This window comes from Erinaceus europaeus, chromosome 9 (assembly GCF_950295315.1).
Source record: "Erinaceus europaeus chromosome 9, mEriEur2.1, whole genome shotgun sequence".
Lineage (NCBI taxonomy): Eukaryota > Metazoa > Chordata > Mammalia > Eulipotyphla > Erinaceidae > Erinaceus > Erinaceus europaeus.
The window spans coordinates 45873122-45945007 of NC_080170.1; the positions used below are offsets into that span (position 1 = coordinate 45873122).

At 42.5% G+C, this 71886-nt stretch overlaps 1 protein-coding gene across 3 annotated transcripts; it reads left to right on the top strand.

Annotated features, from left to right (window-relative positions):
- The first annotated feature begins 13932 nt into the window (after positions 1-13932).
- On the top strand, positions 13933-56288 carry NPL (N-acetylneuraminate pyruvate lyase). Of its 3 annotated transcripts, XM_007525833.3 has the most exons (12): positions 13935-14101; positions 19419-19505; positions 21670-21743; positions 24392-24479; positions 25678-25735; positions 39890-39965; positions 44120-44212; positions 46916-47064; positions 47506-47552; positions 51098-51182; positions 51585-51624; positions 55686-56288. In XM_007525833.3, exons 2-12 carry the CDS (start codon positions 19438-19440, stop codon positions 55868-55870), a joined length of 963 nt encoding a protein of 320 aa, XP_007525895.1. In that variant the 5' UTR covers positions 13935-14101; positions 19419-19437; the 3' UTR covers positions 55871-56288. The 3 variants fall into 3 exon arrangements, 2 of the variants coding, with proteins under 2 accessions (XP_060053787.1, XP_007525895.1); XR_009551576.1 differs by lacking the exon at positions 47506-47552 and having other exon boundaries at positions 13933-14101; positions 55686-55784; XM_060197804.1 differs by lacking the exon at positions 44120-44212 and having other exon boundaries at positions 13933-14101.
- Positions 56289-71886: the final 15598 nt, after the last annotated feature.

Sequence of the window (71886 nt, forward strand, 5' to 3'; positions counted from 1 at the left end):
AGATAAAGAAGGTGCTTGGGCAAGTTGGTCATTCCAGCTGTGGCCCTTCAGTCCATCCTGCTTCTTGCAAGTCCTTTAACTTCTCTCTCTTTTCTTTGTTCAGAGAACAGAGAAATCAAAACATGTAGCCAGGGAACAAAGCTTCCAAGATCCCATCGATGTTGTGATTTTCTTCAAGTTTGAGAGCTACTCTCTGTCCTGACCCAGCTTTCTAGTCCTATACTCAACTCTGACACCATCTTCCCAGATAATATTTTTAGTCTACCTGCAGGTTAGCTATGAAACTCCAGCAAAAATTACCCCAGTCACAAGGCCCTAGGAGCATACCTGAAATAGACTTCCTTGCTTCTACCCACCCTAAAGTCCCCACTTCCATCTACTCTGCTCCTACTTTATGGTTTCTGTTCATTAAACATTTTGTCCTGCTCTATATCTTACTGCATTTCAGCCACCCAGTTATGGATACTATTACGATTTCATCCTGAAATCCTTAGCAGATGGCCTCATCAAATGTGTCCTGGAACCTCACCTCTCCAGAGCTCTACCCTACTGGGGAAAGATAAAAAAAGACTGGGGTATAGATCAACCTGCCACTGCCTATGTCCAGCAGAGCAGCAATTACAGAAGCCAGACCTTCTTTCTGCACTCCATACAGAATTCTGGACCATACTCCCAGAAGGGGAGAAATGTTAGGGGAAGATGACCAGAGGACTCTGAACTCTAATTCCATCAGGATCCAGAGAGAGAAGAAGAAAATAATAATAATAAGGACACTCCGAAGTAGCAGGTTAATAGGTGTGACTTAGAAAGGAAAAGCAGATAGGACCATAGGGAAAAAATGAACAAATATATAAATATAGGTAGATAGATAATTATAAAAATAATAGCCAACCCATATCTGTGATCTTGGGAGAACTAATGCAATTTCCAGTGGAGGGAATGGGGACACAGAACTCTGTCGATGGGAAAGGTGTGGAATTGGACCCCCGTTATCTTATAATTATATAAATCAATATGAAATCACTAATTAAAAAAAGAGGAAGAAACAAATACCTGATAGCCAACACAGACAAATCCAAATCCATGTCCCTGGTTTTTGCTTTTACCTCTGCTGCAAACATTTAGGTCAATCCAGCACTGACCACACTTCTCTGAATTTGGGATGTGACAAAAAAAACATTTTGTCCCCGATGTTAATCTTTTTATCCCCTTCCTGATCAAGTTGTATGATCCTGTGTCCCTTCATGTCTTTGTCTTTGTCCTTGTTTTTATTTTCCAATCAATAGGTACACCATAAACTATGACTAGCTGAACTAGCTCAACATGTTCCTCTCTCAAAACAAGGTCAATTGGTGTTTTTCCTAAAACAGTTCTTTCCTACCCCTGTGTTTTCTGCACTCTGAGAACCCCGGGATAAAAAGAGTGTGAAGGACTACCCCATAGATGGAAGGACTTCTCTCTAAGAGCATTTTCCTTTCCCTGGGGGTACTGCAGGAGTACCCCTTAATAAAGATGAGGAATTCCTCATTGATCTTTCATTGATCCAAAGGATAGAGTCAAACTAGTCTTTCAAAAGCATTTGCAAAGGGCAACAGAGAAAGCATAATAATTGTGCAAAAAGATTTTTATTCCTGAGGTTCCAAAGTCCCAGGTTCAATCTCCTGGACCACTATCAACCAGAGCCAAGAGCATCTAGTTTAAAAAGAAATAAAAAGAGAAAGGAAGAAAGAATGAAAGAGAGAGAGAGAGAGAGAGAGAGAAAGAAAGAAAGAAAGAAAGAAAGAAAGAAAGAACAAGCAGGGGGTAGACAGTATACTGGTTATGCAAAGAGACTCTCATGCCTGAGGTTCCAAAGTCCCAGGTTCAATCCCCCACACCACCATCAGCCAGAGCTGAACAGTGCTCTGGTAAAAAATAATAATAATAAATAATAATTAATAAATAATAATAATAAATAAATAAAAAGTATTTTTAAAAAGAGACCTGGCTGAACTCCCTTTCCTCAATTAGGCCATGGCCTCCTGACAAGAAAGAATGGAAGGAAGGAAAGAAAGAAAGAAAAAGGAAAAAAGAAAAAGACACATTATTTGTCAAGGTCTGCCAGAAAGCTACAGGAACTTGGAGCTGGAATCCAAGCACACAGACAGGAACACACACACAGGACCTACAGGTCCATGAGAGCAGAGGGAAGTGGGAACAGAACACTTGCAAGCAGGTGCCTGTCTGAGCCCGCCCTGCTGTGCACACCATAGTCAACCTTGTCTGACAAGTAAGTCCTGAGGAACGCTTGACCTGTTTGCAGTTTGCAGGAAAAGATTAGACTGCAGGGAAGAAACTTGATTGACAGTGGTTTTGGCAGCCTTGGGCAGAGTCAAGAGAGTAAAAGGGATCACTTGGGGTGAAGAAAAGAAGGTAGGAAGGGGCAACCTTGGAGTAGAGAGAGAAAGATGGGAAGAAAAAGAAATCCTCTTTAAATAGCAAGCAAAATAAGCTTTGATTAAAGTATCATTGCATTATAACATCTTAGGCTTCATAGTGCATCACTGAAAATCAGCAGGCTTGTTCCCCCTTTGCCTTAATCTATATCCCCAGTGCCAGATATGTACACATGCACACACACACACACACACACACACACACACCTATATACACACCCTCCACTTCTCTTGTGGTAGTAACAAAATGGTTTCATATTCCAGTTAATTACTGCTTCATTCCAGTCCATATTTGCCTTCTCTATAAGCCAAATCTGATCAGAGCAGGAGGGTGTCTGACTTTCTCCACTTGATGTATCTCACTATGCACAGTCCCCTCCAGTCCACCCATGTGGTTGCAGGATCTCATTTCTCCTTAGAGCCAGGAACTGTGCACATACACCACAACCTCTTTGCCCATCCCTCTTGATAGGCACTTAAGTCGTTTCCAGTTCTTGACTATTAAGAATAATGCTAGGGAACCAGGAGGTAGCGCAGTGGGTTAAGCGCAAGGATCGGCGTGAGGATCCCGGTTTGAGCCCCCAGCTCCCCACCTGCAGGGGAGTCACTTCACAGGCGGTAAAGGAGGTCTGCAGGTGTCTATCTTTCTCTCCCCTTCTCTGTCTTCCCCTCCTCTCTCCATTTCTCTCTGTCCTATCCAACAATGATGACATCAATAGCAACAACAGGGGGTCGGGCGGTGGCGCAGTGGGTTAAGCACATGTGGCGCAAAGCGCAGGAACCGGCGTAAGGATCCCGGTTCGAGCCCCCGGCTCCCCACCTGCAGGGGAGTCGCTTCACAGGCGGTGAAGCAGGTCTGCAGGTGTCTATCTTTCTCTCCTCCTCTCTGTCTTCCCCTCCTCTCTCCATTTCTCTCTGTCCTATCCAACAACGAATTGCATCAACAAGGGCAATAATAATAACCACAACGAAGCTACGACAAGGGCAACAAAAGGGGGAAAAAAATGGCCTCCAGGAGCGGTGGATTCATGGTGCAGGCACCAAGCCCAGCAATAACCCTGGGGGGGGGGGGAAAATAGCAACAACAATAATAACTACAACAATAAAGCAACAAGGGCAACAAAAGGGAATAAATAAATATTTTTTAAAAAGCATAATGATGCTAGGAACATAGCAATGCATACAGTTTATGAAATTAGTGCTTTTGTATTTGAGCAAATTCTCAGAAAGGACAACTGGATTGTACGAATTCTTTCTTTATTTATTTTTTTTAAGGAACTCCCAAACTTCTTTTCATAATGGCTACACCAATTTGCATTCCCACCTACAATGCCTGAAGGCTCCTTCTCTCCATATGCTCTCCATTGCCTCTAGGGTTATTGCTGGGGCTCCATGCCAGCACTACGAATCCACTGCTCCTGAAGGCCATTTTTCCCCATTCTGTAGTCCTTGTTCTTACCCTTGTTGTTGTCATTATTCCTATTGTTGTCATTGATGTTGTTGTTTTTGGGTAAGACAGAGAGAGATCGAGAGAGGAGGGGAAGACAGAGGGGGAGAGAAAGATAGACACCTGCAGACCTGCTTCACCACTTGTGAAGCAATCCCCCTGCAGGTGGGGAGTGCAGGGGCTCAAACCAGGATTCTTACACCAGTCCTTGTGCTTAACCCGCTGTGCTACCGCCTGACCCCTTTATTCTCTCTTTTCTTAGGGTAACAGCCATTCTCACAGGTGTGAGGTCACAACTATCGTGGCTTTGAGTGGGTGATGAGCACTGTTTTCATGTGCCTACTGGCCCACTAGCGTATCTTCTCTGGCACAGCATCTTTTCAGATCCTCTACGAGTATTGGTTTTGGTTTTAGATGGTGACAGGAGGGCAGAAACAGTGAAAGACACCACAGCACCAAAGCTTCCTTCAACACAGCAGAGGCTGGGCTTGAACCTGGTTCATGCATAGAGAAAAGCAGCACACTATCCAAGTGAGCTATTTCACCAGCCTCTCTGTGCATTGTTGGATGTGGTGATTTGTCACTGTTCTTGGAGGAAACAATGACTTGTCTCTCGCTCTGGTGCTGCCTTAGCACCACAAATTCACTCCTGAGTCCCAGGGAGAAGAACCTGAACAGAGAGAGGGAAGGGGCTCAATAAGACACTGAATGGAAGCGCTGGGGTAAGGGAGGGGGATGTGACAATGCAGAAAAACAAGTTTCTTCATCACAGAAACCTGGCTGAGTGACTGTGGCAGTGGTTGAAATGAGACACTGCCCCCTAGTGGCTTCCATGCAGAAGGCCCAATCATAAGCTCAAACAACAGGAAAACAATTGGAGGAGCATATTGGAGGTGCTACCTAGCCTCCCAGATAAAGGGGGAGAACTGGTGGGTGGAATGTGGCTCTCCACTAGGACAAGCGACAGTATAAGCCCTCAACGAGAAATGCAAAATAATCACTGGAGTTGATGCCGAGATACAACTTCAGGAATTGTAGCCTCCACTTATACAAATGGATAACAACACACACACACACACACACACACACACACACACACACACACACGACACTAGTATTTCAGTCACAGGATTAAGCAGTGATGCCTAAACTAGCTAACAGGGAAACTGAGCTCAGGTAGCAAGAGGAGATTCAAACAAGAGGGAGGTAGAGAATGAGAGAGACAGCAAGAGGAGGTTAGCCAGGCCTTTCCTTCCTGCCCTGGGAGTAGAGGGACTTCTGCAAAGCTCTGGGAGCAGGACTTTCCAGTCACGTGGAACTAAAGGAAATATCCCCGAGGCTGTAGATGGATGAGTCAGATGACTACACAGAAATATCCAGAACCAAATTCTAAAATTAAGTCTTATGTCCAGATAAAAACAAAATGAAATTCTATCTACCAATGCGTAAACAGAATTCCAACACACATCCCAGAGGGCTAGAGAGAGAACTTGAAAAATGTGCTCCGACCACACAGCCTGTTATAAGATTTGAATGTTATGGACATCTAATCTTTGATAAGGAGGCCCGAAGCATTAAATGGAGGAAGGAGGCTCTTTTCAATAAAAGGTGCTGGGAAAACTGGGTTGAAACATGCAGAAGAATGAAAGTGAACCACTCTTATCTCACCAGAAACAAAAGTCAACTCCAAATGGATCAAGGACCTGGATATTAGACCAGAAACTATCAAATATTTAGATGAAAACAAGATTTGAATGTTTCCCTACAAATTGATCAACTGCTGATGCTTTAGGCACCTGCAATGCTGCGCCATCCACCCCCTGAAATTTCAATCAGTCCTGAAAAGTTTTTTTTTCAAGCTTAGCAGTTGTTTTTTTCATTTATAATTTTTATTTATTGGATAGAGACATCCAGAAACCAAGAGGGCAGGGGGAGATAGAGAGGGAGAAAGAGAGACACCTACAGCTCTGTTTCACCACTCTCTAAGCTTTGTCCCTGCTGGTGGGGACAGGAGGCTCAAACCCTAGTCCTTGCACACTGTAGCATGTGTGCTCAACCACATGCACCACCACCCAGCTCCTTACACTTAGCATTTTTGAGGGCACCCTGATGGTTCAGTCAGAGGAAGGAGGGACAGGACCAACACAATCTAGACTTGGCCCTTGCTGCCCGCTGACACTGGGGTCTGAGTCTTTGGAGCCCTGAAGGTTATAACCTAACCCTGCTGATACCTAGAGTCAAACCAGCCTTGGCTGGAAGCAAACTGAACTTCAAATTGCATATACCTAACTGAATTCTTTCCAGGGATTCGACTCTTAGTGGGATATAGAAGTTGAGCAAAAAAATATATTTATCCCCATGCCTGACTTCATTCACATCACTTGCCAAAAGGTTTGAATTATAGTCATGAGAAAGAAAATACATACAAACTTCGGGGACTGGTGGTGGCACACAGGTAGAACGCACATGTTACCGTGTGCAAGGACTAGGGTTCAAGACTCAGGTCCCCACCTGCAGGGGTGAAGCTTCAGAAGCAGTGAAGCAGTGCTTCAGGTCTTTCTCTTTCGGTCTCCTCCATCTCCCTCTCCCCTCTCAACTTCTTTCTTTCTTTCCTTTTTTTTTTTTTTTTTGCCTCCAGGGTCATTGCTGGGCTCAGTGCCTGCACCATGAATCCACCGCTCCTGGAGGCCATTCCCCACCCCCTTTTGTTGCCTTTGTAGTAGTTATTATTGTTGTTGATGATGTCATTCATTGTTGGATAGGACAGAAAGAAATGGAGAGAGGAGGGGAAGACAGAGAGAGGGAGAGAAAGATAGACACCTGCAGACCTGCTTCACCGCCTGTGAAGCGACTCCCCTGCAGATGGGGGGTTCAAACCGGGATTCTCAACTTCTTTCTATCCTACCAAGTAAAAGATACAAAAAAGGGAAAAGTGGCCACCACGATTGTTGGATTCACTGTGCAGGCACAATGCCCCAGTGATAATCCTGGTGGCAATAGGGGGGAAGAAAGAAAGAAAAAAAAGGAAGAAATTTTTTTTAAAAACTTAAATATTTTAACTCGAATTTTAAGTAACTCCTATATGTTTAGTGAGTGTTATGCTACTATAGCTCTGTTTTTTAAGTTTTTTTTCATAATTGAGGTCACATTATAAATAATATACTTCAAATGTTTAATTTATTTATTTAAGATAGAATAGTTGAAAGAAGGAGATAAAGAGGAAGAAAGAGAGACACCAGTAGCACCGTGTCACCACTCATGAAGCCCTACCATAGCTATATTTATCTTTGAAATGCAAGGAATTTGTGTTTGGGGGGGGTGGAATCCTTAATTTTCCATGTCTAATCTCTGTTCTTAAATATCACTTTTTTCATTATAATATTGGAAACAAAGATTGGAAAAAAACTTGAAATTAAAGAAGTTATCTGAGTATATATAGGGAAAGGAAGATAGGGAAATGGGGAGCAGAAAAATATTATCAAATATTTTCTGCATTCACTACTATTTTCTGTTACTATTTACTATTTACTAAAAGCTTTCAGCTTGCGAAGGCTTCATCAAAAGAAAGCAATCCCTGCTGATAGACTGCCACCTAGTGGTGGATTTTTGTATTATTCATAATATGAGCAGCTGCTGAACTTGATTTTATTTATTTGTTTGTTTCCTGTCACCAGGCTTGATTCCACCAATCCCAATGGTAATCCCCCTCCCTTTTGTTTCCTTTCTATTTTATTAGATAGACACAGAGAGAAACTGAGAGGGGAGGGGGATAGAGAGGGAGAAAGAGAGACACTTGCAGACCTATTTCACCGCTTACGAAGTGTCCCACCCTACAAGTAAGGAGTGGGGGCTCACACCCAGGTCCTTGTACCTGGTGATGTGTGTGGTTAACTAGATGCACCACAGCCCAGCCCCAATAATGCTCTTCCTATATGGGATTTTATTTATTTATTAGATTTGTTTCTGAGGCAACCTTTGTTTACAAGACCATAGATGTTCTGTAAGTACAGTTTCAAACACCTTTAAAATATGTTACTATGGGGCAGGGGGTAGATAGCATAATGGTTATGCAAACAGACTCTCATGCCTGAGTCTCCAGAGTCCCAGGTTCAATCCCCCACACCACCATAAGCCAGAGCTGAACAGTGCTCTGGTTAAAAATAAATAAATAAACGCAGGTGGTGCAAAGTGCAAGGATCAGCATAAGGATCCCGGTTCGAGCCCCGGCTCCCCACCTGCAGTGGAGTCACTTCACAAGCTGTGAAGCAGGTCTGCAGGTTTCTTTCTTTCTCTCCTCCTCTGTCTTCCCCTCCTCTCTCCATTTCTTTCTGTCCTGTCCAACATCAGTAACAACAATAATAATAACTACAACAATAAAAAACAACAAGGGCAACAAAAGGGAATAAATAAGTAAGTAAATAAATTTTAAAAAGAAAGAAAGAAAAGAATAAAATGTAGAAAAAAATATATATGTTACTACGTGGTCCGGGAGGTGTTGCTATGATAAGGCTTTGGACTCTCAAGCATGAGGTCCTGGGTTCAATTCCCAGCAGCACATGTGCCAGAGTGATGTCTGGTTCTTTCTCTCTCCCCCTATATTTTTCATTAATAAATAAATAAAATCTTTTTTAAAAATAAGTTCAACATTTTTAAAAATCTGTTACTACACCCGCCACCGAAGTACCAATATCCCTCTACCAAAATCCACTGGACCCTCTACTCCTTACCCCCCACCAAATTGTTAAGTACCTTCACTTCTACAGTCCAAGTCCAAAGGTCTGTCTTCACTTGCCTTTGCTTGTTTTTCATGATTTTTTGCCTTTACTTACCCCATATAGATGAAATCACTCTATATTTTCATTTTACAAAAGTCCCATTAATATATCTTACAAGTTCAGGTTAGTGGTTAGGAAGATTTTTAACTGTTTGTCTAAAAGCTTGTCATCACTCCCTCAAACCTGAGTGATACTAGGTGCCAGCAACACTCCCTCACCCAGTAGTAACAAACAAAAATGTCTCCAGACATTTGCACATTGCAACATGTAGACCAACCAGGTACACCACCCCTGGGGACCCATCTGCCCTGGTTGAATCAAACTACTGCATCTTCATAATTCTATTTTAAAGATACCATAAAGTTCATAATGAAATAGTGTCTACTTAGACTTAGATACCCTCCTCACCTACTTCCTATTATACTTCCCTCACTCACTCCAAAGCTAACCTTACCAAAGCAAGGACTGCAAAAGCTGAATAAAGGCAAGAGACTGGCATACTTTAACGATGACTCTTTAGTCACTATCAGGCCACCCTACCAGCTGAGGCCCTAGTCTGGGAGTCCTGAGATTCCCAAACAGACATGACATAATGGGCCTGTACCTCGAATAGATCCCTCTCTCTATCATTACTGGTCATCTCTATCAGGAACAACACAATAGACCCCTTTGTGGGCCCCCATAGGACCTTGCCCTCACGTGGATCAACAGTGGTAGAGAATGTTCCATCCTCCGAAGGGAGACTGGACAAGATACTCTATGTTCCACCTGAGGAAGATGAGTCCTGAAACTGGGGCAGTTTGGAATGTTCTTACTCATGACCACAGAATGTGAGCTCAGATCTATAGGGATGCAGAGGTCACATAGGCTCCTAAACTGAATATGGGCCCCAGATCACATCAAATCGATGGGGTTTATAGTCAACAATATGTATACACCTTTCCCATATTTGGGAGCTTCTCTCTTCCCTGACCCAGCTTTCTGGTCCTTTTTCCAGTCATGACATCATCTCCCCAGACAATAACTTGGGTCCACCTGTATATCAGATTTCAGGCTCAGGCAAAAAAAAAAACTAGTATAGTCATAATTCTATTTTACTAATAGTGAGGTGAGACCCCAATTTTCAAAGAGTTTTCCAACTCTCAAGTGATGTCATGCATTGGCCATGTCAAGCTGAAGACAGTTCAGAAAGAACGTCTCAAAGCCAGCAATTAGGCAATGCTCCCCCATTGATTCTGCACCCGGAATCCATTCCTGCCTGCTGTCAGAGAAGCACTACAGTCCTCCTGTGCTGTTCCCATGCCCTTGGGTATCCCTAGCTTCCCATTCTCTGTGCTAGCATCATTCTTCTTGGCCACTAGAAGTGCTAGAAGTATTCTCTGTGCACTTTCCAATAGGCCTAGAAAATTAAGGCCAATGGGGACCGTGGAAATGACACCAACATGCCACCTTCCAGCCACCAAGTTACAGATGCTACCATGACTACATCCTGACTTCTCTGGGCAGATGACCTCGCCAATGTGTCCTAGATCCTCATACCTCCAGAGCTCTGGCCTACTATGAAAAGATAGAAACAGGCTGGGGCTGGGGCCCTAATCGGAGAGTCCTGAATCTCCCAAACAGACTTGATAGGATTAGATCTCAAGTAAATCCCTCTCTCCATTGTTTCCGGTCATCTCTATCAGGAAAACTAAATAGACCCCCCCCTTTGTGGGCCTGCATAGGACCTTGCCCTCAACCTGGATCAACAATGGTAGAGAATGTTCCATCCTCCAAAGGGAGGATGGACACATACTCTATGCCACACCTGAGGAAGATGGATCGATACTGGGGCAGCATGGAATGTTCCTACTCATGACCACAGAATGTGAGCTCAGATCTAGAGGGATGCAGAGGTCACATAGGCTCCTAAGCTAATTATGAGCCCCAGATCACATCAAATTGATGGAATCTACAGTAATATTTATACCCCTTTCCCATATTAGGGAGCTACTCTCTTCCCTGATCCAACTTTCTGGTCCTTTTCCCAGCCATGACATCATCTCCCCAGACAATAATTAGGATTCACCTGCATATCAGATTTCAGGCTCAGGAAAAAAAAAAAAAAAGAGCACTACAGGCCCTTTGGAATATAACTAAAATATGCCCACTAGCTATCTACAAAACGGAGTAAAACCCCCCCAACGCTTCACCTGCACTATTCCAGCCTTTAGGCCCATGATTATCCAACAATTTGTTTGGCTTTGTATATTAACTCTCTTTTCAGCCACCAGGTTCCAGATGCTAGAAGGATGCAACCAGACTTCCCTGGACAGACAACCCCACCAATGTGCCTTGGAGCTCCGCTTCCCCAGAGCCCTTCCCCACCAGGGAAAGAAAGAGACAGGCTGGGAGTATGGATCGACCTGTCAACATCCATGTTCAGCGGGGAAGCAATTACAGAAGCCAGACCTTCAACCTTCTGCATCCTACAATGATCTTGGGTCCATACTCCCAGAGGGTTAAAGAGTAGGAAAGCTATCAGGGGAGGGGTTGGTATACGTAGTTCTGTCGGTGGGAATTGTGTGAAGCTGTATCCCTCTTATCCTATGGTTTTGTCAGTGTTTCCTTTTTATAAATAAAAAATTAAAAAAAAAAAAACAGGCTGGGGGTATGGATCAACCTGTCACCACCCGTGCTCTGTGGAGAAGCAATTACTGAAGCCAGAACTCCTACCTTCTGCACTCTCAAAACAACCCTGATCCATGCTCCCAGTGGGGAGAAGTGATAGGATGAAAATAAGAGGGCTCTGAACTTCACCTCTATTAACACCCAGAGAAAGAGAAGGGAAAGAAGAGGGACATATGGAGGTAGTTATGTTGTCATGAGTGGCTTGGAGGGTAAGAGAGGATTGAATCAGGAGAAAAGGGAGACAATTATGTACAAATGTGGACAGGTAGTTGCAGAGATGACAGTTAACCCATGTCTACAACTTCAAGGTAAGTGCGGTGGCTTGCAGTGGGGAGACTGAAGATTCAGAACTCTGGTGGTGGAAATGGTGTGGATTTAAACCCCTGTTGACAGGTAATTTTGTAAAATAAAAAAATCAATTTAAAAAAAGAAATGACGTCCAAATCTGGAAGCTGGAAGCTGGGAGCTGGTCTAGTAGAATAGTGTGCCCAAGGTGTGGGCAGAAAGACGGGATAAGTCATAACCATGGAGGCACCCTCATCCCATCCCTGCAACACACATACTGCTCTCAGTTTCCACACTCATTCTGCAATCATACCATTGCAACTACCCGCTGAGTGCCAGCCATAAAGCAGGCACTATGCATATTCAGAGGGGTAAAGGAAGATCTCCTTTTCTGCCCCTACAACCACTACATTTGGGGTATTGACTTACTTAATTTTGCATATATTAGCTTGTAACTGGAAAATATTTCGGGGCCAGGTGGTGGCACACCTGGTTAAGCGCACACATTACAATGCACAAGGACCCGGGATTCAAGCCCCTGGTCTCCACCTGCAAGGGAAAGCTTCCTAAGTGGTGAAGCAGGGCCGCAGGTGTCTGTCTGTCTCTTTCCCTCTCTATGTCCCCCTTTCCTCTCAATTTCTGTCTCTATCCAGTAATAAATTTAAAAAAAAATTTTAAAGAAAATGTTAATTAACCACCCACTCAGATACAATATTCTCGTTAACAGCACAAAATAAACAGATATAAGTAGAGCTCTTACTTCCTCCCTCCATTCTTCTATTGATACTTAAAACTTAGGAGTGAGGGAGGTATCATAGTAGCAATGCAAAGGAAAAATTCATGCCTGAGACTCCAAGATCCCAGATTCAATCCCCCACACCACGGTAAGCCAGAGCTGAGCAGTACTCTGGGAAGAAAAGAAGAGAAAAGAAACTGAATCACTTACTGGCTCTGTGGACTTTGGGAAGCCACTTCAGCTCTTTAAACCTCTATCTCTTGTCTATAAAATGGGATGGTATTTTCTCATCTGCGAAATACAAACTTTAAAGTATGACTATTTTGTGAATTAACAAATTAATTTCTCGTGCTGTATGATAGGACTATAAGCATGGATTTTAAAGCACGTTGTTAACCATAAGTTTCCAGGGAAATACAGTTTCTCTAAAAGAAACAAAAATATCAGGAGCTGTCTCACCCAGGGGAGTATTCATCTTAGTATGTATGCGTGAGGCCAAGGACCAGGGAAGTTCCATGAATGGTGGGGCCTGCTGAGGTGTCTCTCCTCTGTCTATTTCTCTCCCACAACATTTCTCTAAAATACAGAGTGAAAAAAAAAATGCTCAGGTGGCATACTGCATATGCGTGAGATTCCAGCATCATGTTAAAGAGAAGAGCAGGCCACTGAGCACACATGTTACCATGAGCGAGGACTCGGGTTCCAGCCCCAGTACCCACCTGCCCTGGAGGAGGAGGGGGAGCAGTGCTGCAAATGTCTCTTCTGCTCTCTCTTTCTCTCTCTCTCTCTCTCTCTCTCTCCCACACCTTAGGAGCACTGAAGTCCTTGTGCAGTGAAGTCCTCACGCAGGCAATAACCCAGCAATAAGCCTCGTGGTAAAAAAGAAAAAAAATGGGGGGGGGGGGTGCAAGTGAGCAGTAAGCACCAGCTACTGCTTTATGGAAAACTGAGGAAGATTCACGTGAGTAAGAGAAAGTCAAAGATTTCCTGGAAGTTTATATTAGACAACAAATGCCTGCATCCTCCCCCCCCAACCCTGTCGTCATCGTTGGGGTTTCTCTGCGCTTTTTCAGACAGAGAAAGAGGAAGAGACACCACAGCACCCAGGCCTCCGCTCCATGGGACCTCCGCGCACGTCCTGGTAGAGTTTCAGGTGAAAGACCCGGGTTAGAAATACCCATCCCTTTGAAAACGTTTTTTCACGAAGCACCAGGGGAGCTGTAACTCGCTTTACTAACCCGCTTTGCTCCTGGCCACCTCTTTCTGGGACGCACGGACTCCTGGAACAGTCCCCCAATTTCAAATGCCAAAACCTCAGATACCCCTGGTGATGGAACAGCTCCTCAGGGAAGGGGCCCGGGAGGCCTGGCCAGTGAGCTGCGCTCCGGGAGTGGGGGTGGGAAGATATCCGCGCACCTTTGCGGTGGTGCAGCTCGCCACGCCCCGCCGGTGCACGGGATCCCCGCAGCGCACACGGCTCAGGTGGCGCCCAGACCTGGGCCCTCGGGGTGCGCGTGGGCGCGGGGAGCAGCGCGAGGCGGGGAGAGGCGGGGACTACATCCCCGCCGGCCCCCAGGCGCCGGGCGGGGCGCGCACTGTGCTGGACGCCGGTTTCGGGGCGCCAGAGGGCGTGGGAGCGCAGTGCGGACTGGAGAAGTGGTGGCCACGCGTTTCGGGTAAGAAAGTTGGTACTGAGTGACCCCGAGGCCCGGACAGACCCCCGAGGGATCAGGCAGGGTGCACAGGGACGTAGGTGAGTGAAAGGCAACGGGCCCTGGAAGAAAATGGAAAGAGGGTTGGGCTGGGTAGTGGGGACTGATCCCTGCATACGGGGGACGGGGGTGTGGGGGGAGAGGCAGACAGACCCGCTCTGGGACTCCCCCCTTCCCCACCACCACCCCTTGCCTCTCAGGGCAGCCCCTCCGCAACAGAGCCGAATCAGTGACCGAACAGAAGAGTTTGGCAACTGCATTGAACAGTCTCTTCATTTTTAAGGAACTTGGGTATTTTTGTTTGGCTTTTTGCGTTTTACTGTTCTTAGCTTCCCTGTTTCTAGTTCTCTCTTCTCCAGGTTTTCCTGGAATCTTTCTTCCTGCCCAGAGGTGCTCCTCTCTTAGCGACGTGCTGTTGCTCAAACTTTGCCCTTTTTCAGAGAACGTGACTCTTTGCTCCCAGAGTTCTTGTCTGTGGATTGAAGTGTGAAGTGGAGGGATGGAGGGAGGGAGGGAGAGAGAGAGAGAGAGGAAGAGAGAGAGAGAGAAGGTAAAAAGAGAGAGAGAGAGACCTTCTCTCCCCAGTATTTCAATAGCATTTTATTCAGTATGTGCCTTGGGCTGGAGAACATTCTAACTTCATGCTGTATGAGAGTTTCATTCAAAGCATAATCACCAAGTTTGTGTAAAACTGGATTTACAGAATAACCATCATTCTCTGGTAAAAACCCTGGTTGAGAGTTTTTACTTCATATTTCAGGACTTTCCAAACTCATGAAGTCCGCAAATCTGGCCCATTGTGGACATTGCACTGTGCAGAGAGAAGTGTGAGGTTGTTCCTGTCCTCTGAGGAGTTACAGTCTAGAAGAGGAGCCCAAATTGCTCCTGCTGAGAACCCTCATGTGAGGTTTAGTCCCGTATAAGAGTGGGAGGGGTGCTAAGGAGTAAGAAATTCTATTCAGCTTGGGGGATTTGGGAGTGTTCCCTTGTTTTTCTGTTTGCTGAAGTGAGAGTTCTGGGCATGAGAACCACAGAGATATACAGCATTTCGTCACTACTCATGAAGCTTCCTTCCCTCCCTCCTGCTCCCATCCCACTTCAAGTGGGGACTGGGTCTTGCACTCAGTTACTTGCTTATGGTAATGTGTGCACACAACTAGTTGTGCCACTGCCTAGCTACTTGAGTCTTTTTTTTTTTTTTTGCCTCCAGCACTACAAACCCACTGCTCCTGGAGGCCATTTTTCCCATTTTTGTTGCCCTTGTTGCTATTGCTGTTGTTGGATAGGACAGAGAGAAATCAAGAGAGATGGGGGAGACAGAGGAGGGAGAGAAAGATAGATACCTGCAGACCTGCTTCACCGCTTGTGAAGCGACCCCCTTGCAGGTGGGGGCAGGGGGCTTGAACTGAGATCCTTACCCTGGTCCTTGGGTTTCTTGCTATATGTGCTTACCTGCTGGGCTACTGCTCGGCCCCCGCCCCTTGAATCTGCCTTTGTTTCAGCAAATCTTTATCCAGGTAGAAGGACTGGAAAGCCAGGAGGTGGGTTCAGGGCAAGCAGGATGGACCCTGAGGCCAACAAGTCTTGGAGTTATGTAGATTAAGGTTTCTTGAATTGTAATGGGCTTTCTGTGGATTTCCTGCTAAAACAAAACTGGTACTACATCTACTAACTAGTCTTTATTATTTTGCAGGGGCAAGGTCAGATCCTGGGTGGGGATGTTTAGATTTCTGGGGCATTTTGTTGCCATTGCTGTTGTTGTTGGATAGGACAGTGAAATCAAGAGGGGGAGAGAAAGATAGACACCTGCAGACCTGCTTCACCGCCTGTGAAGTGACTCCCCTGCAGGTGGGGAGCTGAGGGCTTGAAGCGGGATCCTTTATCTGGTCCTTGAGCTTCCCACCATGTGCGTTTAACCTGCTGTGCTACCACCTGACCCCCAATGTTTGAGTTTCTGATCACTGCCCTTTTGTTTTCCAATTTCAGCTTTGGCATGTTAACTAACTTTTGCAAAGCAGTTTCTGTGAACAGAAAAATAAATCTGTCCAGCCAATTAATCAGTTTTAGACCACCTCCTCCCTGTAGGGAAGTCCTATTCTATTGAGACTTCAATTTCAGTTTGACTTCTGTCAAAGACAAACACAAGGGAGTCGGGCTATAGCACAGCGGGTTAAGCGCAGGTGGCGCAAAGCACAAGGACCGGCATAAGGATCCCGGTTGGAACCCCGGCTCCCCACCTGCAGGGGAGTCGCTTCACAGGCGGTGAAGCAGGTCTGCAGGTGTCTATCTTTCTCTCCTCCTCTCTGTCTTCCCCTCCTCTCTCCATTTCTCTCTGTCCTATCCAACAACGACAACAACAATAATAACTACAACAATAAAACAACAAGGGCAACAAAAAGGGAATAAATAAATTAAATAAATATAAAAAAAAAAGACAAACACAAGACTGCCTGCCTGAAACTATGGGTGTAACTGCCCTAAGCGTGAAATGAATGCAGCTAGAGAGACAAGGACCTGGACGTCTAGTGTTAATAGCAAGTAGTGGCTGATATAGAGACTGATACTGCTGAACCTGACCCCTGACTCTTTTGTCACTTGAAACTTCTTAAACTTCTGTGGGGCCCCCACAACCTGGGATTGTGCCCCCTGGTCTAGATAAGAGGTGAGTAGTTGAGAAGGACAGGGAAAGGTTGTAGAGATGAACGATAACAGAACTGACGTGACTTTGTCCTAAATAGACAGGAGTTGCAAGGGTTGAGAAGGGACTGCTGGGAACGGCAAGATAAGAGGAAAGAGGGTGTAGGCCAGAGAACAGAAGTGTGTGGTGACCCCTATAGCCCATCAGAAAGGATGAATTTGTACTTATTATACACATGATACTGTGATTATCACATTACATGGATTAATTCATCATATATGTAGGCTGCTATTATCCCCAATAGCAGAAGGATAAACTGAAACACAGGGTCACCCCAGCTGACAAATGATAAAGCTAACGTGCAGACCCATAAAGCTAAACTCTAACTCTGGGACTCTAACCCCTCTACTAGAAGGAGCTGGAATTCTTTAGCCTTAATAAACAGCAAAAGGGGGAGTCGGGCGGTGGCGCAGTGGGTTAAGCGCACGTGGCGCAAAGCGCAGGGACCGTCGTAAGGATCCCAGTTCGAGCCCCCGTCTCCCCACCTGCAGGGGAGTCGCTTCACAGGCGGTGAAGCAGGCCTGCAGGTGTCTATCTTTCTCTCCCCTCTCTCTCTGTCTTCCCCTCCTCTCTCCATTTCTCTCTGTCCTATCCAACAACAAAGCAACGTCAACAATGGCAATGATAACCGCAATGAGGCTGCAACAACTAAGGCAACAAAAAGGGGGAAAAATGGCCTCCAGGAGCGGTGGATTCATGGTGCAGGCACCGAGCCCAGCAATAACCCTGGAGGAAAAAAATTTAAAAAAAAAAAACAGCAAAAGGAATTGGTTGTTTTTTTATTAATTTATTTATCAGATAGAGACAGAGAGAAATTGAGAAGAGAATGGGAGAGAGAGAGAGGGAAAGAGACAGAGAGACATCTGCAGCTCTGCTTCACAACTCATGAAGCTTTCCTCCCATAGGTGTGGACCAGGGTCTTGAACCCAGGTCCTTGTGCACTGTAATGTGTGCGTTTGACCAGGTGTGCCACCCCCTGGCTCCCGGAAAAGAAATTGTTTAGAGGGCAAAATTGCAGGTTTTCATGAGTATGTTGAATTGGTGTTTATAGGTGTATCAAAAGTAGTCAGAATACCAGTCTCTTCCACAAACAGGTGTTCATCCAGGTCACAAGGAAGTCAGGATTCAGGTTGTTTTCTTAAGACTTATGTTTTCCCTGTGGGTCAGATGATTACATTTATCTTTCACAACCTCCAACTGGATTTTAGTCTCATCATCAAAGTAGGAAAAAACACAAGGAAATTCTGGTTTCCTCTAGATCTTCATTCCCCTCAGAGCAAAGCTACTAACAGGACTGGGTCGTAATTTCAAGAACAAATTTATCTAGAGACAAGATTTTTTTTTTTTTGTAAGGGGAGACATTGTGCTAACTTTTCACAAAAGCTGTATTTCTCAAGAACACATCAGAGCCAGGGTCTTTGGGTGACTGGGAGGGTGGGGGTAGGGGTGGAGAAGTGACAGGAAAAGTAGAATACATTAGATAAAACTCTTATATCACCACACATTTCTGCTTCTACTTGGGGATCTTCTACTCTGTTTGATTAGAGACTAATAGTTTTAAGACAGAAACAAAATAGTTCATAATTATTATATTCTGAGCTTGATTTAATTATGGGAAGCACTGGATTTGCAAATGTGCCAATGGCTAGGGAGGTTGCTTCCCAATAGAGCACAGGACATGCATGTCTGAGGTCCAAGTTTCTGTCAACAGCACATGTATGCCAGAGCTCAGCATCTCACCCATAAAATAAACTAAGTGTTCCAGTGACTTTAGAATTATAGCATAACCCCATTTGTTGATAGATGTAGACATCCCTGCAATTACTTTCGGTCAACAATCATTTTTTGTATATTTGTTACCAAATAGTATCTGGCCACAATTGATTTCCTTTTGCAAATGCTGGACTTTGCATTCATGGTTTCAAATGTTTATGCCTGGTGGTTCAAAATAATAATAATAATAATAGTAATGCTTGTTTAAGTAATACGTGACAGAGCTGGAAATTGAACCAAGCAGCCTGCCTGGGGAACCCAGGTTGATAACCAGACTGCTGTGTTGCCTTTTCACTTTTCTTATACTGATTATGGGCTGGAACACTCAGTGCAGAAAGCACAGGACAATAAAATATAGTCCCTGTCCTGGGGAGTTTGGTCTGGAACTGGAGAGGCTGATCTTCTAGAACTAGGTAAGTCTTAAGGCTGTAAAGTGCTGGGTCTGGTGACAATATGGAAAGGAGGAAAAGTGTCTTATCCTCCTCACCTTATTTTGTGTCTTGGTCATTCTTTATGTAGTCAGTCTCCCTGAGTCAGGTACCTGTCCTTTCTTGGTTCTCCTGTTGTTGTTGTTGTTTTTGTTTTTTTTCCTCCACTCTATGAGCCTTCAGAATGCCTCAGCCATCTTCGTAGATAAAATAGGAACAGTTTATGATTAGATTCTTCTGAACATTGCTCTCATCTTGTCTCCATCCTGTCCTTAGAACAATATTTTCATTCCCTGTCAGATTCGGTTGAACAGGTTTATAGCTTTCTCACTTGTTCAGTGCATTCATGTTCTTGTCTGCATTTTTCAGTACTAAACTGGGAAGGGACTTTGCCCGAGAGTTTGATCATTAATTGACATTCCTTGAAGAAGAAAAGGACTTAGATTGTATGTTTTGCAGACATTTTTCCAGCAGCTCCATGGCCCGCCCGAAGAAGAGACTTGAAGGTCTCGTTGCTGCAACAATCACGCCGATGACAGAGCATGGGTAAGGAGGCATTTGAGACCCAGAGGAATCTCTGCTCTTGTCATTGAAATGGGCGTAAGTCTCCACACTGACAGGCACTGTGTCCTAGTGCCAAATGAGAACTCCTGACTGTTTTTCCCCTGCACTATCTCTTGCTCGTGATAGAGAGGAAATCTCTGTGTCAGGGCTGAGAGACAGTAAGACACACAGCTTGCCTTTCTCCCACTGCCTGTAATGTCACAGAGCAGAACGCCCTGGCTTTTACCGCTGCCCGGTGGAGTTGCATGAAAAGGATTTTGTTTGGGAGTCGGGCAGTAGCGCAGTGAGTTGAGAGCATGTGGAGCGAAGTGCAAGGACCAGCTTAAGGATCCTGGTTGGAGCCTCTGGCTCCCCACCTGCAGGGGAAGCAGGTCTGCAGGTGTCTATCTTTCTCTCCCCCGCTCTGTCTTCCCCTCCTCTCTCTATTTCTCTCTGTCCTATCCAACAATGACAACATCAGTAACAACAACAATAATAATTACAACAACAATAAAAAACAAGGGCAACAAAAGGGAAAATAAATTTTTAAAAATAAAAAAAAGGATTTTGTTTTAGCAGGACTCTATGTCGGGCACTAACCTAGCCCTTCTAGGTGTCTCTAGATAACCCCAGGCTGCTCATCACCCTGGATAACTGTTCTCCTATGCAAAATGGAGAAGGGAGCGAACTGTGAGACAGACCCCACAGGCATGCCCAAAGTCTCATATCAGCATCTGTTAGGTGCCAAAGCACCTGCAGGAGTGGGAGATGACAGGAGAGGGTTGCTGAGAAGTCATTATTCAAGTAGATGTTCTGGCTTCCAGGTGAGGGTGGTCTCTTTGCTTGTATACTCAGAGGATGGTCATGCAGTGTGGGTGTCCGTGTGCAGATCACCCTCCCTGTGCTCACCAGTAACCAAAAGGGGGCTCAGCCTCTTCTTGGAGGTATTTGGAGGTATCCACTACTGACCTACTCAGGCTGCCCAGGCCAGTGGAATTCTGCTTAAACCTCTCCTTCCTTCCTCTGTAAAATGTCATGGTCATCATACCTGTATCATGCAGCTATGGGCATTAAATAAGAGAAATCATATAGTCTCATTTAGCATGCAGTCCATATGCATTCAAGACAGTAAGTTAGAACTGCTACTGTGGCCTGCGACATTGCTTTTTTTTTTTTTTTCTTTTGGTCCTCTGTGCTGAATTTGCCATCCCAGACCTTCCCCCTTTTCAAGTGGATAAAATTTCATATAACTCTCAGTATTCTCACTTAAAGTTGGCCACACTACAGTTTTTCCTTAGATCATTGGAGTTCAACTCTTCTAGGTCCCAAGATTCACTAAAAAGTGCCTGGTTTTCTTTTTGTTGTTGTTTTGTTTTGTTTTTTAATAGGACAGAGAAATTAAGAGAGGAAAAGAGAGGTAAGGAGGGAAAGAGAAAGAGAGATACCTACAGACCTGCTTCACCACTTGTGTAGCTTTCCCTATGCAGGGGACGGAGGAACTGGAGGCTTGAACTCGGGTCTGTGAGCATTGTAACACATATACACTACCAGATGTGTCACCACCCAGCCCAAAAAGAGTACCTCTTTTCTAAATAATACATTTCATACAAATAAAAAAAATAAAATCCATATAGAGGTGGCATTTCAGTTAGTCAGCGACTTTTATTTTCTATGGTTTCTTAGGTTTTTGCACAAGACCTAAGAAAGACCAAAGTCAGCTCTTTCTCAATGTGTCCGTCTTTTGTTGGGCAGTTGAAGCAGCAGACTTGTGACTGCAGGCAGGATTTACTTCCTGTTGTGGAGTGAGATCCTGTTTTCGAGCTCAGAGACTACATCTGGTTGGGGCTCCTTCAACCTTTTCCCTTAGACTTTCCTTAGCTTAGCAAGAACTTCTGGAAACCATGTGGTGTATTCATCTAGGTCAGCGTGTTCTCCCTACTCTGCTCTTTTCCTGAGATAGCAGGCCTCTGTATGCCTGCGCACACTCTGTTTCTTCCTTCTACCACCCACTTCTTTTTCTACTTCATTATTCATCCATCAAAACTATTCTGTCATGTTTTCCACTTTCCCTAAAAAGAGTTAGTTAGAGGTTGTTATCCTGTGATCCCATTTTATCTCTGAACTTGACTAAATATACCCTTTTCCCTTTTTTCCCTGTGTGTTTTAGAGAAATCAACATTTCAGTCATTGGTCAGTACGTGGATTATCTTGTGGAAGAACAGGGAGTGACGAATGTTTTTGGTAAGTCATGCTGAGAGATGCCTCTACATATCTCTGGTTTGGTGCTTAAAAAGTAACTTCCCAGGGATGGGGATAGATAGCAAAGAGACTCTCATGCTTGAGGCTCTTAAACCCCAGGTTCAATCCCCCATACCACTATAAACCAGAGCTGAGCTGAGCTCTGATTAAAAAAAAAAGAGAGAGAGAAAGAGAAAGGTAACTTCCTTCTGAAGGAAGCTCAGAATGTCATGGGTTATGACTGAGCCTGGCTGAACTAAGTAAAATTTGTGAATTCTCACAGCTCTAGACACATAAATCTCAAGAGATGATATAGGGCACTAGAAGATAACTCGCCTGGCAGGATACATACCTTGACATGCAGGTGGCTGGGTTCGAGCCCCAGTACCGTGGTACCAGGGAAAGCTCCAGTATTGTGGTGTCTGTTTCAATATATGTGTATGTCTGTGTGTGTGTGTGTGTGTGTGTGTTTGTATGTGTTTGTGTGCTCACACACATGCATGTGTGTATATGAGCACTTGTATGTCAACCCAGGAATGGTGAATTAGCACATATGTAGAGTCCTGGTCCTGGGAAAAAAATAGAAAGAGATTATCTTTTCTGGGGTACCCTCTTTATGAAGTATAAATAAAAATTCTTGCTTTTATGGTATTTTGATTATTCAGCTATTAACATCAGTATTATTATTATTATCTTCTCCTTTTACACGAGTTCTAAGAAAGAGGGACCAGGTGGTGGCACACCTAGTTGAACACACATTACAATCCACAAGGACCCAGGTTTGAGCCCTGGGTCCCCACCTATGGGGGAAAGCTTTACACATGGTGCAGGACTACAAGGGTCTCTCTCTCTCTCTCTGTCTTTTCTCTTTCATCTTGATTTCTGACTGTCTCTATCCAATAAATAAATAAAGATAATAAAATAAATAAATAAAAAGTTCTAAGGAAGACCAGAGTTAGGGGCTGGAGAAATAGCTCAATGGTCTGGGAGGTGAGACAGCATGAGGTTCCAAGTTCAGTTCCCAGCAGCACATGCACCAGAGTGATGGCTGTCCCTTTCTCTCTCCTCCTATTTTTCTCATGAATAAATACATCCTTTAAAAAGAGAGAGAGGGAAATAGCTCCTACCTGTGGTACCTGCTTTCACCACCCTCACCCCATGTGGGAGTTCATCCCATGCAGAATGTGACCATAGTATGGAAGGCAGTACTGTCACTGTGATGTCTCTCCTTCACTTCTGTCTCTCTCTCTCTTTTAATATTTATTTATTGATTAATGAGAGATATGAGAGAGAGAGAAAGAGAAACAGCATAGTTCTGATACGTGTGCTGCCAGGGATTGAACTTGGGATTCATGTTTGATAGCCCAATGCCTCATGCACTGCACCACTTCCTGGACCACTCTGCCTCTCTTTCTGTATCAGAATAAAAGAGGCAACCAAGAGTGGTAAAATCATACATATGTGAATCTCTGGCATTGCTAATATAATAGTAATAAGTAATAAAGACTGAAGTCAGTTCCTTTTTTTTTAAAGCCTTATTGGGTAATGGCTTAAAGTATACTTTTGTGTTTTTTTTTCACCATTCCTGTCATGAAAGGTCTGTTTCCCCATCCCACCCCCATAGATAATCACTGTAGTTATCCCACAGTTGAAGTCACCTCTTCTTGGACAGATAGAACAGTAGATGATTGCAGACAGGACCTACTGCCTGTTAATGAAGTGAGATTTCAGCTTATCTTCAGATAGATAGTGATTCAGAACTTCGTATTTTCATCTAAATTTTTCTTATTTGTGATTAATAGCAGGTTATAAGATTATAAGATTACAGTGTATAGTTTCACACCATATCCACCAAAATTCTGTGTCCCCTCCCTCCCACCTCCCAGAGATAACCACCATAATTCTCACAAGCCTTACACTTTGTTTGCTTCTGGTTTTTTGTTTGTTTGTTTGTTTGTTTTTGGGTTTTGTTTTCCAAATTCATATGTATCCGTTCTCTAAATTCCACATATGAGTGAAACCATCTGACATCTGCCTTTCATCCTTATTTCACTAAGCGACCCAGCAAAGTTGAATCACTCACCCACAAGATCTGAGAAACTATTTAAAATAATTTGGCTAAAGTAGAGAACTGTGGGAAGTAGAAAGGAGTCAGTTAGGAAGATTAACCAAAAAGGGCATAAAAAATATGCCAGAGAGATAACTTTCTTATGAATGACTGTTTAAAAAAAAAAAAATCAAGCTGTCCTAGAGTGTCAGTCTGCAGAGGGGCAATTTTCGATCTGCAGTGCACACTACTGTCCTCACAAGTCACTTAAGATACCCTGACTTACGATACCAGTGCTGGTTGAGGTTGATTTCTCCTGCCACCCATGTCCAAATACAGAGCTAGGTGGTGTGTTTGGAAATTTGCCGATGTAAATGACCACCTCCACTCAAAATATTTGCTGTCTATCCCTGATAATGAGAACCGGTTTGTAATTACAGCTCAGTAACCTTCCCCCTGCTTCCTGACATGGAGAAAGAAAAGAGAGTGAGCCCGGGATGAAAGTAGAAAGGGCACTCTCCCCTCCAGATTCTGATCTCTTGGTCTTCCAGCGCTGATGTTGAAGGAGCATCTAGCCCACTGACTGACTCTTTGTTTGGAACAGTGAATGGCACCACGGGAGAAGGCTTGTCCCTGGACATCTCTGAGCGCCAGCAGGTTGCAGAGGAGTGGGTAAAGAAAGGGAAGAACAAGTGAGTGACTGCATCAAGATGAAGACACTCATCAGTTAGAGCAAAAGAGCATACAAAAGCTGGTTACAAAACAAGAGTCCCCATGAGACTGACTGTTCACTGATGGGAAGGAGCTGAAATAGAGGGGTCCCTTCCTTTTTGTGCAGAAGGGCAGGCAGGGCAGAGGGCACCTCTGCTTCAGATGAGGCCAGTCCCTTCTAGTGGTCTGACCATGGTCTGAAAAGTTAAGAGGGGACACTTGTCCGGGTTGGTCACCAACTCTGCTCCTGTCTCGTCTGTTGAACAAAGCCTACTCCCTTCCCTGAGTAGCATGGTGTTATCAGCCCTGGGCTTCCTTCCTTTTAAATGACTCAGCATATTCTTTCTGGAGCTTCCTCTTAGGAAATGTTCTGCCTCCTCTGAACTTGAGGGTTATGACAGATTTTTTGTTACAGTGCTAGACCTCTACCCTGGTAAAGCAGCAGGACCCAACTGGTGCACATGACATTCTGGGGGTGTGAGGTTCTGGTAGCTCTGGGGATAGTCAGCGTCCCCAGCCTAAGATAGCTCATTGATGGACTTTTTTGATACAAATGTCACCATCCACTGTGGCATCTAAAAGAATGGTTAGTCCAATTCAATTTTCAAGTGTTTTAAATTATTGATTCTTTTTTAAAAATATTTATTTATTCCCTTTTGTTGCCCTTGTTTTATTGTTGTATAGGACAGAGAGAAATGGAGAGAGGAGGGGGAGATAGAGAGGAGGAAAGATAGACACCTGCAGACCTGCTTCACCGCCTGTGAAATGACTCCCCTGCAGGTGGGGGGGGGGGGCTCAAACTGGCTTATGCTGGTCCTTACGCTTTTGCTATGTGCTCTTAACCCACTGCGCTACCTCATTGAACCTGAGACTTTGGAGCCTCAGGCATAAGTCTATTTGCATAACCATTATGCTGTATACCGCCCCCCCACCAGGAAAACAGACAACAAACAGGTTGTCTTTGTCTCTCTTTTTTTTTTTTGCTTCAGAATTCTAGTGCTTGATTAAACCTTACATTTTATTTCCCGGGCATTTTTTTTTTTTCTGATTACTGTGGAATGTAATAGTTCTGAAATTGAGATTACCCAGATGGGAGCTAACTGCCTAGGCTGTGCCAGTGTGTCCCTTCCCATGTTGCTGTAACCTCCTGGCGATGCAGCTGAATTTTGTCTTTGGCAGGTTGGATCAAGTGGTGATTCACGTTGGGGCATTGAGCTTGAAGGATTCACAAAAACTGGTATGTGTGCAGGCCGAGTTGGGAGAAAGCATTCATGTGACCCCCACTTTTATGCTGCAGTTAAACATTAATATGGTCTTAAGGACTGAGAGATAGTTCACCTAGTTGAGCAAGCACCTTCCCATCCGTGAAACCGGGGTTTGAGCTCCAGCACCACACAGGAGCACCATGGGGAGCTTCAAGGATGGTAAAGTCATGCTGTGTTTTCTCTGCCCCCCTCTGTCATCTCTTTCTCTTTCTCTCTTTGTTTATCACTCTTGCTCTCCTTTCTCTCCCTAAATAACAAAAGTGAGAGCAGGCCCAAGAGGCAGATGAGTGGTACTGTGCATGCACAGTGCCCAGAGTTCATACCCTGCTCCAAGCTAAAAGTGCCAATACTTTTTTTGATGGAAACTGGAAAATAGAAAGCATGGAGCCTCAGAGAGCCCACATTATAGAAGAAGGCACAGGGTCCACAGGGTCATAAACCAAGAAGCCCAAAATGAGAGTTTTGGGTAGGAGATACAGATCCCTCTGCTTCCAGCAATGGAGTAACAAATAGGTAGATATAGCCAAACTCTTGGGGAATGAACAAGCTAGAGCCAACCTCATTTTTACATTGAAAGCAATAGGTAAAGCCATCTGTTAGGCATATAATAAGTGGAAGACAGGAGTCAAATATAAGGGCAGCAAAATTGAAAAGTGACTACCTAGAGAGTTAGAGAAGTAAAACACAAAATAGTTGCTCCCACTCATGCTCAAGGCAGCACTGTTCAAAGTTGCCAAGTGGTGAAAGCAAATCTAGATGCCCATAGAAAGATGATTAAATAAACATAATGTGCTAGCATACATGGAATACTGTTTGGTCTTAAAAAGGAGAGGACCTCATCCTGTCATTGCTACAACCTGAATGAACACAAGGGCACTGTTAAGTGAAATACACTAGTCACTAAATGACAGATCCTATATTATTCCGCTCTGACGAGATATCTTATACAACAAATGCACAAAAACAGAAAGGATAGTAGTTTCCCTGGACTGGGAGGAGGGCAGAAGTACTCATTTCCTCTGTTATGAGGAGTTAATAGATAAAAAAAAAAAATTGGATATGCACAGTGAGAGTTTTGGAAATTTGTTTCATAACAGCGTGAATATTCTTAAAGCTGCTGAATTGTATGCTTTAAATTGGTCAAGATGGTAAATTTTCGCTCTTTTTTAATATTTAATTTTTTAATATTTATTTATTCCCTTTTGTGGCCCTTGTTTTATTGATGTAGTTATTAATATTGATGTTGTCATTGTTGAATAGGACAGAGAAATGGAGAGAGATGGGGAAGACAGAGAGGAGGAGAGAAAGATAGACACCTGCAGACCTGCTTCCCTGCCTGTGAAGCGACTCCCCTGCAGTTGGGGAGCCAGGGGCTCGAACCAGGATCCTTACGCCGGTCCTTGCACTTTGTACCACCTGCATTTAACCCACTGTGCTACTGCCCGACTCCCTTATTATTTAATATTTATATCTGATCATCACTGCGGCTTCACTGCTCTGTACTTTTTTCAGGTAGAGACACATAGAGGGAGAGAGAGACAGATAGACGGACAGATACAGACCACAGTGCTAAAGCTTCCCCCAGTGCAGGAAGAGACAGATTTGAACAGAGTCACATACATGGCAAAGCCTTGCTCAATTCAAGTGAGCTACTTTAACAGCACATATTTTTTATAGTTTTTTTTAAATTTCTTTATTGGGGAATTAATGCTTTACATTCAACAGTAAATACTATAGTCTGTACATGCATAACATTTCCCAGTTTTCCATATAATAATACAACTCCCACTAGGTCCTCTGTCATCCTTTTTGGACCTGTATTCTCCCACCCACCTACACCCACCCCGGAGTCTTTTACTTTGCTGCAATACGCCAGCTCCAGTTCAGGTTCTATTTCTGTTTTCTCTTCTGATCTTCTTTTCCAACTTCTGCCTGAGAGTGAGATCATCCCATATTCATCCTTCTGTTTCTGACTTACTTCACTTAAAATGATTTTTTCAAGCTCCATCCAAGATGGGCTGAAAATGGAGAAGTCAACATTTTTAATAGCTGAGTAGTATTCCATTGTGTATGTACCACAAGTTGCTCAACCACTCATCTGTTGTTGGACACTTGGGTTGCTTCCAGGTTTTGACTATTACAAATTGTGTTGCTAAGATCATATGTGTACACAGATCTTTTTGTGCCAGGCTAGCTTCGTGGGAGAGAGACCAGGAACTCGTGGTGTCGTGACAATACAAGTCTTTATTAATGTGGGAGCTCCAGAATCAGGTGTGAGCACAGCAGGTTAAGCCACATGGCGCCAAACCGCAATGGCCACCTCCTGCTCTGCAGGCCAGCCCTTCTCCCGGTCAGGACACGGGAGAGAAAAGAGAGTGAAACCAGGAACAGAAGTGGACTTTATAGGGTAAAATTGGAAGTGGCAAGTTGGAAAGGGAGATAGCTGGGAAAGGGGTGGAGAAAAGAAAGAGCTGAAGGTTGAAAGTTTCCATAGCAACGGTTGCTAGAGTTTTAACTGGCGGGATTAATGTACCCTGCAGGAGGGCAGGTCTCAAGGTAGAAAAAAGATAGGTCAAACGTGGGGATCTTTCAGGAAAAACAATGATTTTGTAAATAGGCCATAGTATCAGCAATAGAGCATGGAGCAGAGCATGGGGAGGCCGGGGGCGGGCTGGCTTAAGGCCCGACATTATTCAATGGATATGTTGGAATCCTTAGGATCTATCCCCAGGAGAGGAATTGCAGGATCATAGGGTTGGTCGATTTCTAGCATCTGAGAGTTCTCCACAGAGGTTGGACCAATTTACATTCCAACCAGCAGTGCAGGAGGGTTCCTTTGGCCCCACAACCTCTCCAGCATTTGCTGCTGCTACCTTTTCTGATGTATGACATTCTCACAGGAATGAAGTGATATCTGATTGTTGTCTTTATTTGCATTTCTCTGAAAGTCATTGACTTAGAGCATTTTTTCATGTGTTTCTCAGCATTGTGGATCTTTTCTGTGATGAATATTCTACCCATGTCCTCTCCCCATTTTTGAATGAGGTTGTTTTCTTGTTGTTGAATTTGGCAAGCTCTTTATGTATTCTGGTTATTAGCCTCTTGTCTGATGTATGGCATGTAAAGATCTTCTCCCATTCTGTGAGGGGTCTCTTGGTTTGGGTAGTGGTATCTTTTGCTGTGCAGAAGCTTTTTAATTTGATGTAGTCCCATAGGTTTATGCTTGCCTTAGTCTTCTTTGTAATTGGATTTGTTTCATTGAAGATGTCTTTCAAATTTATGTGGAAAAGGGTTCTGCCAACATTTTCCTCTAAGTATCTGATAGTTTGTGGTCTAACATCCAAGTCCTTGATCCACTTGGAATTTACTTTTGTATTTGGTAAAATATAATGACTCAGATTCATTCTTCTGCATGTTTCAACCCCTTTTTTCCAACACCATTTGTTGAAGAGACTCTGCTTTCCCCCATTTAATAGTCCCGGCACCTTTGGCAAAGATTAGATGTCCATAGGTGTGGAGGCTCACTTCTGGGCTCTCAATTTTATTCCACTGGTCAGTGTGTCTTTTCATGTTCCACTGCCAAGCAGTTTATATGACAATGGACCTATGATACAATTTGAGATCTGGGAGTGTGATGCCTCCAGTTCTGTTCTTTTTCCTCAAGATTGTTTTGGCAATTCTAGGTCTTTTCTGGTTCCAGATAAACATTTGTAGCATTTATTCTATTTCCTAAAAATGTGGCTGAGATTTTGATGGGGATAGCATTAAATTTGTAGATAGCTCTGGGTAGTATATTCATTTTGATGATGTTAATTCTTCCTACCCATGAACATGGAATATCTTTTAACTTTTCTGTGTCTTTTTCAATTTCCTTGAGTAGTGACTCATAATTTTCAGTATAAAAGTCTGTCTTTCACTTCTTTGCTTAGGTTTATTCATAGATATTTTATTGTTTTTGTTGCTATAGTAAAGGGAATTGATTTCAGGTTTCCATCTTCTTCTAACTTAGTGTTTGCATAGAGGAATGCCACTGACTTTTGAATGTTAATTTTGTATCCTGACACCTTACTGTATTGCCTGATGATTTTCAAAAGCTTCCTGCTGGATTCCTTAGGTTTTTTTTTTTTTTTTTGCAGTATTTTTTTTCTTCTTTTTTTTTTTTTTATTTAAGAAAGGATTAATTAACAAAACCATAGGGTGGGAGGGGTACAACTCCACACAATTCCCACCGCCCAATCTCCATATCCCACCCCCTCCCCCGATAGCTTTCCCATTCTCTATCCCTCTAGGAGCATGGACCCAGGGTCATTGTGGGTTGCAGAAGGTAGAAGGTCTGGCTTCTGTAATTGCTTCCCCGCTGAACATGGGCGTTGACTGGTCGGTCCATACTCCCAGTCTTCCTCTCTCTTTCCCTAGTAGGGTGGGTCTCTGGGGAAGCTGAGCTCCAGGACATATTGGTGGTGTCTTCAATCCAGGGAAGTCTGGCCGGCATCCTGATGACACCTGGAACCTGATTCCTTAGGTTTTTTTTTTTTTTTTTTTTTTTTTTTTCCTCCAGGGTTATTGCTGGGCTCGGTGCCTGCACCATGAATCCACCGCTTCTGGAGGCCATTTTTCCCCCTTTTTGTTGCCCTAGTTGTTGCAGCCTCGTTAGGGTTATTATTGCCATTGTTGACGTTGCTTTGTTGTTGGATAGGACAGAGAGAAGTGGAGAGAGGAGGGGAAGACAGAGAGAGAGGGGAGAGAAAGATAGACACCTGCAGACCTGCTTCACTGCCTGTGAAGCGACTCCCCTGCAGGTGGGGAGCCGGGGGCTGGAACCGGGATCCTTACCCCGGTCCCTGCGCTTTGCGCCACGTGCGCTTAACCCACTGTGCCACTGCCCGACTCCCAGGTTTTTCTATGTATATTATCATATCACCTGCAAATAGGGAGAATTTGACTTCTTCTCTTCCAGTCTGTATCCCTTTAATTCCCTGTTCCTGCCTGATTGCTATAATAAGAACTGTCAACACTATGTTGAATAATAATGGTGACAGTGGGCAGCCCTGTCTAGTACCTGATCGGAGGGGAAATGCTTCCAGTTTTCTTGAAGAATTTTACATTTATTCACATTTTTGTAGTGTTTTGACCATAAAGGGATGTTTTATTTTGTCAAAGGCTTTCTCTGCATCTATTGATATGACCATGTGGTTTTTGTTCTTGCTTTTGTTGATGTGGAGGATCACGTTGATTGATTTACTTTTAAACCAACCTTGCATGCCTGGGATAAACCCCACTTGGTCATGATGAACAATTTTTTTAATATACTGCTCTATCTTGTTGGCTAGAATTTTGTTCAATATTTTTTTTCTTTTCTGATTTTTTTTTTAATTGGGGAATTCATGTTTTACATTCAACAGTAAGTACAATAGTTTGTACATGCATAACATTCCCCAGTTTTCCATATAACAATACAACCCCAACTAGGTCCTCTGAATCCTTCTTGGACCTGTATTCTCCCCAGCCACCCACACCCACCCCAGAGACTTTTACTTTGGTGCGATACGCCAATTCCATTTCAGGTACTACTTGTGTTTTCTTTTCTGACTTTGTTTTTCAAATTCAGCCTGAGAGTGAGATCATCCCATATTCATCCTTCTGTTTCTGACTTATTTCACTCAACATGATTTTTTCAAGGTCCATCCAAGATCGGCTGAAAATGGTGAAGTTACCATTTTTTACAGATGAGTAGTATTCCATTGTGTATATATATCACAACTTGCTCAGCCACTTATCTGTTGTTGGACACCTGGGTTGCTTCTAGGTTTTGGCTATTACAAATTGTGCTGCCAAGAACATATGTGTACACAGATCTTTTTGGATGGGTGTGTTGGGTGCCTTAGGATATATCCCCAGAAGAATTACAGGATCATAGGGTAAGTCCATTTCTAGCCTTCTGAGAGTTCTCCAGGCTGTTCTCCACAGAGGTTGGGCCCCTTTACATTCCCACCAGCAGTGCAGGAGGGTTCCTTTGACCCCACACCCTCTCCAGCATTTGCTGCTATTACCTTTTCTGATGTATGACATTCTCACAGGAGTAAAGTAGTATCTCATTGTTTTCTTTATTTGCATTTCTCTGACAATCAGAGACTTGGAGCATTTTTTCATGTGTTTCTCAGCCTTTTGGATCTCTTCTGTAGTGAATATTCTGTCCATGTCCTCCTGCCATTTTTGCATGGGGTTATTTGTTGACTTGTTGTTGAGTCTGGCAAGCTCTTTATATATGTTGGTTATTAAACTCTTGTCTGGTGTATGGCATGTAAAGATCTTCTCCCATTCTGTGAGGGGTCTCTTGGTTTGGGTAGTGGTTTCTTTTGCTGTGAAGAAGCTTTCTAATTTGATGTAGTCCCATAGGTTTATACTTGCCTTAGTCTTCCTTGTAATTTGATTTGTTTCATTGAAGATGTCTTTAAAATGTATGCGAAAAAGAGTTCTGCCAATATTTTCTTCTAAGTATCTGATAGTTTGTGGTCTAACATCCAAGTCCTTGATCCACTTGAAATTTACTTTTGTATTTGGTGAAATAACAGTGGTTCAGTTTCATTCTTCTGCATGTTTCAACCCATTGTTTCCAACACCATTTGTTGAAGAGACACTGCTTTCCCGATTTAATAGTCTGAGCCCCTTTGTCAAAGACTAGATGTCCATAGGTGTGGGAGCTCACTTCTGGGCTCTCAATTCTATTCCACTGGTCAGTGCGTCTATTCATGTTCCATACCAAGCAGTTTTGATGACAGCGGCCCTATAATACAATTTGAGATCTGGGAGTGTGATGCCTCCAGTTCTGTTCTTTTTTCTCAAGATTGTTTTGGCAATTCTAGGTCTTTTCTGGTTCCAGATAAACATTTGTAGCATTTATTCTATTTCCTAAAAAATGTGCTTGGGATCTTGATGGGGATAGCATTAAATTTGTAGATGGCTCTTAGTAGTATATTTATTTTGATGATGTTAATTCTTCCAACCCATGAACATGGAATATCTTTCCACTTCTTTGTGTCTTTTTCAGTTTCCTTGAGTAGTGACTCATAATTTTCAGTATACAAGTCTTTCACTTCTTTGGTTATGTTTACTCCTAGATATATTTTTTTAATTTCTTTCTTTATTGGGGAATTAATGTTTTACATTCAACAGTAAATACAATAGTTTGTACATGCATAACATTCCCCAGTTTCCTATTTAACAATACAACCCCCACTGTGTCATTTATCATCCTTCATGGATCTGTATTCTCCCCACCCACCCACCCCAGAGTCTTTTATTTTGGTGTGATATGCCAATTACATTTCAGGTTCTACTTGTGTTTTCGTTTCTGATCTTGTTTTTCAACTTCTGCCTGAGACTCCTAGATATTTTATTGTTTGTGTTGCTATAGTTAAAGGAATGGATTTCTGGATTTCAATTTCTTCTAGCTTAGTGTTTGCATAGAGGAATGCCACTGCCTTTTGAATGTTAATTTTGTAGCCTGACACCTTACTGTATTGCCTAATGATTTACAAAATCTTCTTGCTGGATTCCTTAGGTTTTTATGTGTATACTATCATGTTATCTGCAAATAGGGACTTCTTCTCTTCCAATCTGTATCCCTTTAATTCCTTGCTCCATCCTGATTGCTATGGCAAGAACTTCCAACACTATGTTGAATAGTAATGGTGATAGTGGGCAGCCCTGTCTAGTACCTGATCTGAATGGAAATGCTTCCAGTTTTTCACCATTGAGTATGATGTTGGCTGTAGGTTTGCTATATATAGACTCCACTATCTTCAGGAATTTGCCATCTATTCCCATTTTTTGTAGTGTTTTGATCATAAAGGGATGTTGTATTTTGTCAAAGGCTTTCTCTGCATCTACTGATATGACCATGTGGTTTTTGGTCTTGCTTTTGTTAATGTGGTGGATCACATTGATAGATTTACATATATTAAACCAACCTTGCATGCCTGGGATAAACCCCACTTGGTCATGATGAACAATCTTTTTAATATACTGCTGTATCCGGTTGGCTAGAATTTTGTTCAGTATTTTAGCATCTATGTTCATCAGAGATATTGGTCTGTAGTTTTCTTTTTTGGTTGTGTCCCTGTCTGCTTTTGGTATCAGAGTGATGTTAGCTTCATAGAAGCTGGCAGGGATGGGGAATGTTATGCATGTACAAACTATTGTATTTACTGTTGAATGTAAAACATTAATTCCCCAATAAAGAAATAAATTTAAAAAAAAAGAAAAAGCTGAAGCTGGCAGGGAGTATTCCAGTGTCTTCAATCTTCTGGAAGACTTTTAAAAGTAGAGGTATTAGTTCTTCTCTGAAGGTTTTATAGAATTCATTTGTAAAACCATCTGGTCCAGGACTTTTATCTTTTGGGAGATTTTTGATAATTGTTTCAATTTCATTGGCTATGATGGGCCTGTTCATGTTATCCACTTCCTCTTTACTTAGTTTTGGAAGTTGGTAGGTATCTAGGAAATCATTTATTTCTTCCAGGTTCTCTAGCATGGTGGCATATAGTTGTTCATAGAAGCCTCGCATGATATGTTGAATTTCTGCGGTGTCTGTTGTGATATCTCCTCTTTCATTTAGTATCCGATTTATTTGGGTCTTCTCCCTTTTTTGTTTTGTAAGTCTGGCTAAAGGTTTGTCGATTTTGTTCACTCTTTCTGTTGGTATGCTTCTAAAAACCCCTTCTGTTTCATTAGTTTAATCCCCCCTGCTTAACACTATTCTATTTATATAACCACTTCATTCTATTTACATAACCGCTGTTAACAAGCACCACCCTCCCTCCAGGGCATTGGTGGTTTAGTGGTAGAATTCTTGCCTGCCCCGCCCCCTCTCCTTGTCACACCCTGATTTTCACCAGTCACTTTTCTCTCCACCCTCTCTGGGTCGCATCCTGTTCCCACCCTACTGGGCTAATATATTTATTAGGACAAGATTGTAGTTTTTAGTTTAGTTTAGCTTGGTATAGATTGCGCTGCGACCTGCATGAATAAAGAGATACTGCTTACAGCTCAACCATGAGTCCCTGGTCATCTGTTACCCGCCCGTGAAGCCAGCCCGTCGAAAACAACATCTTTCGAAGAACCAACATTTACTTTCGTTGATCTTTTGTATGGTTTCCTTATTCTCAATGTTATTTATTTCTGCCCTAACTTTAGTGATTTCTGTCCTTCTGGTTGCTTTAGGATTCCTTTGTTCTTCTTCTAGGTCTTTAAGTTGTGCAACCAGGCTGTTTATTTGTGCTTTTTCTTGTTTCCTAATGTGTGCTTGTATAGCTATGGACTTCCCCCTCAGTACTGTCTTAGTTGTGTCCCAAATATTTTGATAGCTTGTGTCTTCGTTTTCATTGAAGTCTCGAAACATTGTGATTTCTTCCTTGATATCCTCTTTGACCCAGAGGTTGTTAAGAAGTATACTGTTGAGCTTCCACATTTTGTGACTATTACTCATCTTTTGTTGATTGTTAAGTGTTAGTTTAATTCCACTGTGGTCTGAGAAGATGCTTGGGATGATTTCAATGCTCTTGAATTTGCCGATGCTGTCTTTGTGGCCTAACATATGGTCTATCCTTGAGAATGACCCATGTGGATTTGAGTAAAATGGTTATTCCAGTTTCTTGGGATGAATGACTCTGAAAATGTCCAATAGTTCTAGTTTATCTATCTCTTCATTTAGCTCCCTTATGTCTTTATTGATTTTCTGCCTGGATGATCTGTCAAGTTGAGAGAGTGGGGTGTTGAAGTCCCCTACTATGACTGTGTTGCTGTTAATATATTGCTGTAGCTCTTTCAGTAGATATTTGATGTATTTAGATGGCTTCTCATTGGGTGCATAGATGTTAATAATTGTTAAGTCCTCTTGATTGACTAATCCTCTGAGCATTAAGTAGTGTCCATTCCTATATATTTTTAATCTTATCTATTTTAAAGTCTATCATATCAGATATGAGAATAGCTGTTCCTGCCTTTTCTTGTGGGCCATTGGCTTGTATGATAGTTTTCCATCCTTTTACTTTAAGTCTGTGTTTGTCTTGTTGAGTTAAGTGGGTTTCCTGTAGACAGCATATTGTTGGGTTGTATTTTCTGATCCATCTTCCTATTTTGTGTCTTTTAATAGGTGAATTCAGGCCACTGACATTTATTGATATCAAAGATTGAAGATATTTTAACGCCATTCTTGTAGAGTTTTAGAAAAAGTGTTCTGATATATGGCCTATTTATGATGGTCTGCCTGTTTATAGAAGACCTTTCAGAACTTCTTTCAGGGCAGGCTTGGTGATAGTTGACTCCTTTAACTGTTGCTTGTCTGAGTAGGTTTTGATGCCTCCATCTAGTCTGAATGACAGTCTAGCAGTATATAGAATTCTGGGTGGAAAGCCTTTCTCATTGAGCACTCGATAGATATCTTGCCATTCTCTTCTGGCCTGTAGTGTTTGTGTGGAGAAGTCTGCTGCTAATCTTACGGGTTTTCCTCTGTAGGTGACTCTTTGTTTTTCTCTTGCAGCCTTCAGGATCCTTTCTTTATCCTTATTCCTTTCCATTCTTTTTTTTTTTTTTTCCTCCTCCAGGGTTATTGCTGGGCTCGGTGCCTGCACCATGAATCCACCGCTTCTGGAGGTCATTTTTCCCCCCTTTTGTTGCCCTTGTTGTAGCTTCGTTGTGGTTATTATTATTGCCCTTGTTGACGCAATTCGTTGTTGGATAGGACAGAGAGAAATGGAGAGAGGAGGGGAAGACAGAGAGAGAGGGGAGAGAAAGATAGACACCTGCAGACCTGCTTCACCGCCTATGAAGCGACTCACCTGCAGGTGGGAAGCCGGGGGTTCGAACTGGGATCCTTACGCCAGTCCCTGCGCTTTGCGCCACGTGCGCTTAACCCACTGCGCCACCGCCCGACCCCCATTCCTTTCCATTCTAAATAGGATATGTCTTGGTGTCTTTAAGTCTGGGTTAATTCTGTTTGGGACCCTCTGGGCTTCTTGAACCTTTATGTCTTTTTTGTTGTCTGGACTAGAGAAGTTCTCAGTAATTATGGCCTGAAGAATACTTTCTTCCCCTCCCTCTCTTTCTTCCTCTGGTAAGCCAATAATGTGTATATTATTTCTTTTGTAGTCATCCCACAGATCTCTGTTGTTGTTTTCAGTATCTCTTAATCTCTTTTTGATATCTCTTCTTTTTCAGTTGTCTCTAATTAGTCCTCAATCTTGCTAATTCTGTCTTCAGCCTCATTTATTCTATTTTCTCTCCCTCTACTGTTTTCTGGAGTTCATCTATTTTGTTTCCCTGTTCTGATACTGTTTTAGCTTTTTCAGCTAGTTGTGTTCTTAGCTCAGCTATTTCAGCTTTCAGCTGTCTAATAACGTTGAGATAATTAGTGTTTTCTTCCAGAGTCTCATTTGTTGTTTCTGCATTTTCTGATGACAATTATTTCAAACTCTTTACACACTCCAGTGATTATTTCCTTATGTAATGTTTGGATGTTGACCTCATTGTTTTGTGCTTCAAGCTTTGGGGGCCTTTTAGCTGGACTCTTGTCCTAGTTCATTTCTCCAGTATTTCTTCTTGTTGGTTTAACCATTCTATATAGTATGTTACGAGGTCCCTCTCTCAGTACTTTTCAAATTATTGATCACTTTTGCCTGGATTGATTTGTGTCTAAGTAAGGTACTTAAAGGGTTCACATCTTTGGAAATTGACAGTTATTTCAATATTTTTTTAATCCCTGAGTTGGATCACAGTGGCTTTAAAAGCCATGTTCTTTTTCTTCCCTGTAGGCTATGGGAGCCTGAGAGCTTTTAAACTATAAGTATGCTTCTTAGCTTAATCCCTCACTCCTTTTTTTTTTTTGCCTCCAGGGTTATTGCTGGGGTTTGATGAATCCACTGCTCCTGGAGGCTATTTTTTTCCCCTTTTGTTGCCCTGGTTGAATCCCTCACTCCTGACCAAGAGATAAAGCAGGGTGGGGAAGAGTTAATACAGTGACTATGCAAGGAGACTCTTACATCCCAAGTATCCAAAGCTCCAGGCTCAATTCAGCTACTCTACCAAGCCAGACAGCACCGCTGGGCCCTGTGAGTTTCTAAACAAGTCCCGTTTATATTCTGTAGGTTCTGAGGCAACTATTCACTATGTTCTCATCAGGAGAATAATATGGAAAGGCTCCTACCACACAGCCCCACTGCTAGACCAGCAAGGTGTAGCTCTTCTTCTGAGTTTCCTGGTCAGGTCTCTGTCCCCTGGTATCAGCACAGGGCCTCCCTGCCACTGCTCCAGATTCTGAGGACAGTAGCAATGGAGACTCACAATTTTATTTGGTGAGTCTCAGGGAAGTCCTCTCCTCCCTTCAGCCATCTTTTTGTTGGTAAAATAAACTCAATGTGGTGCCTCAACTGGTAAACTGCTGGACTGTTACCAGCCACTTAATCTCTGCCTAGGCTCCTCTCTGTCCACGAGCCACACTTATTTACACTCATCAGTGACTTGGTGGGTTCCTGAAGTCGTTCTAGTCCTGCCTTGTTGCAGTCCCAAATGATCTCCTTTGATATCCCTAGTTGACCCGGGAGGGGAGAGGAAAGGAAAGGAGAGGAGAAGAGAAGAGAGGAGAGGAGAGGAGAGGAGAGGAGAGGAGAGGAGAGGAGAGGAGAGGAGAGGAGAGGAGAGGAGAGAAGCACAGCTGCTGCTGCTTTCTAGCCCTGCCTCCTTTTATAGTTTCTTAATTAAAATTTTTAGAAATGAAATTTAAGTAATTGATCCATTTATTGTTGTCATCATTTTTGGATGGGACAGAGAGAAATCGAGAGAGGAGGGGAAGATGGGGAGAGAAAGAGAGACATCTGTAGACCTGCTTCACCGCCTGTGAAGAGACCCCCTTGCAGGTGGGGAGCCAGGGGCTCAAACTGGGATCCTTATACCGGTTCTTGCGCTTTGTGCCATGTGTGTTTAACCCACTGCGCTACCGCCAGGTCCCCAGTTGATCGATTTTTAAGGAATGCCCAGGGGCTAGACAGTGGCACACCTGGTTAAGTGCACACATTACAGTACCCGGGTTCAAGACCCCAGTCCCCACCTGCAGGGGTGAAGCAGGGCTGCGGGTGTCTCTTTCCTTCTCTCTTACCCCCCCCTCAATGTATCTATCCTATAATAAATTAATTAAATTAAAAAATGAATGCCCAGTGATGCTAAAATACAATTGTAGTTAGAAGTAATAGGCTTGTCTTAACACCATTCAATGTAATTATAGAAATTTTTTTGTAGATATACTCTTCCACCAGAACATGGAAACTAATTGCTTTGAATTTAGAGATTATTAGATTAGGTGGTACAACACATAAGGGAGAAAGAAGTTTGCATTGCTGGAAGTAAGGCAGACAACACAGAGGTTGTCTTTGTGAAGTGAGTTAGAAAATTTGAAAGCACACAGATGTTGAAAGTTGTTTACCAGCAAACCAATGTGGGTTGTCCCTAAGTAACTTAGATGTTCTCATTCCAAAGATCATGGCAACTTGATCTAGCCCAGCATCATCTTGATGGATTTGGACTGAGTTTTTTCCCCTGTTAATTAAATTTAGAAATAGGATGATAACACATGAACTGCAATTCAGTACTCTTACACAAGCCACCAAAAAAAAAAAAAAAAAAGGCCTGTTACTAATGGGTTTTTCATAACCCTGGAATCAGAATATGGAGACCTGAATTATTCTTCTGACACATGATTTGTCCTTACATTACAGCTAAGGCAGTGTATTGTAGACAATGTTTCTGTGCCTTCCTTTTCTTTTCAATTACTTTCTTTCCCTGTGTTCTTCTGGGTCCTATGAGCTAGTGGACCTAAGAAAGGGATTGTGAGCACCTCTCATCTGTAGCCAGTCAGTCAGAAAGACAACTGGTAATCTGACCCTGAGGATACCACCAGAGGGGGGTGTATCTTGGAGGACTGAGGCTTTAAATTCTGATATTGATGCTATTACCAGAAGAATTGTGCTGTGTGTGGGATACCCACGTGGTATTAGAGAATTGCTTGTTGGTGTGGAGAACTCCACACACCAGCACATACCAGAATTGTGACTAGCTTCTTGCTTCTTCTTTCTAAGGCCCAACATGCAGCAGAAATAGGAGCCAATGGCATCGCTGTCATTGCACCTTTCTTTCTCAAGCCATGGAACAAAGGTACATAGATGGGTCTAAACTTAGCACAGTGCCTCATCAGGCTCACTTGGTTTTTTTTTTTTTTTTTTTACTATTTTTAATTATTTTTTTATTTTTTGTTGCCCTTGTTGTGGTTGTTATTATTGTTATAGCTGTTGTTGATGATGCATAGGTCAGAGAGAAATCAAGAAGAGAGGAGGGGAAGACAGAGAGAAGAGAAAGATAGACACCTGCAGACCTGCTTCAACTCCTGTGAAATGACACCCCTGCAAGTGGGGAGCTGGGGGCTCGAACTGGGATCCTTACAGAGGTTCTTGCACTTTGTGCCATGTGTGCTTAACCTGCTGCACTACCGCCCAGCCCCCTATTTTCTTTTTTTTAATATTTGTTTATTCCCTTTTGTTGTCCTTATTGTTTTATTGCTCTAGTTATTGATGTCATCGTTGTTGGATAGAATAAAGAGAAATGGAGAGAGGAGGGGAAGACAGAGAGGGGAAGAGAAAGACACCTGCAAACCTGCTTCACCGCATGTGAAGCTTTCCCCCTGCAGGTGGGGACCAGGGACTTGAACCTGGGTCCTTGTACACTGTAATGTGAACGTTTAACCAGGTGTGCCACCATCTGCCCTCCCTTTCATTTTTTCTTATTATCTTTATTTATTTATTGGGTAGAGAGAGCCAGAAATATAGAGGGAAGGGGGTAATAGAGAGAAAGACAGAGAGACCTGCAGCACTGCTTCACCACTCATGAAGCTTTCCCCCTGAAGGTGAGGACTGGGGGCTTGAACCTGGGTCCTTGCACACTGTAATGTTTGCGCTCAACTAGGTACTCCATCACCCAGCCCCCAGCAGTGATTCACTTGGTAGAGCACTAATGTTACTGGGTTGGCGTCCCCAGTTCCCACATAGGAGCCTCTGCAGTGTGAAACTTTATGTATGATGGAGCAGTGATGCAGGTGTCTTTCTTTCTCTCTGACTCTTCCATTTCTCACCCTCTATCAAAAAGAAAGAAGAAAAAATTTAAAGACAGTGGCACGTAACTCATAAAAGCCAAATTTTATGGACAGGAGACCTAAAGTTATAATGATCCAGTAGTTCTCTGGAATATCAAAAATCGAATCATTAAAAACAAACAAACAAAAAAAAGAATTTCAGGCCTGGGGAGATAGCACAATAGTTATGTGAAAGACTTTCACCTCTGGAGCTTTATGGTCCCAGGTTCAATCCCAGCAGCACCATAAGCCAGAACTGAGCACTGCTCTGGTCTCTCTGTGTACTACTTTTCTCTCTTCATGTCTCTCATGCAAATAAATAAAATATTTTTAAAAGAACTCCAGGGTTGTAGAGCTAACATTTGTGTGATTACACAAATGACTTTCATACCTGAGTCCATGCTCAGTCCCCAGCACCACCAGAAACCAGAGTTGAGCAGTGCTTTGATTTCTCTTCCTCTCTGTAATCTTCTTTCATTGAGATAAAATAAAACACTTTAGAGAAAAAAAAAAGTTTAAAGGGCTAGAAACATACAAAATGTTATCTTGGTACACCATTAAGCCTATAACTAAATGTATAGTTGATCTATTTTTTATGAAATGTCACCTTTTAGTGGTTGATAGAAAATAGTTAAGATAGGAGTCGGGCGGTCGCACAGCGGTTGATCAATCATATGTCGCTATTTGGGGAATTTTATTAGGATGAATACTTTTTAAGTTTTCTCCATGTGATTTTAATGAATACTTTTCTCCAACGATAAGCATTAAAAGAAGTACAATGGGGGGTCGGGCGGTGGCGCAGTGGGTTAAGCGCATGTGGCGCAAAGCGCAAGGACCGGCGTAGGGATCCCGGTTCGAGCCCCCGGCTCCCCACCTGCAGGGGAGTCGCTTCACAGGCGGTGAAGCAGGTCTGCAGGTGTCTATCTTTCTCTCCCCCACTCTGTCTTCCCCTCCTCTCTCCATTTCTCTCTGTCCTATCCAACAACGAATAGTGTCAACAAGAACAATAATAATAACCACAACGAGGCTACAACAACAAGGGCAACAAAAGGGGGAAAAAGTGGCCTCCAGGAGCGGTGGATTCATGGTGCAGGCACCAAGCCCAGCAATAACCCTGGAGGAAAAAAAAAAAAATAAGTACAATGGGGAGTCAGGCGGTAGCGTAATGGCACAGGTGGCCCAAAGTGCAAGGACTGGCATAAGGATCCTGATTCAAGCCCCCAGTTCCCCACCTGCAGGGGAGTCGCTTCACAAGCGGTGAAGCAGGTCTGCAGGTGTCTGTCTTTCTCTTCTCCTCTCTGTCTTCCCCTCCTCTTTCCATTTCTCTCTGTCCTGTCCAACAACAACGACATCAATAACAACTACAACAAGGGCAACAAAAGGGAATTAATTAATTAATTAATTAAATTAAAAGAAGTTTAAAAAAGAAGTACAATGAACTATAATAATTTGTTCAACAATATTAAGTAACAAAATATGTCACAGTGTCTAGGTGAAGGTCGTGAGATTCTCTCTCCTAGTACCCACCCAAAGTATAAGCTGTCCTGTTGTGTTTCTGGGTCATCTGCAGTAATGCTGCAGCTGCACTCAAATAGGATGTTGTAGGACATTCCGTTCCTTCCGCAAACCAAAGTAAGCTCCCATCCACCATGTCTGGACTTCTCCCTAAAAAGGAAAAGTGACAAACTATGCTTGAATTATTGAGAGATATGCTCCTTTAATTTCCTTTGCGATTTGCCGTAGCACTTTTCCAGTTGCGGTATTATTACTCTGTTCCCATTGCAACACCCATGTTACTGACCACACAGCCCTTCAGAGACAAAAGTCCTACCTCATAAGCTGTTTTCTCTGACTGTTGCAGGATCCCCTCAATACATGTGAAGATCTGCACCATTTTTTCTAGATTTACTTATTTGTTCATCGGAGAGAGAGACCGACAGACAGACAGAGAGGGAGAGACCATAATATCACTCTGTACATGCAGTGCTGGAAATCAAACTCGGGACCTCGTGCCTGAGAGTTCAAGATTTTATCCACTGCATTACCTCCTAGGGATACTGTTTGATTTGGTTTTGTTAGTGTGATATTAATTACATTGGAAAGTTATTTCCTTCTTTTGGTCTTTCTGTAGGAAGAAAAATAAATTTTATTTTATTTTAATTTCTTTATTGGGGAATTAATGTTTGACATTCGACAGTAAATACAGTAGTTTCTACATGCATAACATTTCTCAGTTTTCCATGTAACAATACAACCCCCACTAGGTCCTCTGTCATCCTTTTTTGGACCTGTATTCTTCCACCCACCCCAGAGTCTTTTACTTTGGTGCAATACACCAACTCCAGTTCAGGTTCTACTTGTGTTTTCTCTTCTGATCTTCTTTTCCAACTTCTGCCTGAGAGTGAGATCACCCCATAGTCATCCTTTTGTTTATGACTTATTTCACTTAACATGATTTTTTTCAAGCTCCATCCAAGATGGGCTGAAAACAGTCAAATCACCATTTTTAACAGCTGAGTAGTATTCCATTGTGTATATATACCACAATTTGCTCAGCCATACATTTGTTGTTGGACACCTGGGTTGCTTCCAGGTTTTGGCTATTACAAATTGTACTGCTAAGAACATACGTGTACACAGATCTTTTTGGATGGGTGTGTTGGGTGCCTTAGGATATATCCCCAGGAGAGGAATTGCAGGATCATAGGGCAGGTCCATTTCTGGCCTTCTGAGAGTTCTCCAGGTTGTTCTCCACAGAGGTTGGGCCCCTTTACATTCCCACCAGCAGTGCAGGAGGTTTCTTTTGACCCCACAACCTCTCCAACATTCGTTGCTAGAAAAATAAATTCTAAATGCACTGAGTAGCAAAGACATTGTAGTAGTGACATCAGAGATGATGAGAATAGTCAAGAATTTTCTATTTTTTTGGAACTGGAGGGTGTAGCTTAATGTTAGAGATTCTTGCATGTGTAAGGCCCTGGGTCCAATCCCCAGTGCCAGGGTGGGAAGAAAAAAAAAGAAGGAAGAGGAGGAGGAGAACAATAACAACAGCAACTGCAACATCCTGATGATGAAAAAGATAGTTGCATTCCATTAGAGGGTCTCGCTCTCTCTCTTTTATTTTTTAATCAGGGAAAACAATATAAACTCACTCACCCCATAACCATTTCCTGCTCTTTTGCAGATGTCCTGATTAATTTTCTGAAGGAGGTGGCTGCAGCTGCCCCTACATTGCCATTTTATTACTACCATATCCCTGCCTTGACAGGGGTGAAGAGTTAAGTACTGCTTCTTTCCTCCGTGTGTGTGTGTGTGTGTGTGTGTGTGTGTGTGTGTGTGTGTAGGGGTTTTTGGCCACCAGTTATCAGTGCTTACACAGCTCCACAGTTCCTAGTGGCCATTTCCCCCTCCCTCCTTTCCTTTTTTTTTAGTACTTATGTATGTATGTATTTATTTATTTAATGTATTTATTGATTGATTGATTTGATAGAGACAGAGAAATGAGAGGGAAGGGGGAAACAGAGACAGATAATGAGAGAAACACCTGCAGCACTGCTTCACTGTCCACAAAGCTTTCCTCTCTCACCCACCCCTACCTTAGTTGGGGACCAGGGGCTTGAATCTGGGTCCTTGCTCCTGGTAATATGTGTACTCAACCAGGTGTGCTACCACCTGGCCCCTTTCTTCTTTTTGATAGAGATGAGAGACAGAGAGAAGAGACACCTGCAGCACTGTTTATGAAGTTTCCCTATTCCCCTATAGGTACTGACCGAGGACTTGAACCCAGTTCCTCTCACATTGTAACCTGTGCCCTCTACTTGGTGTGCCATCAACTGGCCCCATCTTACCATATATTGCTGAAAAGCCTGCACTTCATTCCACCCCACTGCACATTGCAGAAGTCAGACTCTAGTGATGAGATGGTTCCAATTGCTACAAAATAAGTCATGTGTGTCAAAAATAAGTCAGCCGTTTTGAGTGGGGATACCAGCTTATCTTGAAAGCTTAGTATGAAGGCAACTCCGATAACACATGAGAGAACCACAGCACCAGCAGGAGCTTTGTGGATGATGGTGGAGCAATGCTGTGGTAGCTCTGCTCGTCTGTCTCTTTCATCTCTGTCTAAATAAAAAGGAGGGATTGGCCTAGGAATTATGCATGCACAGCCTACCCACCCCCAACATTAAAAAATATTTCTTAAATCCCATTCTTTTTGGCCTTAAAAGAGAAAAAAAAATGTGCTTTAAAAATACCCACTATTGGAAGTCGGGCGGTAGCGCAGCGGGTTAAGCGCATGGTGGCGCAAAGCGCAAAGACCGGCGTAAGGATCCTGGTTCAAGCCCCGGCTCCCCATTTGTAGGGGAGTCGCTTCACAGGCGGTGAATCAGGTCTGCAGGTGTCTATCTTTCTCTCCACCTCTCTGTCTTCCCCTCCTCTCTCCATTTCTCTCTGTCCTATCCAACAATGACAACATCAATAATAAATAATAACCCGGCTCCCCACCTGCAGGGGAATCGCTTCACAGGCGGTGAAGCAGGTCTGCAGGTGTCTATCTTTCTCTCCTCCTCTCTGTCTTCCCCTCCTCTCTCCATTTCTCTCTGTCCTATCCAACTACCACAACAACAATAATAACTACAACAATAAAAAGCAACAAGGGCAACAAAAGGGAATAAATAAATAAAATAAATAATAACAACAATAAAACAACAAGGGCAACAAAAGGGAATAAATATTTTTTTTAAAAATACCCACTATTAAAAAAAAAATACCCACTATTGGGAGTCAGGTGGTAGCGCAGCAGGTTAAGCGCACATGGTACAGAGCACAAGGACCTGTGTAAGGATCCCGCTTCTAGCCCCCGGCTCCCCACCTGCAGGGGAGTCGCTTCACAAGTAGTGAAGCAGGTCTGCAGGTGTCTATCTTTCTCTCCCCCTCTCTGTCTTCCCCTCCTCTCTCCATTTCTCTCTGTCCTATCCAACAACGATATCAGTAACAACAACAATAAGAACTACAACAGTAAAACAAGGGTAACAAAAGGGAATAAATAAATAAATATTTAAGAAAATAAATAATTAAATAAATAAAAAGAAAACCTTTAAAAAAATACCCACTATTGTTGTTGGGAACAGTGTGGAATTGTATCCCTGTCACCTTGTAATTTTGTAAACCAATATTAAATCACTAATAAACAGTTATAGTAAAAACATATATCCACCCCTGTCTTCAAGGACTGAAATGCTTAGGGCTGCATTTGACTTAAAAGGTAGCAGACAGGGAGTCGGGCTGTAGCGCAGCGGGTTAAGCGCAGGTGGCGCAAAGCACAAGGACCGGCATAAGGATCCTGGTTCGAACCCCGGCTCCCCACCTGCAGGGGAGTCGCTTCACAGGCGGTGAAGCAGGTCTGCAGGTGTCTATCTTTCTCTCCTCCTCTCTGTCTTCCCCTCCTCTCTCCATTTCTCTCTGTCCTATCCAACAACCACAACAACAATAATAACTACAACAATAAAACAACAAGGGCAACAAAAGGGAATAAATAAATAAAATAAATAATTTTTAAAAAAGGTAGCAGGCAGGGCAAGGAGCTGCACCTAGTTAGCACACATTACCATGCTTGAGGACCTGGGTTCAAAACCTTATCCCCTCCTGCAGGAGGAAAGCTTCACAAGTGATGCAGTAGTGCTGCAGTTCTCTTCTCTTCTCTTCTCTCTCTCTCTCCTGTCTCTCTGTCTCCATCCCTCCTTTCTTCCCTTTCTCTCCCTCCCCCTTTCCCTCTCTCTCTCTCTTCTCTCTTTTCTTTTCTATTTCCCCTCTCCTCTCTATTTCTATGTCTCTATCCATTTAAAAAAAAAAAGTAGCAGGTATCCACAGTCTATTATAGTGGAGACCAGCCCTGGCAGCTCTGTGCATCTGTGTAGGGCTCTGAGAACTGTGTGATTTCTGGGGTGAGTTCAGATTGATGAGCTCTTGCCTCTTTGAGCAGTTCGAGCAGAGGAGTTGCTGGTTGGGATTCAAGACAAGATCCCCACTTTCCAGGGGCTGAAGTTCAGTGACACAGATCTCCTAGACTTTGGGCAATGCGTTGATCAGAATCGCCAGCAGCAGTTCACTTTCCTTTTTGGGGTGGATGAGGTAAGTCAACCCAGAATGTCCCAGTAGGTTGGTTTCCCTCCCAGACAATTCATGGAGCCACTTATTCAGTAGCATCCTACTCTTTTGAATGAAAGTGAAATCTTGGGAGTCCGGCGGTAGCGCAGCGGGTTAAGCGCAGGTGGCACAAAGCACAAGGACCGGTGTAAGGATCCTGGTTCGAGCCCCCGGCTCCCCACCTGCAGGGGAGTCGCTTCACAAGTGGTGAAGCAGGTCTGCAGGTGTCTTATCTTTCTCTCCTCCTCTCCGTCTTCTCCTCCTCTCTCCATTTCTCTCTGTCCTATCCAACAATGACAACATCAACTACAACAATAATAACTACAACAATAAAACAACAAGGGCAACAAAAGGGAATAAGTAAATATTTTAAAAATTAAAAAAAAAAAGAAAGAAAGTGAAATCTCTTTCTCTGTTTTTGATCAGCAACTGTTGAGTGCTCTGGCCATGGGGGCTACAGGAGCGGTGGGAAGGTAAGCAAGATTGTCTGACCCAGTGATTGCAAATGCAAAGTCCTTCCGCTCCAGTGCTGTCCTTCCCTGAGCTACTTGTTACATATCAAATTGACCTACTGGTACTTAGTAGAGAACTTCTTAGACACTAGGAAAGCATCCTCATGTTGATGAACTTCTCTAACCTCACTTGCTAGTTTTTCTAGGAAGTCAGTGGTAAGTTTAAGATATTTGTCCTCTGGGAGGGAGGGTAACACACTTAGTAGAGTTTATATGTTACTATGTGCTAGGACTTGGGTTCAAGTCCCTGGTCCCCACACACCACCACCACACACGCACACGCACACACACACACATCCTCATTGGTAAAGATTTTTTTAAGTCCACAAGAATACTTTTAATTTCTTTTTTTATTATTTATAAAAATGAAAACACTGACAAAATCATAGGATAAGTGGTTTACAATTCCACACAGTTCCCACCACCAGAACTCTGTATCCCATTCCCTACCCGATAGCTTTCCTTTTCTTTAACCCTCTGGGAGTATGAACTCAGGGTCATTATGGGGTGCAGAAGGTGGAAGGTCTGGCTTCTGTAATTGCTTCCCGCTGAACATGGGTATTGGCAGGTCAATCCATGCTCCCAGCCTGTCTCTCTCTTTCCCTAGTCAGGGAAGGCTCTGGGGAAGTGGGGCTCTAGGACACATTGGTGGGGTCATCTGCCCAGGGAGGTCCGGTTGGCATCATGGTAGCATCTGGAACCTGGTAGCTGAAAAGAGAGTTAACATATAAAGCCAAACAAGTTGTTGACTAATCTTGAACCTAAAGCTAAGAATACTGCAGATGAAGATTTGGGGTCTCCGTTTTGGAAATAGCTAGTAGGTCTATTTTAGTTATATTCCATAAGGCCCATGACTATACTAGTTTTTTTCCTGAACCTGACATCTAATTTGCAGGTGGACCCAAGTTATTGTCTGAAGAGATGATGTCATGGCTGGAAAAGAGGCTAGAAACCTGGATCAGGGAAGAGAGTAGCTCCCAAATGTGGGAAAGGGGTATAAATATTGGGTGTGTGGGTTCCTTAGGAACATCCAAGATGTTCCAAGATGTAACCTCTACATCCCTGTAGGTCTGAGCTTGCATTCTGTGGTTATGAGTAAGACATTCCAAGCTGCCCCATCTTCCTTAGGTGGTAGGTAGAGTATGTTATCCAACCTTCCTTTGGAGGATGGAACATTCTCTACCATTGCTGATCCACATTAAGAATATTTTTTAGACCAGATAACTGGCCTTATCTTCATTTTTTTCTGAGATGTTCTGGAAGTGACATAAAGTGCTTGGAAGCTTTTGCAGCCACTCTGCTTGCAGTTCTCAACCCAGTTTTACAGTGGAATAGACACAGGACCTACCTTGGCAAGGTCTGTGAGAGACTCAGACATGATTTATGCCATGCACCTAGAATACAGCAGGCATTTAGTAAATGGTGTCTCCTGTTGCTACCATCACTGTTGTTTTCTAGGTCCCAGGAGATGACGTGTTAAGCATATGCTATGTATGCATGAGGCCCTAGGTTCCATCCCCTGAACTGCATGAAATAGCAGCATTGCTCTTTGATCTCTTTTCCTCATAAAAATAAATAAATAAATAAATAAATAAAATACTGGGGCTGGGTGGTGGCGTACTTGGTGGAGCACGCATACTATAATGTGCAAGAACCCAGATTTGAGCCCCTGGTCCCCACCTGCAGGGGGAAAGCTTTGCGAGTAGTGAAGCAGTATTGCAGGTGTCTCTCTGTCTCTCTCCCTATCTCCCCCTTCTCTCTCCATTTCTGGCTGCCTCTATCCAATAATAAATAAAGATAAGTAAAAAAAAATAATACCTTAAGATTTTATTTATTTATTAATGAGGAAGATAGGAGGAGAGAGAAAGAACCAGACATCACTCTGGCACATGTGCTGCCGGGGATCGAACTCAGGACCTCATGCTTGAGAGTTCAAAGCTTTATCACTGCGCCACCTTCCGGACCACTTTTTTTTTTTTTCCCCTCCAGGGTTATTGCTGGGCTCGGTGCCTGCACCATGAATCCACTGCTCCTGGAGGCCATTTTTCCCCCTTTTGTTGCCCTTGTTGTTGTAGCCTCGTTGTGGTTATTATCATTGCCATTGTTGACGCTATTCGTTGTTGGATAGGACAGAGAGAAATGGAGAGAGGAGGGGAAGACAGAGAAGGGGAGAGAAAGACAGACACCCACAGACCTGCTTCACCGCCTGTGAAGCGACTCCCCTGCAGGTGGGGAGCCGGGGGCTCGAACCGGGATCCTTACACCAGTCCTTGCGCTTTGCGCCACATGCGCTTAACCCACTGCGCCACCGCTCGACCCCGATTTTTTTTTAAATTTTTTATTTAAGAAAGGATTAGTGAACAAAAACATAAGGTAGAAGGGGTACAACTCCACACAATTCCCACCACCCAATCCCGATAATCCCCCCCTCCCATGGTAGCTTTCCCATTCTCTAGCCCTCTGGGAGCATGGACCCAGCCGACCCCGATTTTTTTTTTTAATGTAGCATCAGGAAGTAAACCTAGGGCTCTCCTTTTGAAATACACTTGCACAGTCTCTATGACCCAGCTTTCCCTTTCTTTCTTTTTTTTTTTTATTATTGTAGTTATTATTATTGTTGGATAGGACAGAGAGAAATGGAGAGAGGATGGGAAGACAGAGAGAGGGAGAGAAAGATAGACACCTGCAGACCTGCTTCACCTCCTGTGAAGTGATTCCCCTGCAGGTGGGTAGCCAGGGGCTCGAACCAGAATCCTTACGCTGGTCCTTGTGCTTTGCACCACCTGCGCTTAACCCTCTGCCCTACAGCCTGACTCCTTCTCTCTCTTTTTTTTTTTCAGAGAGAGAGTGAGAGCACAAGTGCACAGGAGCACACTCAAAGTAGGAGTGGGAGAGAGAGACATACAGAGGGGAAAGACAAGCACAACACTGCAGCCATCCATGGAGCTCCCAGATAGTGTCAGGGCTCAAACTCAGGGCCCTCTATATGTGTATGCTCTGTCTAGTGAGTTATCTCCCAATCCCACTCATAAACTTTTTTTTTTTAGATATTATTATTTTTTTTTTAAGAAACTAGTCTCCAAGTTGGCACAACATGTAGGTAATTTCTTTACACTTGTCATTCTGTTATGGTGGTCAGCTCTCCCTTTCCCCAGCACAGACATTTGGGGTTCACCTCACATGCAGTGTTTCACTTCTATTCTTATTTTAGCCATGTGTGCCCAGGGCAGACCTTGGCCTCCCCTGCTCCCTGAGGAGGACTCCTAAGCCTTTCACTTTTGTCTTCTAACTTTATTGTCCTTCCTTTTTTTTTTTTTTTCCTGATTGTTTTCCTTTTCTCTCTTCCTTTTGGTATCCTTTGCCCTCTCTTGGCACTGCTTCATGTTGTTGGAAAACTCAGAGGGAGACATCCCTCTTCTCCTGGATCAGGGCCTAGCAGTCCCCCCACCCCCGTGCATGTCTGGCCCCTCTGAGTTACTGACCCTCTGGTGTGGCCTGTATTTCAGTACCTACAACTACCTGGGGAAAAAGACCAAACAGATGCTAGAGGCTTTCCAACAAAATGACTTCTCTTCAGCCCTGAACCATCAGGTAAACTTGTCTTCCCCTCCCACCAATCACAGCTTTTTTTCTTCCCTACTGGGAAATTTTTACTTTGTAAAAAGTAAAAATTCTGCCATACCTGCCCTCACTAGCATTACTTATTTCTTTCCTTTCTTCTGCTTTCTCCTTTTTCTCATGCACAACCCCGTGGAAGGCCCTCAGTAGTAGAGGTCTATTATTGCTGCTTCTTTTCTGCAAAGACCCATTTTATAAAGCCTGTGTCTATGAAAAGTATCTACTGTGCCAGGTGGAGGGGGGGGGTCTCAATTTATTCTTCAGTGACTGTCTTTCCCTTCTTGGACACATCTTCTGAAAACTAAGACTCCTGTAGACTTAAATTGTTATCAGGGTTTGGTAACACTGACACCAGATTTGTTTGTTGCTTTCTAGTTTCATATCCAGAGATTTATCAACTTCGTGGTCAAACTAGGTAAGTTGCCTGCTTTGTCTATAAAGGAAATCATTTTCACCAGCGGTTCAGCCAGGATATTTTTTAATACTCTGTTGCTGTTGGGGTGGAGGTGCAGTGGTCAAAAGTTAGACTTGCTTGTTGTTTGAGAGAATTGCTGAGCTGGAGCCCCAGCAATTCATGTGCTACAGTGATGCTCTAGTTCTCTTTCTCTTTTTTCTTCCTCTCATTAACAAATAGATAAACCTGGGAGTCAGGCGGTAGCACAGTGGGTTAAGTGCAGGTTGTGCAAAACGCAAGGACCTGCATAAGGATCCCGGTTCGAGCCCCTGTCTCCCCACCTGCAGGGGAGTCATTTCACAAGCAGTGAAGCAGGTCTGCAGGTGTCTATCTTTCTCTCCCCCTCTCTGTCTTCCCTTCCTCTCCAATTTTCTCTGTCCTATCCAACAACAACAGCATCAATAATAACTACAACAATAAAACAACAAGGGCAACAAAAGTGAATAAATAAATATTTTTAAAAATAAAAAAAACCAAAACAAATAGATAAACCTTAAAAATTAATTTGGGGGAGTTGAGCGGTTGTGCAGCAGGTTACGCACACATGGCGTGAAGCACAAGGATCCCGGTTTGAGCCCCCGGCTCCCCGCCTGCAGGGGAGTCGCTTTACAGGCAGTGAAGCAGGTCTGCAGGAGTCTGTCTTTCTCTCCCTCTCTGTCTTCCCCTCCTCTCTCCATTTCTCTCAGTATCCAACAACAACAGCAGCAATAATAACTACAAAAATTATGAAAAACAACAAGGGCAACAAAAGGGAAAATAAATAATAAAAAATAAATAAAAATTAATTTGGGCTGGAGAGAGAGTTCACTGGTAGGGTGCATGCCTTGCCATGCATATGGCCAGAAACACTTGGGAGGTACCATAGAAGGTGGTGTCTGTGTGTCTGTCTGTTTATGTCTTTCTCTATACAAAGCAGCCTGGGAGTTATGAACTCATACATGTTCAAGACTCCTAGCTCTGTAAAAATATTCAAGATAAATATTAACTTAGTGTTCTGTTACAAGAAGAGTTCTACTTCCAATACTGGCCTTCAAGGTCAGCTGTCTAAAATGGAGACATAACCCTAGCTGGAAAGATTCCGGCTTCCTTCTCTGACTTTCTCCACCTCAGCTCTTAGTTCATCCTCCTTCACCAACCTCCACCCCACACAGACATCATTTTATATTCTTTTTCTCCTTCACCTCTAGAACTTCTCCCTTCTACCACTTGTGACTCATTTCAGCCCAAGAGCTAGGAGGAAGTCATTCTGAAAATCCTACTACATTGTAAATGACAGGAGTATTTGCAGTTTAAGTACAGTAGAGTTTTGACACAACGCTTACATAGATGGAAGTCTAACTTAATTGTTGAGGAGGATACAGTGAATTTGAGTAGACAATGCTCTCCAAAGTCTCCTAAATTTTACCCCATGACAAGTGGCAAAAGCCACTATCTATTCAGCATTTGTAAGAGAATGAATGGCCCCTCCTGAAAACCAAGGTCAAATCCAAGAGAAGTTGTAAGTCTACTTTTGGCAGCCCTTTCACCTCCCTGGCAGGGACCTGTCTGCTTCACCCTAGCAACTCCCCTGAGCTGTTATGTATTATATCACTCACTCTTGTATTATATTACTCATTCTGAGGCAATGGAGCCCTAGGTCTCTTAATCTATTGTGTGCAACCAGTACAGTCATTTATGGATTATTATTCCTTGATTCTAAATAGTACTTTTCACAAAACTGGAATTGATGTGATAAATTTATGTTTCCAGTATGTATTAAATATCTACTTGGATACATAAGTACTCAAATATTAGTAAACTTTTTTTTTTTCCCAGAGCCCTCTTATCCTCTTCTTCCTATCACTTCTCCTCCTCTGGGAGGGCAAGATACTTCTCTGAACTATCTTTTCATTTCCTAAACCTCTCTAATTTTTTTCCCTTTATTGGGGGATTAATGTTTTACATTCAACAGTAAATATAATAGTTTGTACACGCATAACATTTCTCAGTTTTCCACATAACAATACAAGCTAGTAAACTTTTAAAGCAGGCAAGATAGCTCACCTGGGAAGGTGCCTAAACTTTATCATACACATGACTTGTTCAAGCCCAGCCCCCCACCACACTGGAGGGAGCCCCAGTGCTGTGATGTTTGTCTCTCTCTGTCTCCGTCTGTCTCTCCCTCTGAAAAAGTTGACCTGAAGCAGTGAAGCCCTAATGATGTCAAAAATCAATTAGTTAATTTAAAGATAAAGCTTTTTTAAAAAGCTGAATTGAGGTAAAGCTTACACATTTGTGTACACACAGATACTAGCTATAAAATGGAAACAGTTTTGCAAAATAAAGCTCTAAGATAGTATCTGAAAGGATTTCCTTTTTTGCTGGAATATTTGTTATCTATAAAAACATACTTTTCAATAGCTCATTCCAGACTTCCTTGGGGACTGGGGTTTTCATAGTTTCATCAAAGTGACTAATTTTAATGAACTTGCAGCCATCAGCTACCTAATTCACCAATCTTAGTAAGCCTAGAAGTGCCATTTTGCAGTCATCAAACTATTATATCTAATTGGTCATGCTCGTGTTTTCCTCCTTAATGTCCCATTGTTACTATAACTATGTTAACTTAGCAAGAGAAAATTACTTTTTATTTTTTATATCCAAAAGACAATAGCCAGTTAAAAAAGCAAGTAACTTTTTGTTCAGGATAATTTCATTAGATCTATTTTCAAAATCACTAATTCTACCTTGAGCTATATGTTTTTTTTAAATAATTTTAGGGGGTGGGGCGGTGGCACAGTGGGTTAAGTGCATGTGGCGCAAAGCACAGGGACTGGCGTAAGGATCCCGGTTCGAGCCCCCAGCTCCCCACCTGCAGGGGAGTCGCGTCACAAGCGGTGAAGCAGGTCTGCAGGTGTCTATCTTTCTCTCCACCTCTCTGTCTTCCCCTCCTCTCTCTGTTTCTCTCTATCCTATCCAACAACAAACAACATCAACAATGGCAATAATAATAACCACAACGAGGCTATAACAACAAGGGCAACAAAATGGGGGGAAAAATGGCCTCCAGGAGTGGTGGATTCATGGTGCAGGCACCGAGTCCAGCAATAACCCTGGCGGGAAAAAAAAAAAAGGAAATAATAATAATAATAATTTTTAAATGTTTTAATTATCTTTATTTATTTGATAGAGACAGTCAGAAATTGAGAGGGAAGGGGGAAATAGAGAGACAGAGAGACACCTGCAGCACTGCTTCACCGCTTGTGAAGCTTTTCTTCTGCAAGTGGGGACTGGGGGCTTGAACCTGGATCCTTGTGCATTGTAACAGGCCACCACCTGGCCCCGAGCTATATGTTTTACTACTTGTTTACACTGAATAGTTTTCGTTTTAGGTTATTTACATCCTATTTGGTGGGTAGGGAATCAAAGCCTCGTGCATGCAAAGGTGAACGCACTACTTGATCCTGAATATAGATGGTTTCCATTTCTGATATTTTCCCACCCCACCACCACTTGATCCTCCTTCTTCCTGACATGTTTGATGTCCTGGTCTTGCTTTTAAGGTTGACTTTGAGTACTTATTTTTTAAAATGCAGGGTCGTACACTTGCATTATATCACCACTGAGCAGCCTCCTCATGCTGTTTGTATTCCTTATTGTTTTAACAAGAGGGGAGAAAGGAGGAGAGAGGGAAAGAGATGGGGAGGTGAAAAACGAAGAGACATCTCAACACTCGTCAACTAATCCTGGTACTCCTGTGTAGAACTCAGGACTCAGGCTTTGCATGTGGTAAAGTGCACAGCCTACTGGGTGAGCTATCTCCCACCCTCTTTATTTTGGAAACTTCCAGCATTTCTGTGTTTAAAGAAGGAAGTACTTCCTATTCTATTCAATCTACCATACTGACTAGAACCATTCCTAGGTTTTATCTCTGCCTTTTCTGTCCTCTCATAGTAATCACGGTAAGAAAACGATCTCTTCTCTGGGGTGTTTGTAGTAACGTGGACAGTTCCAGCAATGTCTCGTTTATGTTCCCTTTCTAGGTTTTGGAGTGTCGCAGACTAAAGCCATCATGTCTCTAGTCTCTGGGATTCCAATGGGCCCACCCCGGCTCCCACTGCAGAAGGCTTCTAGGGAGTTTACTGACAATGCAAAAGCTAAACTCAAGAGCCTGGACTTTCTTCCTTTTGCTGACTTGAACAGTGGAAACCTGGAAGCCTGTGACTAGAACCCTTAGTCTTTGTATCAAATCGGAATGTGTACAGTTAGACACAATCCACCTCAAATAGTGAATTTCTCAAGGACCTTTTAAATGAACTAAATTTTTCCTAACAAATGAAATTTCATGTCAATCTATAAGTTCCTAAATGACTACTATGCTCCTAAAATCATTTTATTATATGTAGGGACCAAAAATTGAAAAAGCAATCATGAACCTTGAACCATACAACATTTCGCAGAAATTTTATGGATCAGTTTTGATTTCTTGGATGATTTTTTTTTCCAAGAAGGAATTCTAATTGGTTCCTTTCGCCTGCCTTTCAGAGATCCTATTATTCTATTCTGGTGCTTAGTCCTATTTAAAAGTTATAATTTTAAGCTATCATAATGTAATTTCATTTTAATAAATACTCATATGAAATCTAGGACATTTACTGCAGGTTAACTTTCATGTCAAATTACAACATGAGTTGAATGACTCCATTGTGAACATTCGCCCATTCACTTGCTTAGTCTAACTCTAGAATGTCTGCTTTCAGATTAATTGTGACATCATCATTTTCCCCAGAAACATAGGGTGAAATGAAGTTTTGCTTCCTTTCCTTTAATTAAACAGCACACCTGTATGGTTTTCTCTAACAAAGAAAAAAATCCTTTCCTAAAGATGAAGTTGAGTCTCCATCTCTTGCCACTTGTAGAACCTGTCAAAACTCAGAACAACAACAAAAAACTCTGTTCTGAGTAATACAAACCTTCTTCTTGAGTGTCTTCCCACAGCACCCTGAGTTATTAAAAGCAAAGATCCACTTCCTGCGGAGAGCCCAGGGACTGTTTACTTTCACATTTTCAAGCAGTCACTTTTTTTCAGTGATGAATTTGGAGAGGACCTTGAAATCTCACATTAGGTTTCTTCAAATACTGTCTTTGCTTTTCTTCTTCTCCTTCTCCTTCTCCTCCTTCTCCTTCTCCTTCTCCTTCTCCTTCTCTTTCCCCTTCCCCTTCCCCTTCCCCTTCCCCTTCCCCTTCCCCTTCCCCTTCTCCTCCTCCTCCTCCTCCTCCTCCTCCTCCTCCGCCTTCGCCTTCTCCTTCTCCTCCTCCTCCTCCTCCTCCTCCTCCTCCTTCTCCTTCTCCTCCTCCTTCTCCTCCTTCTCCTTCTCCTTCTTCTTCTTCTCCTCCTCCTCCTCCTCCCCTCCTCCTCCTTCTCCTCCTCCTCCCCTCCCCCGTCCCCCTCCTCCCCTCCCCCTCCTCCCCCTCCCCCTCCTCCTCCTGTCTTTATCAGTAGACTTTTGATATTTTATTTTCCTTTTTTGGCAATCCCTGGGTTTTCAATGCTCCAGGTCAAATTTTTCAAATGAAGGGAGGCGGGGGCAGGGAGAGACACTAACTAACCTCATGTTACTGAAGTTTTTCTCGCCTGTGATAGGGTTTAGCCAAGTGTGCTATCCAAATAAGGTATTTTGCCAGCCTGTCACTGGCTATATAACCCCTTCTCCAACATCTGGTGTATATTTCCTAGGAACAAAATGTAGTCATCAACCTTTAGAGATTTTTTTTTAATTATTTATATTTATTTATTTTCCCTTTTGCTGCCCTTGTTTTTCATTGTTGTTGTAGTTATTATTGTTATTGATGCCGTTGTTGTTAGATAGGACAGAGAGAAAGGGAGAGAGGGGAAGACAGAGAGGGAGAAAGACACCTGAAGACTTGCTTCACCACCTGTGAAGCGACCTCCCCTGCAGGTGGGGAGTTGGGGGCTCAAACCGAGATCCTTGCGCCAGTCCTGGCACTTTGCGCAACATGCACTTAACCCACTGCGCTACCACCCGACTCCCCCTTTAGTAATTTTTAACCTACTTTCCCAGTCTACCTAAGATTTTGTTTTTGTTTCTTCTCCAGTGTTTACTTATAGAATAGTATTCAAAATTCTAATTTTGCTACCTTTTATATTTTAAAATAAACTTTTCAATACAAGAATTTGGAACTATAAGTGGATACAGTAATCTTAGTTATCCCTCTTTCAAACTGGCTAGTTAAGGTGTTTAACTTTTTTTTGTTCTTGTTTTTTTCTTAGTTGCCAGGGTTTGCTGGGACTTGGTGTCTGCATGAGAAATCCAGCATTCCTAATGACTTTATATTTTTTCTTAGAGACAAAGAGATATTAAGGGGGTGGGGTGGATACCTGCATCACTGCTCCACTGCTCATGAAGCTTCTCCTCCTGCAATGAGAATGGGAGTGGGGAACTTGAACTTGGGTAATGTGTACACTTTACAAGGTCCCCTTAAGATGTGTGTGATATGTATGTGTGTTTACTTACTTTTTTTTAATACACACACACCACAACTTTTTTTTAAAAAATTATTTATTAATGAGAAAGATAGGAGGAGAGAGAGAACCAGACATCATGTGCTATCCAATAATAAATAAATATCTTTAGAACAAAAGACTGTGGGCATGGGTATATAGCATAATATTTATGCAAACAGACTCTCATGCCTGAGGCTCCATCAAGTTCCAGGTTCAATCCCCCACACCACCATAAGCCAGAGCTGAGCAGTGCTCTGGTTAAAAAAAAAAAAAAAAAGTACATGTGCTGCTGGGGATTAAACTTGGGACCTCTTGCTTGAGAATCCAATGCTTTATCCACTGCGCCACCTCCCAGAACACTACTTATTTTTATGATAGAAAGTGTTGGGCTAGCTTTGCTGGCGGGAGAGAGAGACAACCAGGGGCTCATGGCTGAGTGGTATACAGTTCAGTCTTTATTCATGTGGAACGCAGTGCAGTCTAAGCTATCTCTAATCACAATCCTGTCCTTATATATCCTGAGGTGCCCCAACCAGCGGGGCGGTGAACAGGGGCTAGGAACCTAAAAGACCTGGAATGACAGGGACAAGAGACACGAAAGAACAACAGCAAGACAAGTTTCTGATCAAGCTGCAAAATTTTATTGTGTTCACAGGCATTATAAGGCTTGGGGAAAGGAGGGGGGAAGTGCTGGAGGAGGAGGAGGGGGAGCAATCTTCAAAGTGGAATGTTCCTTGCAACATACAATGGCCGAAACCATGTTTGCTACCACAACTATGTGTTGTGTCACTATTTCTGATAAATGGTCTACCTGAGGGGAAATGGCCTGCCCAGGGAGGAAAATGAAACTTGTCTCAAGGGCTTCCATTGTTTCAAAGCTTATCATCTATGAAGCAGAGAAATGGTTCCTGGCATCTCATCCCTTCGTTATAATTTAACTTGAGGCATGAAATCGGGGGTGAGGAGCAGAGACCTTAACAGCAGGTTTGGTGGGCATAACCAGAGGGGAGAGTATTGACCCGATTCCTCCCGTGGGGTGAGTGCAAAACCAATCTTCCCACATCTTATAAGGCTCTCGGTGTCTTTTTGGGGAGGGGAGGCAGAGCCACAGTTTCCAGGGAAACAATTTTTTGTTGCTGACACCAACCTCCATGCAAATCAGGTTTGCTTCATGGGGGACTCAGAGGCAGACTATAGGATCCTCCCCCTGCAGTGCCTTGCCTTGCACCCCTTACTGGTGTCCTTGCCCTGCCAAGGTTGGATGTCTCGATGCATAATTCTGAGTTTTATGCCATCCGAAAGGGAGGTCTGTCATCCTCAGGTTCAGCCAAGCCTCTGTCAGCCAAATCAAGTCTGTGATAATGTATTTGCAAAGGTTTTGATGCCAAGGAGTCAATCTGTTGTTTTATAAAATCAGTAATCTTATTAAAAATAAAAGGTCCTAAGGTAATCATTAACAAAAGACTAATCAAGGGTCCCATAAGGGGCTCTGTAGTGACTCAAGACTATTTGTGGTGGAGTCTATAACCTGTTGTAATTTGTCAGAAAATTCATGGGCAGAATATATAGAGTGTCCTAGCATGCCACCAGCAAGTCTTTTTTTTTTTTTAATTTTTTTTTATTAAAGAAAGGATTAATTAACAAAACCATAGGGTAGGAGGGGTACAACTCCCTCCTACCCTATGGTTTTGTTAATTAATCCTTTCTTTAATAAAAAAAAATTAAAAAAAAAAAAGGAGGGGTACAACTCCACACAATTCCCACCACCCAATCTCCATATCCCACCCCCTCCCCCGATAGCTTTCCCATTCTCTATCCCTCTGGGAGCATGGACCCAGGGTCATTGAGGGTTGCAGAAGGTAGAAGGTCTGGCTTCTGTAATTGCTTCCTCGCTGAACATGGGCGTTGACTGGTCGGTCCATACTCCCAGTCTGCCTCTCTCTTTCCCTAGTAGGATGGGTCTCTGGGGAAGCTGAGCTCCAGGACACATTGGTGGTGTCTTCAATCCAGGGAAGTCTGGCCGGCATCCTGATGACACCTGGAACCTGGTGACTGAAAAGAGAGTTAACATACAAAGCCAAACAAATTGTTGAGCAATCATGGACCCAAAGCTTGGAAAAGTGGAGAGGAAGTATTAGGGAGGTACTCACTGCAAACTCTAGTATACTTCTGCTTTCTTACTTTGGTGCCATACTCCAAACTCAGTCATTTCTGCTTTGCGTTTCTACTTCTTTTTTTTTTTTTTTACATGCATAACGTTCCCCAGATTCCCATTTAGCAATACAACCCCCACTATTTCATTCATCATTTTTCATGGACCTGTATTCTACCCACCCACCCACCCACCCCAGAGTCTTTTACTTTGGTGTAATACTCCAATTCCATTTCAGGTTCGACTTGTGTTTTCTTTTCTAATCTTGTTTTTCAACTTCGGCCTGAGAGTGAGATCATCCCATATTCATCCTTCTGTTTCTGACTTATTTCACTCAACATGATTTTTTCAAGGTCCATCCAAGATAGGCTGAAAACGGTGAAGTCACCATTTTTTACAGCTGAGTAGTATTCCATTGTGTATATATACCACAACTTGCTCAGCCACTCATCTGTTGTTGGACACCTGGGTTGTTTCCAGGTTTTGGCTATTACAAATTGTGCTGCCAAGAACATATGTGTACACAGATCTTTTTGGATGGATGTGTTGGGTTCCTTAGGATATATCCCCAGGAGGGGAATTGCAGGGTCATAGGGTAGGTCCATTTCTAGCCTTCTGAGAGTTCTCCAGACTGTTCTCCACAGAGGTTGGACCAATTGACATTCCCACCAGCAGTGCAGGAGGGTTCCTTTGACCCCACACCCTCTCCAGCATTTGCTGCTGTTACCTTTTCTGATGTGTGACATTCTCACAGGAGTGAAGTGATATCTCATTGTTGTCTTGATTTGCATTTCTCTGACAATCAGAGACTTGGAGCATTTTTTCATGTGTTTCTCGGCCTTTTGGAACTCTTCTGTGGTGAATATTCTGTCCAATTCCTCCCCCCATTTTTGGATGGGGTTATTTGTTGTCTTGTTGTTGAGTCTGGTAAGCTCTTTATATATGTTGGCTATTAAACTCTTATCTGATGTATGGCATGTAAAGATCTTCTCCCATTCTGTGAGGGGTCTCTTGATTTGGGTAGTGGTTTCTTTTGCTGTGAAGAAGCTTTTTAATTTGATGTAGTCCCATAGGTTTATACTTGCCTTAGTCTTCCTTGTAATTGGATTCGTTTCATTGAAAATGTCTTTAAAATTTATGCGGAAAAAAGTTCTTCCAATATTTTCCTCTAAGTATCTGATAGTTTCTGGTCTAACATCCAAGTCCTTGATCCACTTGGAATTTACTTTTGTATTTGGTGAAATACAGTGATTCAGCTTCATTCTTCTGCATGTTTCAACCCATTGTTTCCAACACCATTTATTGAAGAGACTCTGCTTTCCCCATGTAATAGTCTGGGCCCCTTTGTCAAAGATTAGATGTCCATAGGTGTGGGGCCTCATTTCTGGGCTATCAATTCTATTCCACTGGTCAGTGTGTCTGTTCATGTTCCAGTACCAAGCAGTTTTGATGACAATGGCCCTATAGTATAGTTTGAGATCTGGCAGTGTGATGCCTCCGGTTCTGTTCTTTTTTCTCAAGATTGTTTTGGCAATTCTAGGTCTTTTCTGGTTCCAGATAAACATTTGTAGCATTTGTTCTATTCTCCTAAAAAATGTGCTTGGGATCTTGATGGGGATAGCATTAAATTTGTAGATGGCTCTGGGTAATATATTCATTTTGATGATGTTAATTCTTCCAACCCATGAGCATGGAATATCTTTCCACTTCTTTGTGTCTTTTTCAATTTCTTTGAGTAGTGACTCATAATTTTCAGTATACAAGTCTTTCACTTCTTTGGTTAGGTTTATTCCTAGATATTTTATTGTTTTTGTTGCTATAGAAAAAGGAACTGATTTCTGGATTTCAATTTCTTCTAACTTAGTGTTTGCATAGAGGAATGCCACTGACTTTTGAATGTTAATTTTATAGCCTGACACATTACTGTATTGCCTGATGATTTCCAAAAGCTTCTTGCTAGATTCCTTAGGTTTTTCCATGTATACTATCATGTCATCTGCAAATAAGGAGAGTTTGACATCTTCTCTTCCAATCTGTATTCCTTTAATTCCTTGCTCCTGCCTGATTGCTATGGCAAGAACTTCCAACACTATGTTGAATAGTAATGGTGATAGTGGGCAGCCCTGTCTAGTACCTGATCTGAGGGGAAATGCTTCCAGTTTTTCACCATTGAGTATGATGTTGGCTGTAGGTTTGCTATATATAGACTCCACTATCTTCAGGAATTTTCCATCTATTCCTATTTTTTGTAGTGTTTTGATCATAAAGGGATGTTGTATTTTGTCAAAGGCTTTCTCTGCATCTATTGATATGACCATGTGGTTTTTGGTCTTGCTTTTGTTGATGTGGTGGATTACATTGATTGATTTACGTATATTAAACCAACCTTGCATGCCTGGGATAAACCCCACTTGGTCATGATGAACAATTTTTTTGATATATTGCTGTATCCGGTTGGCTAGAATTTTGTTCAATATTTTCGCATCTATGTTCATCAGAGATATTGGTCTGTAGTTTTCTTTTTTGGTTATGTCCCTGTCTGCTTTTGGTATCAGGGTGATGTTGGCTTCATAGAAGCTGGAAGGGAGTATTCCAGTGTCTTCAATCTTCTGGAAGACTTTTAAAAGTAGAGGTATTAGTTCTTCTTTGAAAGTTTTGTAGAATTCATTTGTAAAACCATCTGGTCCAGGACTTTTATTTTTGGGAAGATTTTTGATAACTGTTTCAATTTCATTAGCTGTGATGGGCCTGTTCATGTTATCCACTTCCTCTTTACTTAGTTTTGGAAGTTGGTAGGTATCTAGGAAATCATTCATTTCTTCCAGGTTCTCTAACTTGGTGGCATATAGTTGTTCATAGAAGCCTCACATGATATGTTGAATTTCTGCAGTGTCTGTTGTGATATCTCCTCTTTCATTTACTATCCGATTTATTTGGGTCTTCTCCCTTTTTTGTTTTGTGAGTCTGGCTAAAGGTTTGTCAATTTTGTTTACTCTTTCGAAGAACCAACATTTACTTTCATTGATCTTTTGTATGGTTTTCCTATTCTCAATGTTATTTATTTCTGCCCTAACTTTAGTAATTTCTGTCCTTCTGGTTGCTTTAGGGTTCCTTTGTTGTTCTTCTTCTAGGTCTTTAAGATGTGCAATCAGGCTGTTTATTTGTGCCTTTTCTTGTTTCCTAATGTGTGCTTGTATAGCTATGAACTTCCCTCTTAGGACTGCTTTAGCTGTGTCCCAAATATTTTGATAGCTTGTGTCTTCATTTTCATTGAACTCTCGAAACATTTTGATTTCTTCCTTGATTTCCTCTTTGACCCAGAAGTTGTTAAGAAGTGTACTGTTGAGCTTCCACATTTTGGCACTGTTACTAATCTTTTGTTGATTGTTAAGTGTTAGTTTCATTCCACTGTGGTCTGAGAAGATGCTTGGGATGATTTCAGTGCTCTTGAATAGGCTGATGCTGTCTTTGTGGCCTAACATATGGTCTATCCTTGAGAATGATCCATGTGGATTTGAGTAAAATGTGTATTCCAGTTTCTTGGGATGAATGACTCTGAAAATGTCCAATAGTTCTAGTTTATCTATCTCTTCATTTAGCTCCCTTATGTCTTTACTGATTTTCTTCCTGGATGATCTGTCAAGTTGAGAGAGTGGGGTGTTGAAGTCCCCTACTATGATTGTGTTACTGTTAATATATTGCTGTAGCTCTTTCAGTAGAAGTTTGATGTATTTAGATGGCTTCTCATTGGGTGCATAGATATTAATAATTGTTAAGTCCTCTTGATTGACTGATCCTCTGAGCATTAAGTAGTGTCCATTCCTATCTTTTTTAATCTTATCTATTTTAAAGTCTATCATGTCAGATATGAGAATAGCTGTTCCTGCCCTTTTTTGTGGGCCATTGGCTTGAATGATAGTTTTCCATCCTTTCACTTTAAGTCTGTGTTTGTCTTGTTGCGTTAGGTGAGTTTCCTGTAGACAACATATTGTTGGGTTGTGTTTTCTGATCCATCTTCCTACTCTGTGTCTTTTAATAGGTGAATTCAGGCCATTCACATTTATTGATATCAAAGATTGAAGATATTTTAACGCCATTCTTGTAGAGTTTTAGAGTGTTTTGATATATGTTCTATTTGTGGAGGTCTGGTTGTTTATAGGAAACCTTTCAGAACTTCTTTCAAGGCAGGCTTGGTGATGGTTGCTTCCTTCAACTGTTGCTTGTCTGAGAAGGTTTTGATGCTTCCATCTAGTCTGAATGACAATCTAGCAGGATATAGTATTCTTGGCTGAAAGCCTTTCTCATTGAGCACTCGATAGATATCTTGCCATTCTCTTCTGGCCTGTAGTGTTTGTATGGAGAAGTCTGCTGCTAATCTTATGGGTTTTCCTTTGTAGGTGACTCTTTGTTTTTCTCTTGCAGCCTTCAGGATCCTTTCTTTATCCTTATTCCTTTCCAATCTAAGTATGACATGTCTTGGTGTCTTTAGGTCTGGGTTAATTCTGTTTGGGACCCTCTGGGCTTCTTGAATCTTTATGTCTTTGGTGTTGTCTAGACTAGAGAAATTTTCAGCTATTATGGCCTGGAGAACGCTTTCTTCCTCCCCTTCTCTTTCTTCCTCTGGTAAGCCAATAATGCGTATATTGTTTCTTTTGAAGTCATCCCATAGGACTCTGTTGTTGTTTTTAGCATCTCTTAATCTCTTTTTGAGATATCTTACTTCTTTTTTAGTTGTCTCTAATTCATCCTCAATCTTGCTAATTCTGTCTTCAGCCTCATTGATTCTATTCTCTCTGCCCTCTACTGCTTTCTGGAGTTCATCTATTTTGTTGCCCTGCTCTGATACTGTTTTAGCTTGTTCAGCTAGTTGCCTTCTTAGCTCAGTGATTTCAGCTTTCAGCTCTCTAATAACCATGAGATTATTAGAATTTTCTTCCATATTCTCATTTGTTGTTCCTGCAGTTCTGATTACAATTTTTTCAAATTCTTTACTCACTCCTGTTATTATTTCCTTAGCTAATGTTTGGATGTTGAACTCGTTGTTTTGTGCTTTGCCCTCTGGAGGACTTTTAGCTGGACTCTTAGCTGGACTTTTAGCTGGTTCGAGTCTCCATTATTTTTTCTTGTTGTTTTAACCATTTTATATAAGTTAACAGTTTTTTCAATCCCTGAGTTGGAGTTCAGTGGTGTAAAAGCCTTTTTTTTTTTCCCCTGTAGGCTATGGTAGCCTGAGGGCTTTTAAACTATCAATAGGCTTCTTGGCTTAATCAATGACTCCTGACCAAGAGATAAAGCAGGGTGTGGCAGAGATAATCCAGTGGTTATGCAAAGAGACTTTCACAGCCCTTCAGCTATGCCACCGAGGTATAGGTCTTCTCCTGAGTTTCCCGGTTAGATCTCTGTGCCCTGGTGTCCCTCCCTGTTGCTGCTCCAGATTCTGAGGGTAGTAGCAATGGAGACTCAGAGTTGTACTTGGTGAGTCTCTGGGGAGTCCTTTCCTCCCTTCAGCTGTTCCCTTGTTGGTGGAGCAGACTGGAGGTGGTGTCTCCACTGACAAACTGTCGAACTGTTAGCAGTCACTTAATCTCTCCTTAGGCCCCTCTCTCCTCTCTGTCACCAGCCACGTGTGTTTGTACTCACGGGTGATTTACTGGGTTTCTGTGGTCATTCTAGTCCTGTCTTGTTTCGGTCCGGGTGGTCTCCTTTGGTATTCCTAGTTGATCCAGGAGAGGAGAGGAGAGGAGAGGAGAGGAGAGGAGAGGAGAGAAAGCGATCTGCTGCTCGTAGCTCCGCCTCCGGAAGTCGAATCCCCGCCACCAGCAAGTCTAAGGGAAGCAGTCAGTGGATGTGATGTACAGGGGAAGAAACACAGCACGTCTGGTCTTCTGGTGGTGAAATTTTTCTTCTTCATAGAGGGTCAGCTGTGGAACAAGCAAAACTAGGAGGCAAGGACCAGGTAGAGAAGAATTGACATGAAAATATAAGATGGTGTTGTACCAAAACACAGAGGAGGTGCATACACATTAGGTGAGGTTCCTTGAACATGAGGAATATTTTGAGAAAAGTGAGCAGTCAATAAACATGCAAAGATGAAGTCAGCAGTGGTAGGTCAGCAGAAAGAAAAGACTTGGATAGGCTGGTGAGGTTAGCTGGAGTATATACTGCCATGGCGTCCTTTGTGGTAAGGACTTGCCAACAGGGACTGTGGATTTTGCAAGAGCAATAATGTCATCCACCATAATAAAAGGAAAACAAACATGGACATCCAGTGTTGAAAAACAGAAAAAGAATATGTCTTTGTGACTGGAAAAGTGGGTGGCTTTGTCAATGAGATACAATAAATGGACATTTCGAATTTTTGTAAATATTAAGAAGGTTTAGTATGTTACTTCATTGACACTTTAGCCAACTGAATACTGGGGGTGCATTCCCCTTTTTTTTTTTATTAATTGAGCTTAAGGGTTTTAGTTTTTCTTGTTTGAGCTGTAGCCCACATAAATTTACAAAAAATACCAACTGAGAAAAAAAAATGTTTTTGTTTACTAAACATGGGCAGGTGAATTACATCAATCTGTCAGAGCACTGGCTTTTATCAATGGAGATTAATCTTAAAAGTCTGAATAGCAAGATCTTAATTAAACAATGTAGGTGCCAGTAAAGTGCTCTCACTATGGCAGGTCAATCGTTAAAATTTTAAGAGGCTTGTAAAAAAATGAGAAAAATTTTAGGATATGAGTGACTTTAGGAGTCATCATACACCTATAAATAAAAAATTAAAAATGTTTAGTTTTAAATCTTACCATATGAGCAGTCAGTTCTTCATGTGCAGATGTACCTATAATATTTACTTAGGGAGAGAACTTGTACCAAATTAATTGATGATCTAATGGTTAGAATTGACTTGAATTTTTTCATATGATTTTAGAAGGCTCTTTATTAGAATATACCAATATGTTATAGAAAGTCAATACCTAATGTGTTGACATGATAAAATGTTTACCATTTTTTAGCATTATTTTAAACTGATTAGACAGTTTAAGCACACTATTATACCTTTAGTTTACTAAGATCTTTACTCATCAAAAGGCTATCATGAGTAAGCATAGATATAAAACTCTTAATAGATTTTGTTCCTTAGACCTCTAATATGGCAACTTAAAAGGCTAAAATAAAACCTCATAGCTTAAATGTTCAAAATATTAATTTTGTTAAATCAGGATTTGCCAAAACAAATCATCTATCAGACCAAAAACACCATTTGCCAAGAATAAATCTCTGACACCATCTTAAAACAAACCAGATAATTTTTAAAAGCAGAAAGATATAAAGAGGAAAACCAGAGCAAAAGCCTCTGGCATGTAAATAATTAACATAACCATTGTGTTATCTTTTACTAACCCAAGCCAGTCTTAAACAATTTTAAGTAAAATGTTAAACTTTGTTTGTTAGGATCTTTGTTTATCACAAAGCTATCACACCCTTAGGGCAGCTATGAACAAAGGTGGGTACACAACTTAATTGATCTTTCACTTTGATTTGGATAGGTAACTTAAAAAGCTAAAATAAACCTTATAGCTTAAATGTTTAAAATAAATTTTTACTGTTAACATTTCTTTTAGATGACCATTTTACGCTAAATAATTTTGTTGAATCACATCTGCCAAATGAAAATTTTTTATGAGGTCAGGAATATGTTTAACCCTTTTTTTCCTGGCAAGGCTACTGCTCTACACTGACTGGGTTATTAGAAAGTCAGTTCAAACATGGAATTAACAAATTAACAAACAGTGGCAGTTGGTATTTGGGTGCTGGTAATACTTACAATTCTCACAAGAGTGAGAGAGACTGTAGAGGCATTTTATCATGCCTAGATATCTCAGAAAATCTTTTAACTAATGAATTGATGCTGATATTAGCTATCAGAAGGATGAAACTGTCTTATATTTTACTCTGGTAAAGGTGTGCCAACTCTATGAGTTGGGATCTTTAAAACCACATTTAGCTTAACTAAATCTTATTTAAAACTTAAAAGAAACTTTAGTTACTTAGGGGTTAACACACATTAATGAAAACAAGGTTAGCACAGACTTAAAACAGACATTCTTGGTGAAAAGAAAAATTTCCCTTTGAAAAGCGGCTTTCGGATTTCTAACTCACAGCCACCCAGGAGGGGCATTTGTGTCTAAGAATGATTGACTTAAGTCTTTGCCAATCGGTGGAGCAGGAGCTCTGTGCCGTGATTGGCTGCACAGGCGGAACAGGCGGACTTAGTTTACCGCACGCAGAGAAAAATCTTTGGAAGTTCTTTTTCTGGGCTAAGGTACATTTTACAGTTTTAAAGAAACAAATCATTAAATTTCTATCAAAAGTGTGTGCTGGTTTCTGATTAATAGCTTTTAAGTTAAAGAGAACGTCTTGTTTGATTGATTTCATTTTTTCTTTAAATAGCTTGCTAGCCAGATAAGATCTCACTCAGAATTGGTTTAACGCTTTCTGAGAGCTCTGGGGGAAGCCAGAGGGAAAAAGCTGGATCTTTTTTGGCTGACTAGTTTTAAGATAATGCCAAATCAAGAGCCCACAGTTCTTTAACTAATTATAAATGTTCTCTCTTTTTTTTTTTTATTAATTTTCTAAGGGAAGCTGTTTTTTGTGCCAGTTGCGGGGGGTCTTCAGGGTTTTCTATTTCTATAGAAGCTTCATGGGCAGGGTCAGTTTGAGCCTGGCTCCGAGTAACAGGGAAAGCCAAAACCAGTTTTGATTTGGATGGTTTAGTTTTAGTTTTAGGGATTGGGTTTAGGTTTTTTGGTGAGGCTAAGAATGTAAGTTCTTCTGTAACTGCAGCTATTTCTTTCATTAATTGAAGCTGCTCTTTCTGGTCAGCAAGGACCTTGCAGAGGGTGGAAATTCCTGTAAGGGCTCCTGAGCGTGCCGGCCTGAAGGAAGATTGTCTAGGAGAGGGTCAGGCTGGAGAGCAGGGGCATAAGTGTTGGGAGGGGGATTAAAGGGAGGAGGACACCAATCGGGATTGTGGTATTTGGCAGCCTCTTTTTCTAGCAAAGCCTCATCCTCCGCGGGAAGTGCTTCAGGAGAGGGGGGGTTTTGTAAAACTGGATAGAGGAGGGAGAAGGAATGCTGGGTTTTATCCTCATGTGAATTAGCAATAGGAGGGTCAATGGAGGGAACTTTAGTAAGGGAGGGGGACAGGGATTTTACTTTCATCAGGTGCTGGGAGGCTTTTATTTTGACTGGGTACTGGGGGATCAAGATCAATAATCACAGAAGGGCATGGGGATGGGGTCTTTGTCCTGGACGGCGGACATGAAAGTTGCTGGAGAACCTTTTCACCCTCTGTAATAAGGTTTTTAATATCAGGGTGATTATTATAACTTTTTAAGATATCATTAATTAAATTTCAGTAACAAAAGGCAGAAACAGGTACACGTTCAGGACCAAATGACTGATAGTGATCATTAAGACAGTCACCAATTCTCCTCTAACATTTCTCATCTATAGTGCCTTCCTGGGGGGAACCAGGGGCAAATATTTCCAATATAGTCTAAAAACTTCTTTAATTCTTTCTTTTTAACCCTAGTTCCTCGTGTCTTGAGTGACTCCTTGAATCCTTTAATGAATAAATCTTGTTTGCTAAATTCATGTCCCATGGTTTTGCTTACCTCAGCCGCTGTGACACTCTCCTCCAGATGCGACTCACGGTCGGGTATTTCCATGGCGATCTCTGCGAGTCTTTGTGTTACCCCCTCAGCTGCGGTGACTCAGTGAATTCGGGTAGGCCTACCCCCTCGATCAGCAGAGTTCCTAGGTCCAGAAGGCTTCTTCGCCCCACGTCCGGGCGCCAGAATGCCCCGACCAGCGGGGCGGTGAACAGGGGCTAGGAATCTAAAAGACCTGGAATGACAGGGACAAGAGATACGAAAGAACAACAGCAAGACAAGTTTCTGATCAAGCTGCAAAATTTTATTGTGTTCACAGGCATTATAAGGCTTTGGGGAAGGAGGGGGGAAGTGCTGGAGGAGGAGGAGGGGGAGCAATCTTCAAAGTGGAATGTTCCTTGCAACATACAATGGCCGAAACCATGTTTGCTACCACAACTATGTGTTGTGTCACTATTTCTGATAAATGGTCTACCTGAGGGGAAATGGCCTGCCCAGGGGGGAAAATGAAACTTGTCTCGAGGGCTTCCATTGTTTCAAAGCTTATCATCTATCAAGCAGAGAAATGGTTCCTGGCACTGAGGCAGAAGTGTCAGGTCCAAAGAGGATGTACGTAATATAGGGGGTGGGGAGAAGGACAAAGCGAGCAAAACAGTGAGGATTAAACCAATGCCCTGGAGGCAGGGTGGTGCTTAGTTAACAGTGGTTATGTAGATAGAATACAGTGTTAAGCAGGGGGGATTAAACCAATGAAACAGAAGGGGGTCTTAGAATTAATAAGCAGAATTTAGAAGCATACCAACAAGAAAGTCCATAGCACTGCTCAGCTGTAGCATATGCTGGTGCTGGGGATTGAACCTGGAGCTACTGGAGCCCCAAGTACACAAGCCCTCTGCTCTGATGCTGAGATGTCACCCCAGCCTAGGAGTTGAGAAATGGCATAAACTTTTTTCTCATAGTTCTCCTTCCAGAATAAAATATCTGAACAATAAAAATTTATGTACATATAAATTTCTATCTCATTAAAACTTTTTTTCTTTGCCAGAGTATGTTTAGCTCTGGTGTAAGGTAGTACCAGGGATTGAACATGTAATTTCAGAGCCTCAGGCATGAAAGCATTTTGTACTATCACAGTGCTATCTCCCTGTCTCTCTGTAACTGTCTGCTTTATGGCTATTAATTTCCTGAATGAAGAAAATGAAGTTTCATTGTACTTTTTTTTTTTTTACCAAAGCACTGCTCAGCTCTGGCTTATGGTGGTGTGGGGGATTGAACCTGGAACTTGATGGAGCCTCAGGCATGAGAGTCTGTTTGCATAAATATTATGCTATATACCCAAGCCCACAGTCTTTTGTTCTAAAGATATTTATTTATTATTGGATAGAGACAGAGAAATTGAGAGAGGAGAGGAAGATAAAGACAGACAGAGAGACACCTGCAGCTCTGCTTTACCACTTGTGAAGCTTTCCCCCTGCAGGTGGGGACCAGGAGCTTGAACCTGAGTCCTTGTGCACTATAATGTGAGCACTTAACCAGGTGCACCACCGCCTAACACTATGAAGTTTTTTTAAGCTTAAGTTATTACACACGAGGGAGTTTCACATGAGACAGAAAGAAGTCAGAGTACCACACTTTTTTTTTTTCCATCAGAGCACTGTTCAGATATGGCTTATGGTGGTGCAGGGAATTGAACCTGGGCCTTTGCAGCCTCAGGCATGAGAGTCTCTTTGTATAACCATTATGCTAACTACCCTCTGCCCAGGGTACCACTCTTGATACATGCAATGCTAAGGATCAAACCAGGGAACCTAGGTATGCAAACCTAATGCTCTACCAATTCCAACTATTTTCCAGCCTTGGTGTGATATTCTTAGTGATACTAAAGTCAAAATGGT

Bases quoted from the DNA above. Each gene is read 5' to 3' on its own strand.
- NPL (XM_007525833.3), top strand. From the start codon at position 19,438: ATGGCCCGCCCGAAGAAGAGACTTGAAGGTCTCGTTGCTGCAACAATC. The intron at 21,744-24,391 runs GTAAGTCATGCT...TGTTTGGAACAG, and splicing joins GGGAGTGACGAATGTTTTTG to TGAATGGCACCACGGGAGAA. The intron at 51,183-51,584 runs GTAAACTTGTCT...GTTGCTTTCTAG, and splicing joins CTTCAGCCCTGAACCATCAG to TTTCATATCCAGAGATTTAT.